We start from the raw sequence: 60,948 nt of genomic DNA, 5'->3' as shown, positions 1-60,948 counted from the left end.
AAGCAATAGATTCCCATCTTATTCTAAGAATGTTTAGAACAAAATAAAATTTACACATGCAATTTGGTTTGGCAATCTTTATATCCACAATACATAATCATGCACAAAATCAAGTGATGCATATATATATTTACAAAGTGAATTGCACTTAACTGAACACATTAACCATGAGTAAAAGTAACCTCTTCTCAGTTGCATAAAGGTCCAGTGTTACAGCCCACAAAGCCTGATAGACTACACTCTACAAAAAAAAAAAAAAAAAAAAAAAAGATAGTGTCAATAACTGTAATGAAACAGCCTTGGAGATCACAATATTTTTCTGAAAATACCCCACTGCTCATCATTCTGAACTACAAAATTCTACATTACAGTCCTGTTAAGGATCTCTTTTAGAAACCATGAGAGTCCAAGCTCAACCCTAACGGGCTGTAGATTAGTTCAGGACAATTTCAGCCTTCACTCCAAATTGCCTCTTTAAAAAGAGCAGGTCCTTAGTGTAGGTTCCTTTATTGTTTGGGGGGGGGGGGGGGGGTAGAAGGCCTCAGTAGGTGCCTATGAAACACTTAATTAGGTCTGTATTTTTCTATTGAGAAATGTCTAAGAGGAAAGTATTCTTCCTTTATGCTTGGAATGGAGACTCTATCACAGAGAACAGATGGACACACTTTCACACCACTGACAGATCAGGGCCATGACAGCATTCTGTGCCCACAGGGCTAGCCCACAAATCAAAATATTACTGGCCAAACAGAGAAGCAGATTCTCAAAGCAAGTTGGCTTATTTCAATGAATGACCTGTTCAAATAGCAAAGGCACAGACCCATCCTCAAAATCAAGACGGCAGCCTAACAATTACAGTTGAAAGAGCAGTTGTCTTGCAGTGTGAAGATCTCTTGATTCATATGCATTTCCCACTTTGATTTTTTTTTTTTTAAATGGACAAATATACTCCATGTTTTCCCACAGCCTGGGGGTTCTGTAGAGGGAGCTGACTATATGTGGTGCCTCTGATATAGCTCTGATGAGCTGTGGGGCGGGGGGGGGGGGGAGGAGGAAAGAGGAAATCATATTCCTTTCCCCTCTGCAAATACTTCTACAGCAGACAGAGTCCTTTTAACAAAGGGATTCAACAATTACAGCAGACAGCCATTGTGAAGTTTTGCAATAACAATTTTAGTGATTTAAACTTTCCACTGGACCACACTTGCTTGCTTTGCACATCAGAGGTGAACTCCAGAAAGACAGGCTGAATATCTTTCACTGAACTCAGACATGTAGGCAGTTACTGAGAATTCCCCATCTGTGACAGAAACGACTGAGATTTAACAATAGAGACCCCTGCTCAGAATAGGATGAGCCAATGTAATGAGGTTCTGCTGTGCATGTGTTCAGTAACGAACACCCAATGTGCGTCAGTTTTGGTCTTTTGCCTCCTCTCCGAAACAGCTTCAATAGAGTGATTTACTAGTTAAATAACTAGCTAAAGATGCTGCTATCATGGCCCCCTCCAAGGCAGAAATAAATTTAAAGTCAGAAGGGAGCTTCAAAATGGAGACAACAACCAGACCATCCACACTAGATGGTGGAAGATGTTTTTAAAGTTAGCTTTAACTAACTTTAGAAAGCTAACACTGTTCGCAGTGTCTGGGTGAAGCAGGGGCTTGGGAACAAGCTTTGTGAAGATTTAAAAGATTTAACTCCCACAGAACTGGTTTGCTTCCTTGAGCAGACAGCTTTCTGTAAAAAAAAAAAAAAAGTTTTAATTTATGAGACAAATTTTGCTTTCAGTGACATGCAAATGCCTCCATTGGAGACAAGTGACTAAGGGCAGAAGTGTACCCCTTCTTGTTTTTCCTTGCACTACAACTTTGGGATATGGAGCTAATGAGGTTATGCCAGGGACTCCTATGAAGTTATGCTGCAGATAAGATGAGCTCAATTTTATCATCATGTCAAGAAAGTGTAGTAATAGTCTGCACTACTGCACAGCTTATTTGAAGGTTTGTTCTAGCTACTCCAGGTCTGACTATCAGAAAGCTTCCTTTGAATTCCTTTGTCCAGCTCCCCTCTGCATGGACTCCAACAGCAGGCACCTGTAATGCTTTCTAATCACTCTACATTTCAGAAGCGTATGGGATTGGCATGTGGGAAGAATCAAGGTCTTTAGATTACAAGGTAACCCCATTAAGGTTTCCTATCTGTGCATGGGAAGACATTTAAGAGCTAATAAGATTTAAGACTACAGTAAGTGCCCTTTCTCTAGTGCTAATGGCCTCTGGCATACCTTAGGCAAAATCATCTCATCCTCACAGGAGGGGGAAGAGTTTTGTGCTCTGCTGACTTTGCAAACAATTGTAGAACAGGCTGTGGGAAACAGTCCAGACCTAGTCTAACGAAGCAACCAACCACTGCAGACAGAAACAACTTCAAGTATGGGCTAGAGTGCAGCCAGAAAATTAAGGGTAGGTTTACACTGCCCATGTGACAGCGTAGCCACGGCAGTGCTGTGACGTGGGCAGTGTAGTCCCACTTTATTGCCGGGGGAGAGCACAACTAAGCAGCTCATTATGCCAGGACCTCTTAGGGCAGGTGGAAGTAGCACAGGATCTCTTCAGTAAGCAAGACAGTCGGTTGTACTTGAGCCCTGGACAAGGATTGTTTATTAGGGCTTTGAGCCAAATCCTAGAGCTCTGCACAAATCCCAGGAGTAAAAGTGTTTCTATTCCAGAGCCTAGGAATTTAACCAATTATGACACTTACTGCTTCTCTCAACTCTTCTCTCAACTCTTCTCAAACTAGCCAGAAAAACCCTCACCAGCTAACAAGAGGAGAGGAAGGTAAAGTTCATCTTTAGAAACACAGGCTTTGCAGAGTAATCACAGTATTAGTAAAATTACCCTGAACTAAGGCCTCTTAACAGCACAATTCTTCCTCATGCCATTGAAAGTACTCAGGGACTGCTCCCTACTCCTTTATATAAAGTGTTCTGTTTATAGAGCTATTGTTTTTTTTAAAAAAAAAATCCAGCTCCAAGAGCGGCTGCCTGGAATATTTTCAAACCTTTGTGAGAATATTTAAATACATTATGTATGATGCGCTTCCCCTACCAGCCTCCAAATACTAACTGCAAGTCACACAATGGCTCCGACACACCAGAAGGGTCCAGGCTTGCTAGGAGTCCTGTTCTCAGAATGTTATTAGTGCTAGTGTCATGTGCTGAGAGTGCTTCCAGCACTGGGAGTTTGCTGGGACAGCACCATCAATGCCCAGGAGGGATAAATACCTTCACCATGAGATGGGGATCGTTCATCTAGAGCATAATCCCACAGCCTGAAATAAACCCTGGCCAATGACTGCGGTGAATGTACTAGAAAACAGGTTAAGTTTAAAAAACTGATGTTAAACTATAAAGTACTGAGACCACGTGACTGCTTAGCTTAAAACTCTGGCCTTCTATTTGTAAAATTCAATGTATTTGGTTGGACATCTTATAAAGAAAAGCCATCAGAGTTAACTGCCCTTAATTTTATTACATAACCAGATACAAAACAGTTGAGACTGGAATGTCAACTCCCCCCCACCCCAAGCACACAATGTACAGTTTTAGATTCACTTCGTAACATAAAAAACCCAACAACTCACTGACATGCAAGGAAGGATTTGTCAAGTGAGGCATGGACTCGAATTTGGAAGCAAGTTGCTTTAGCTAGCCTCCCAAGAACAGCTGGTGCTCCCAACGCCTCATTTTGATCATTTCACCTGGGATTCTCTTTCAACACAACACTGGTTACTGCGAAGATGCAACAGTACCAGAGTGGTGATGCTGAACACTTCCCCACCAAGGATTTTCACAAGCTTGCAAGCCACTAACAAGTTTGTGATAAAATTATTCCCATTCAACAAATTTTAGAGTTGTTAGCCCTGCTGATGACGGATAATCAGTCATATGATGTGAGTTACAGTCATTTGGAAGTTACAACCTGCAATTCAGAAAACAGGCTAAGAGTGAAGTAGCAGGACTGTGTGTATTAATTATGTGGAATTTTATACAGTTTAGTAGAGGTCAAGAAAAAAAATTAAGCACAAGGTCAACAGTGAAAGATAATGGAAAGAAAATCCAAGATGCTACAGTTCTACATAAGTTTTACAAAAATGTATAAAGTATTGTGTTTCTCTACAACAACCAAAAAACCTTACAAGTGCAGGTATATACATGACATGAAAATATTGCTTTACTCTCACTCAAATGGATTTAAGGATGGACCTAGTGAGAAAGCAGCATGCAAAAAAATTCTGGGACTAGAGAGGATTTCTCCTCCAGACACTGATCTACAGTATAAAATGAACCTAGTTCTATAGCTTGCAAAAAGATCTTAAAATTAATATGCTGGCCCTTACTGTACATTAATGTTAATTAACAAAGCCAAGAATAAATATTAAGCCACTCCATACTGCCTGCACAGAGCCGAACAGGCATCCATCATGGCAAATAATGCAATGCAGACATACTTCATTGATCCCAGATAAAACAAATTAAGAGAAGAGAAGATTTCCCAGGCAGGAAATAGTAAACTGCACAGCCAGACTAACTCTGCATTCAGGGGAATTACATAATAAGTAAGGTTATTTTCAACACCACTTGTGTGTGCAGCCCCTAAAAACCTCACTGAGATTCTTCATCTGGACAGAAACAGAATGTTTGGTAGAATAGATATTTTCTTTTAATTTCTCCCCCATGTTTACAGAAACATATGGGGCTATGAAAAAGTCTGACTAGGAGATAAAATGAAAACCTAAATGTAGTTATTTCTTCAGCCATTCTAACCAAGTCCCCATGCCTCCTCTCCCACACAAAAATAAAAATATACATTTGAGAAGAGTGCTTCATGGGATAACATCCAGCAGCAGATGTTCCACAACAAATATGTCTACCAGATCAGTGCCTACATTTCAAGCCCAAAAGTCATCACATTCAAAAGGGAATTTCAGAGGCAGGGGAATGTTAGCCCTACAATTAAAGCTCTAAGATGAAAGACGGGGTTTGGGGAGGGGTGTGGAGAAGAGGAACACAGGGAGTCATTGAATCACAAGAATATTTGAAAGAAGCCCACACAAGTTTCTAACTGAAGCACAGATGTGAGGGGCACAGACAGCATCTACAGGTCACAGGTTCTGACAGCACTGGAGTTTGTTGGATTTCTGTCCATCGGTGGTTGGCGGGACACTGATATCAACTACATTGTTGCCAGGAGACTCATCGTGTGCAGATCGATCTGCAATCTGCTTCTGTGAGACGATGCGGTAGATTTCTGTAGATGAGAACAGACTCCTTATGAGAGCCTAGACTTAACACATTTGCTCCAACAAGGTATTTGCACATTCCACAGAAAAGACACTGTAGAATGTAGTACTGAAGAGTTTCAAGTGTAATCTAGGTTTCAGAGTAGCAGCCGTGTTAGTCTGTATTTGCAAAAAGAAAAAGGAGTACTTGTGGCACCTTAGAGACTAACAAATTTATTTGAGCATAAGCTTTCGTGAGCTACAGCTCACTTCATCGGATGTAATCTAGTTTGACCAGCCCTGGTGCTTACCGACAGCAGACCCTTTTGGCTCAAAAAGGGAGGCGGTTTGCCTTGCCATAACAAGGTTTATACAGCGTTATCTAGCTAATCCCAAATCTCTTCTAGTTTAGTCAAATTCTGGTTTTGCTTAATCCAATGCAGGGCAGAATATTAATATCCACTGACACCTCTGAAAGCCATTATTTTTGAAGAGTACTTTGCATTTGTCCTTATTGAATTTCATGCTATGTACTTCAGACCATTTCTCCAGATCATTTTGAATTATAATCCTATCCTCCAAAGAACTTGCAAGCCCTCCCACCTTGGTATCGTTCACAAACTTTGTAAGTGTACTCTCTATGCCAGAGGTTCTCAAACCTGCAGGCCACCAGTGGTCCGCGAGCTCCATTCAGGTGGTCTGCGGATAGTTCCCTTTAAGGTGCGTGTCTGTTAATTAAGGGGTTTTTTATATAGCGCTTTTATCCAAAGAGCTTTACAATAGTTCGCTAACGGTACAAAGTACATTTGGAAAGATCATTAAGTGGTCCACTGAGACCCTCAGCAATTCAAGTGGTCCGTGAGGAAAAAAAAAAAAAAAGTTTGAGAACCATTGCTCTATGCAGTTATCTAAATCACTGATAAGATATTGAACAGAACCAGACCCAGAACTGATCCCTGCGTCGTAACAAATCATTCAAGTAAAAGGCCTTTTAAAATCAAATTTCATTTCACCCCTTATGCCAGTTGCCTACCATGGTGGGCAGACAAAGAAGGGGTGTCCGCTTGGAAGTCAGTCTTCACTGCCCACCATTCTGTTCAGAGGGCCAGCAATCTCCAAGTAGCAGCCGCAGCACAGAGGAAGTGCCTCCAGGCTGCTGACTGTCTGCTAGATGGCTCTGGCTGCTTCCTCTGTGCTGGCTGCTGTTGTCGCCATCTGGAACCCACTCTCACTCCACCTGGGCAGCAGACAGCATCCTGAGCAGTGGGATTCAGGCAGCAGCAGCAGTTTGGAGCACGCATCCAGAGCCAGCAAGTGGACAGTCAGCAGTGATCATGGCCCAGCCACAGGGACAGAGGTGCTGACTGGAGCTGCAGAAAAGGACAGAACTGGGAGAACAAGAGCAAAGGGTTGGGGGGAAGCCAAGCAGAGGGTCTGGGAGCAGGGCAACAGGAGTGTTCTCACCTTGATGCAGAGGAAGACTGGCATTGTGTGCCTTCCTCCTTGCTGGGAGGGGATCTGCATTTGGTGTCTGTTTCAGATGGTTCCCCCAGACATAAAAGGATCTTGAGAGGCTAATTCTCTCCCAGGATAAGGACAGCCTGCAGGATGTTTTATGTAGCCTGTCCTCCGCTCCCCCATAAAGAAAGCGGCAATTACCTTAAACTACAGGGAGCTCAAGCCCTAATATATAGTTCCCTATCCACAAGAGGGGGCAGGGCTGAAAGAGCAAGAGCAAGGGGGCTGGGAGAAGTTGAGTATGGGCAGGGTTAAGCTGGAGGCTGCCCCACTCCCCCTTTTAAATGGGGCTCCGCAGCCCTGTATGACAGCATGTACAGTGCTAGTGTGGATAGATTTTTTTCTTTCATGTTTGAATTAAAAAAAAATTGAAAGATTCAATTAAATTCAGATTAAATTTAAAGACAGTGGTGTGTGTATGCACTGGCACACTCAGTGTATCTCTATCATCTTATATATAAAATGGTGGGCCCAAGAAAACATCACATGCCTGAGTTCAAGCAAAACCCAAATCCAGCCCTTAGTGTCCAGATTTAAAATACAATAATAAAAAAACAACAAGAACCTCTCTGTTCATCGGTATCCATCAGCAGCAATTGCAAGGGCACAAATCCCTTCCAGGTTATCTTGGCATTACAAACCAGCAAAAAGGCTTCAGAAATTAACTGCTGTCCCTAACTGTCCGTCTCCACTGTACCCATCATACAAGACTCCAGTCTCGTATCCAGCTGGTAGGTGCTTTTCCTATAGAGCAAAAAACAACAAGGAGTACTTGTGGCACCTGATAGACTAACACATTTATTTGCCCAAATAAATGTGTTAGTCTCCAAGGTGTCACAAGTACTCCTCGTTGTTTTTGCTGATACAGACTAACACAGCTACCACTTTGAAACCTTTCCTATAGAGGTTCTCATTAGCTTTTCCCCACGTAAAACCCTTTAGTGTGTCATACTGCAGACATGCAAGCCAAAAAGCAAAGCCATACCTGTGAGGATGTTCTTGAAGGCTTCTTCTACATTTGTGGAATCCAAGGCAGAAGTTTCAATAAAAGACAAGTTATTTTTTTCTGTAAAAAGGAACAGATCATTCAGTTAAAAACTTTAGCAGCACTTCTGAATTACAGCCCTTAGCTTCGACTTCTTGGTTTAGATGGCCCGGACCCCAGTCTTGTTTTCTGTGAGAGAGGGGAGACTCCACTACTTGCTCAAATGGATTCGGCACCTTGTTTTACTTATAGTCCTATTAGCAGTGGCAATCCGCCGAGTCGGAGCACATTTCCCTCCTTCCAATCCCTCTGCGGCCAAGCCACAGGGGCCCCTGCCCTGCACACTATTATTGCTCTGCAGTTGCCAGCAGCAGTTTGAAACCACCAGCGTGATGCAGCCCCCAGCAGCACTAAAGTACCTCTGAGCAATAGCACAGGCAAGGCCATGTAGATGAGTAACTGCAGGATTCATCCTCTCTCCACTCCCGGAGGGGCTGACTTGGAAAAAGCAGGACTTCTGTGATCCCACATCCAATAACTCCCTGGAGACAGCACACCAGGAGGGGCAGGAAACAATGAAACAGGAGTGGCCAGGGATGGCAGATTTGTACAATTTTTGGTGGTACCCAGAATGGGTCCAAGTGCCCCCGCCCCCCCGCCACCTGCCTCAGGCTCTGGGACGGAGTTTGGGTGAGGGAAAGGTGTAGGAGGGAGGTTTGGGTGCTGGGTGTGGGCTCTGGGCTGGGACAGAGGGTTGGGGTACAGAAGGGGTGCAGGGCTGCAGATGAGTTTGGGGTACAGCAGGCAGGCTGCCCCAGGCTGGAGGGGGCCAGAGAGGACTCACCTGCAGGGGGAAAAGGGGGGCTGCCATGTGCCTCCTCCTCCTCCCGCAGGCGCAGCAGCCGCATCAGCCTGCCTCCGGCACCGCTCCCCTGTAGCTGGCAGCAGCAGACGAGGGAGCACAGCACGGAATGGCAGGGCAGCTGCCTGCTGCCCAGGGCGGGCAGGTGTGCTTGGGGAGGCGTGTAGGGGTAGCAGGCGGGGCTGGGGGAGAGACCCAGCCCCTAAACTTGTTGGAGCCCAGGCACCACGGACCCATACAACTCGCCGCCCCTGGGGCTGCCTTCCCTCCACAGAGGTCACGTACCACTGCCACCATCAATGTTTAAATGCTGCACATACGATGTTACTGTACTGCCTGCCAAAATGTGAGACCTTACATTGGAAGTTTGCATTGCAGACCCCGCCCCATTATTAACTATGATCGAACAGCTGAGGTAGAAGCTGCAGCCTCTCATTCCATATGGCTTTCAGTAGCCCACGCAGGGGAAAGACCCATTTTGTCTCTTGAGATTTGTGACTTGGTCAGTTGCGTTAGCCAACACCAAGGCAAGGAGGGTTTTAAACCATTTCCACAGCCAAAGGTAAAGCTCTGTTCAACCCAAACGTTTCACTCTTGAGTGAATGTAATACTCAGAGAAAGTTTAGTTTTTTGGTGTTTTATGTTCTTCTTTATTCATCCCCCAAGATCCTTTGACATTGGTTTTACATCAGCAACATTTTTGATCCTGATCTTTGTTACTCTTCCCAGATGGACAAGAGTCTTCAGATATCAGGCAGCCCAGGGACAGGATCATCACTGGTTTGCAAGACATCTTCCTAGCTCTGGGTCTCAAGAGTTTAATCAAACACTGTTGTTCGACTTTTAGGAGCACTTTTTCCAATGGCTTTTAATAAATAATTAATTAAATAAATAAATAAATCTCATCACCCCTTAAATCAGAACTTCCAAATGGAAGGCTGCCCCTTGTCCGAGATGGAGTACTCGAGTCTGCTACACACCATGTGCTGAAGTTAAAACACCGCGTAACAGATAAAACACAGTCCACAAACCTGCAAAAGCCCGGGCCTCATCGGTGGGCACGGCTCTCAGATGGCGCAGGTCACTTTTATTTCCCACCAGCATGATGACAATGTTGTTGTCTGCATGATCCCGAAGCTCCTTTAACCAACGCTCGACATTCTCGTAGGTGAGATGTTTGGCAATGTCATAGACAAGGAGGGCCCCAACGGCACCACGGTAATACCTGAAACCATAAAGAATACACTGCGTTAGAAGGAATTCAGCTCAGGGATCTACAGAGAAACATTTTACAGTTAGTTTTTCTATTTTAATGTTTATTTTCAAAAAAGGGCATTAAGGGTTTGTTTTCTTTAAAAAGAGAAAAGCGAGTTTCAACTTTAAAAATGGGATTTTCAGAAAACTGAAATGTATTTAACAAAACGCGGAATATCTGGAGGCTATTTTAAGCAGGACATATTAACAGCATAAAGGGAAACTCACTATCGTTTCAAAGAATAAGAAAAACAGGAGACTTCTGTTCAAAAAAGTTTTGCTGAGTTTATGTAATAGATCTTTCCACATATATACAGAGAAGGTGGTAGTTGCCATACAAACGGTAAGAGGCTAATTAAGATGAGCTATTAAGATCAGCAGGAGAAATTAGCCTCTTACCGTTTGTATGGCAACTTCCACCTTGTCTGTACATACATATATTCTTACTTCTTACTATATGTTCCATTCTATGCATCCGATGAAGTGGGCTGTAGCCCACAAAAGCTTATGCTCTATTAAATTTGTTAGTCTCTAAGGTGCCACAAGTACTCTTGTTCTTTTTGCGGATACAGACCAACACAGCTGCTACTCTGAAACCATTCTTTTTATGGTGCGTTTGTACTCTGAAAAGTGACTGTAAAAGTAGCATTGTAGTGATTCTCTACTGCAGTGGTTCTCAGCCAAGGACATGCATACCTTTCATCTAGATATTTGCATGGTTTTACGACAGGCTACATAAAAAGCATTAGCGAAGTCAGTACAAATTAAAATTTCATACACAATCAAAATGAGAAAGTAGCAATTTTTCAATAAGTATGCTGTGATACTTTTGTATTTTTAGGTCTCATTTTGTAAGCAAGTAGTTTTTAAGAGAGGTGAAACTTGGAGTATGCAAGACGAATCAGACTCCTGAAAGGGGTACAGTAGTCTGAAAAGATTTAGAACCACTGCTCTATTGAGCCTCACTGAATGCAGATTAATCCTGGGAGCAGAAAGTAAAACTGGTTTCTTTCCTTCTCATGCATCTGCACCAACAGCAGAAGTGGAGCAGAAGAGAGCTGGTGCTAGGCAATACTCACGCCGAGGTTATGGCACGATATCGTTCCTGCCCTGCAGTGTCCCAGATCTGGGCTTTTATCGTCTTCCCATCCACTTGGATGCTCCTGGTGGCAAATTCCACCCCAATGGTGCTCTTACTCTCAAGATTGAACTCATTGCGAGTGAAGCGTGACAGAAGATTACTCTTCCCTACCCCAGAGTCTCCAATCAACACAACTGGAAGAAATCAAAATTAATCCTTTATCTTGAGATTTGTAGAAGGAATTAATGATAATATTTTATGACTTGGGAAACTTGAACTCATTGCATATGAAATGTGACAGAAGATTACTCTTCCCTACTCCAGAGTCCCCAGTCAACACAATTTTATCAGGCTACTCACTGCCTACCCAGATATGGAGTACAAAACCCCTAAAATGAACAATTATTTGCAGTCCCTTCAGTACAGGTTTCATTATAAGAAGTTTTCGATCCGTAAGCATAAGCGAGAGCTTCACATAAAGTTAGGCAGAAAGAAAACAGATAGTCACTTACCACTATGAGCAAGATCTGAAAGAAACCCACGTTTCATAGCGTAAAACTTGTAATTCATCCAGCAGCCAGTTTCTGGTAGGTTACATCATTGTTGGTAAATGACCATTAGAAAGTCTCTACCTGAACATGGCAAGGTTCCAACTAAATCTTGTAGAGAAATGGTATAAACCAGTTGTTCTCAACCTGTGTCCCAATCAGCACATAGCTGCAGTCCATGTGACAACCTCAGGACCATACGGGTCATATTGGCTATGGCCCACATAAAACAAACACTTACCACAGTGGTAAATAGGTAGCGAACCACTGGTATAAACAGCACTGACAAGATCTCGACTACAAACAGCCTCATCAATACTTGCAATTAGATGAAAATTAAATGAATGCCAGATCCCAATGTCATTTCCTAAATCTGGGACCAGCCACACTTAAAATTCATTACATGTATTTGGATATAAACCCAGTCCTGGCTTGCACCTGTGCTCACACTCTAAGGAGATCAACAGGTTGCTCCTTTACTCTTTGGTCAGTTGCTGAGCTCCCAATACAGTCCCCTCTCCCCCAAAACCTACAACTTATTTTCTCAGCCAGATCTGTCAAACAAGTTTATTTAACAGAACATTACAGGGACTTTGACAGACATTTTAAGCAATTGCCTACAATGTCTTTGTGAGATCTTACCATATTAAGTTTATGTATCATTATGGGACAGGGATTATATAGAATTCCATGGGGGAGGGTAACCATATCCCTTTAGAAACTATGAACAGCAGGGGGTAATTAGGCAAATTCCCTCACGTTTTAACACCATGTGTGAGGTACCATGCCCTGGGGAGGCTCTCTTATTAGTTCAAACTGGATTCTCCAGAGGCCAACAGACAAAGGAAGAACTAACAAGCCTGAGTTTAAACTGACAGTCTTTGTTCTGATCCAGCAAAATGAACCGGATCAGACTTGTCCAAGGGGAAGCCCCAATCCTTAGGGTATAGTTGAAAGGACTGACACCAACTGGAGCTCCTGGGGAGATGATCTGTATTAAGCTTATTGATATCCATGTAAGCTTGTTTATTTTTTTTTATGTTCTGCTTTTACCTTAAGAAAAAATGTATTTGCTTAGAAAGAGCTGTGTGGTAACTTTACTGTGGCAATTACACTATTTATAGCCTGAGGAGGTAGCAAAGTGCAGAAAGAGGCTTGTTTAGGCAGTCTGCCTTCCTGGAGCAACTCAGTGCAGTGAAGAAACTATGGAGCCTGGAAAAACCCTGGTTAGGAGGGACAAAGATAAAGGTCTCCATCCAAGAGAGGTAATGACTGAGGAGCCTAGAGTTGAGCTCTTGTGGGACCATGAGGGGGAATTCTAGGTACAAGGACTACTATTTTTTTTTTTAATCCCTACATTAGGGAGTGCACAAGTTAGCAAGCAAATAAATGAATGGAAACTCATGGTCAAAACAAAAACCACCCTCACCAATCACAGTATCACAGAATATGAGCATCATGCATCCCTTTTCCAAAAGAGGTTACTGAAGTTAAAGAAGGTTCAAAAAGACAGACAGATGGTATGTGGGACATCCCATTATTGCAACAACAAGGTTGAATTATAGTGGGTGGGTCCTAGGTTGCCTCACAGACTTCCTCTTCACTAAATGTGGTACTTCTGCCTGATAGCCAGGAGCATACACCATTTCCATACACATTTAAGCAATTATATTGCTTAACATACATTTAAGATTTCTAATTTTTACATTTTTATATTGTTAGAAAATGGGATTTTTTTTATTTATTAGATGATTAATTTCTCTACTCATGATCTGAGTCAAGCTGCATCTGGATGGTAATTTAAATTCAATTAAAAATGCACAAGACATTTAAAAAACTTTTCATTAGTTAATTAAATATTTCTGGATACATAAGAAGTTTGAAAACATTTTGTATTTATTAAAAGACGTATTATCTGTAGTCAGTGAATTGAACTGATTGTTTCTGGTCCCCGTACCCTTGAAAGTTTTAGAACTAAAAATTTAATTTCATCAGTGGAAAATAAGCTTCTGTAGTTTGAATGAACTAGCTGAATGAGCTGAAATAAAGAAAATATTCTTCTGCATGTGCAAACAGAGGCTACTGCTGTGAAAAACTGGTTTACCACTTCAAACTCTAGTTCCAGGTGCTTAACTGTGACTTCCACCAGTTCGGTGATTTGACTTTCTTTAAAACTTCAGCAGTGAACATGTACTGCTTGAATTATTTTTTTATTTAACATAACTATTCTATAGGAGGTTTAAGAGACTTAGCATAGGCTGTTATTTCAAGTTTAATTTTAAACAGATTTTTAAAAAGAAAAAATTTAAATAAATCCAATTTAAACAAATCTCATTTATTTAAATCACAGATTTTAAGCCACCCTAGATAACAGACCCTCCACAAGGAGTGGTGGTTCAGATATTTCTAAGGCCTGATCTACACAACACAGAGTTAGTCGACATAAGACAGATTACGTTGATCTAGCTCTAATTGTCTACACTACAATGGCGTTCCTGCCAATGCAAGTCACGCACTACATCGACTTAACTCCACATCCATGCACTTGGGTTGATGTAGTTAGGATGATGCAGTGTCAGCGTAGACACTGCGTTACTTACATTGCCCATTGGCTGACAGCCTGGAGCCCCCTGCCATCTCCCAACAGCCCAGAGTCCTGCTGCTGCCTCCTGATGAGGAGCTGGGGAGGAATTGGTGGGGAGGAGAGCCCAAGCCTGGCCATCACCTGGGCTCTCCTTCCCCCAATCCCTTACTGGGAGGTGAGCAGGCTTGGGCTCTTCCTCTCCTGCTTCCCACTCTGGACTGTCAGCCCCAGCGTCAGGGCTCCAGGCTGTCATTGCTCCACACTGTCAGTTTCCTCAGTAGAAGTACTCCCGAGGACGACGTGCACCACCAACAGAAGGAGCTAGTGTGGCTATGAAAAACTGCAGTAATTACTGCAGTGGCTATACATTGACTTAACTTAGGTTGATTTAATTTTCCAGTGTAAACAAAGCCTACAGTGGGAAGGACAGGAGGACGAATGCTTTTCCACTCACCTGGACAAAAAGCTACTGGTCTTTGTTCTTACACCAAGAAAGGATCAAGCTAGCAAGAAGTGCCCTCTCCATCCTCTAGAGAAGGCCTATCCCACCAGTAGTCTGGTAAAAAAGTTGGAAGAGAGAAGGGTTTGTTGATCCTAAGAGCCTCATACAAATATTGTTCACAACCCTGCTATGCACCGAAGAAGCCAAAAAATGAAAAAGGTATTCCAAGATAATATACATGTATTTAAGTTTGTAATACTATACGTATTTGTCATTTGAGAAATAGAATGTGATCTTATAATTATGATAGTCTTTACACATGCAAAAAGGGGCAGAGTTAAGGCTGTGTACGATCTTAGCTTTGGCATTCCTAATCCAAGTGCTCAATTGTGACACTAACATTCTATTAGTGTATGTGTGGAATTACAGTTAAGTTTGTGACTAGTTCTTCACTGCAAGTTATTAGGGGCAATACAGGAGTAACTGGGTGAAATTATATGATCTATGTTATATGACAGATCAGACTATGAAATAATCTATGGTCTCTTGCCTTAAAATTTAAACAAATCAGTGACTGAAAACCCCTATTTTGAAGCTACCCCTTTCCCTGGTTCCTATCCCACAAAAAACACTGCCAAAACTCAGCACTAATCCACCTGACATTTGCCAAGTACTCCTCTGCCAACTGAGATGTTGGAAATTTTAATGGGGAAGGAGGGAAACAAGACTATACATATACATTTTTAGGATGCCACTTAAAAGTGGTTTTTGCCTAAAAATTCCAAGTTTTATTTAGTTGATGTGAACAAGAACTGGTATACTGACTATTTTTTGAAAGCCCGGATAAAAAAAACAAAAAAACGCATATTAAAGAAAGTTGCACTAATCAGTTTCAAAACAATTTAAATGACCGTGTGTATATGATATCCCCAATAGTTGGGATGCAGAGTAAGAACCAAGGGGTGAGGGAAGTCTTGATAAAGTTATAAAAGCTTTTAAAATATGTTTAGTTGTGATTTTTATTTACTAAACCAGAGTAGTCAGACACTGAGTCAGCTTCATGGAGCCCTTGAAGTTTAATAACTACACGATGGCCAACCTCCCACTGATTCCAAGGGAGTTACACTCTGGATTGTGGGGGGGTAAACAGTCTTAAGTTTCCAGACCATAAATGAAATTTGCCTTATCCCTAGAATGAGATTAACACCCTGATCTAGACATACAAACAAACATTTTTGGTTATCAGATTCATAGACAAATGGAGAAAGGGGTGGGGGAGGAAGGGGTCATTGCATCCATCCCCTGTGACAAATGAATTCAGGGACCTCCTAAAATCTTAAGTAGTTCCCTAGTCTTGCCATAAATCCTGCTAAGGGGGAATGGCATTTCACCTGTATCAGGATATTCTGTGTTTTGAATGACATTTTAGTTAGAAATTTGCAGATATCAAGTTTGTTTCTCTAGTCATTACACCAAATTAAATTAAAAATTTCAGTAATTTGTTAGTATTTATACTACTTTTCATCCAAAGGTCTCCAATACTTTACAAACATCAATCCTCATAATAACCTTGCAAGTTAAGCAAGAGGAAGCAGAAGACAAAGGTTGAAGTGACTTGTTCAAAGGTCACACAACATGTCAAAGTCAGATATGAGTTTAGAATTCAGGAGGTTCCTAGCATCAGGAACAATTTAGTAGACAACCAGCAGAGCTTCCTGGTGGAGTTAAATGGAAAAAAAAAAAAAAGGTTTTGGATGTGGTGTGAAGCCTTTTTTTTTTTTTTTTTTAAATAAATGAACATGAAATAAATAGGGCAAAACTCAGATTGTAAAAACTCTTTGGAGTAGGGACAGTCTGTCCTGCGTTTCTGCAGGGCCTAGCACAATGGGAACCTAGTCTATGACTGGAGTTCTAAGTGTTGCAATAAATAAAATTATGCATCACTTTCAAATGCTCCTATGCTGGAACATACCAAACCACAACAACATTTATGGGCTCTAAAGGTACTAAAAAAGTTGCACTGCTCTAACTAGACAGGTTTTTAATTTAGTTAAACCAGTGCAAATACCTAATGCAAGTGCACTTAAGCATGGGTTAAACTGATTTTAAGTCAGCCAAGCTTGTATCTTCAACTACACTGCTGCTTACCTCTTTCCTGTACTTCCTTTTCTCTCCTAACTACACTGTGCCATCAATTTATTTTGTGTGTTTAGAGAGCACCAATTACTACAAGTACCAAACATAGTACACTAAGTGGGCAAAAGAAAGACTGGGGACAAATGGTAAACTAGTTGCTGAAATAGTCTGTTCCCAGGTCACTAAAGGCATTTTAAAAAAAAAAAAGTCTAGGAATAAAACCCTGAATTGGAAAGAGTTAAGGGTGTAGAAATGATTTTTCCTCTCTCTCTCTCACACACACACACCTCTCATTCCATCCAGAAGGCAAGCTGCTGTGTGCTGGACAAGTTGGAACTTCAGATTAGCCTTTAAGTGCACAGTGTAGAGGGAACTGTTGGGCGTTAGTCTATAAGTAATGAATTAATGTATTATGTTGCTAGGTCCTCATCCCAGAGAAATGATTGAAGTCTTCTGCCTATCTGGAGGCACAACAAACATTACTAACACTACCTAGTTCACAAAAAGAGTCAAGTCTCATACTCAATTCCAGATAACAAGCACCAATGGCAAAGTTCAGCCAGTAAGAACCAAAAATAAGCAGACATCCCAACTTTAAAAATGCACATCTCCTAGCAGAGCTAGCGCAGTAAAGATGGAAGACTGGATTAAAAAAAATTGAGCACAAAGACAAAGTAGATTTTCTTACAGTTGTGCAGCTTAAATTGACACTAGTTGACATTAAAAATTGACACTTATGACACAGATAGTAGAGGACTTCAGGAAACTCAGAAGCATGTTGAAGACAAGCATCCAAGCAATCTTCTCTGAGATCCTTCCTGTCCCATGAACAAAGGAAGACAGAAGATTGAGGAAATGAACCACTGGATAGGTAAGTAGTGTATTATGGAGGGTTTTGCTTTTTCCGGAACATTGGTCCACCTTCTATGGGGAGAAGGGACTATACAGTCTGGATGACCTCTGCCTTGATAGAAAGGGGATCGATCTCCTTGGGGTCAGGCTGGCTTGAGTAGTCAGGAGGGGGTTACGCTAATAAAAGGGAAGGATAAAGAGAGGGAAGATATGAGCACTCAGCAAAAAAAATTAGATCAAGGAACCAAAGGACATGGAGACATTCACTAGCCTTGAATTGCCTATGCACCAATGCTAGGTGTCTGGGTAACAAACAAGAACTGGAATTGCTCATTTATACACAAATTCAATCTAGTTGGTATTACTGAAGCCCAGTGGAATGATTTGCACAATGGAACATCAATTATTATAACCTAGTCAGGAAGGATCAAGTGGGCAAAAGGGAAGAGGGAGTGGCACTGTCAAAAATGGCATTGCCCATTTCAGAGTCACTGATAACTCAGAAGAAAATGATCCTTAATGCTTACAGGTCAATGTCTTTATAGATTAAGCACAAGATGGGCTATTAGTTGGTGTCTTATACAGACCATCACATCACACTAGGGAACATGACGACTATCTCCTTATGTACCTATCTATAACGTGCAGAAAAAAGTGCTGCATGATCCTGGGGGGACTTCAATTGCAGTGACATATGCTGGAGGTCTCATGCTGCCAGTATTATATCATCCTTGGGATTTGTAAAAATTATAGATGACAGTCTCCTAACTCAAGAAGTGTTGCAACCAATCAGAAGAATGCGCATGATAATTGGGAATCATTTAAGAGTACCTTACTAGATGCCCAAAAAGCCACAACTGAAGAAGGAGGCTCTGCTGGTTAGAGGGAAGTGAATGCATATATGGAAGAAAGAGGAGGTTGATAGTAATGAACATAAATCAGAAGTTAGGAATTGTAGAAAGTTAATAAGGGATGCAAAGGAGCACAAGGGGAAATCTCTGGCCAGCAGAGTTAAGGACAATAAGGAGGAGTTTTCTAAATATACGAGGAACGAACAAAAAGACACTCATGTGAGGATCTGGTCCATTACCAGAATGAAATGGTAGAATCATCAGAAATAATGCAGAAAAAGGTACAATGCTTCAGTTCTGTATTTGAGGAAAATGCAGATTATACAGACTCATCACATGGTGATTAACACTTTTTATTCCACTGAAGTGTAAAACAAATAGCAGCTACTAAAGTTAAACTTATCAGCAGGTCAAAATAGTCAGCTCTTTTAAAACTCTTGGATGCAAGTTGAGGAGCAGGACAGACCATTAATGCTGATTTTCAGTAAGTCTTAGAACAGCGGGGAAGTTCCAGTAGATAGAAGAAAACTAATGTGTCAATTTTTTTTAAAAAAAAGATAAGAGGATGACCAGAGCAATTATAGGCTGGTCAGATGACCAATCCCAGGCAATATAATGGAGCAGCTGACACGGGAATTAATAAGTATTAAGGAGATAATTAATGCAAATCAACAGGGATTTATGGAAAATAATTCTGTCACACTAACTTGCTATATTAAAATGAGATTACTAGTTTGGTTGATCTAAGTATATTATTTGAAGACAATTACTTTTACTTCTGTAAAGCATTTGACTTGGTACCACAAGACATTTTGATTGAAAAACTAGAATGAATTAAAATTAATATGGCACACATTAAATGGATTAAAAACTGGCTAACTGATAGATCTCATAGTGAAAAGGAGTACTTGTGGCACCTTAGAGACCAACAAATTTATTTGAGCATAAGCTTTCGTGAGCTACAGCTCACTTCATCAGATGCAGCCAATGAAGTGAGCTGTAGCTCACGAAAGCTTATGCTCAAATAAATTTGTTGGTCTCTAAGGTGCCACAAGTACTCCTTTTCTTTTTGTGAATACAGACTAACATGGCTGCTACTCTGAAAAAAAGATCTCAAAGTGTAATTGAGAATCATCATCAAGAGGGTATGTTTCCAATGGGGACCAACAGGGAGCGGTTCTTGACCCTGTGCTACTTAACATTTGTAGTAATAACCTGGAAGAAAACAAAACCACCACACAAATCTGCAGATGATAAAATTGGGGGGGAATAATACATAAAGAGAACTGGTCACTGATTCAGAGTGAACTAGGTTGCTTGGCAACATAGGCACAAGCAAACAAAATGCATTTTAACTAAGACTGTCAAATAATTGCAGTTAACTCATGCGATGAACTCAAATTAATCGCAATTAATCACAGTTTTAATCGCACAGTTAAACAGTAGAATATCAACTGAAATTTAAATATTTTGGATGTTTCTACATTATCATAAATATATTGCATTCTGTGTTGTAATTGAAATCAAAGTGTATATTATTTTTGATTAAACATTTGCACTGTAAAAATGATAAACAAAAGTGTTTTTCAATTCACCTCATACAAGTACCATAGTGCAATCTTTGTCACGAAAGTGCAACTTACAAATGTAGATTTGTGTTACATAACTGCACTCAAAAACAAAAAAAATGTAAAACTTCAGAGCCTACAAGTCCACTCGGTCCTACATCTTGTTCAGCCAATTGCTAAGACAAACAAATTTGTTTACATTTATGGGAGATAATACTACCTGCTGCTTATTTACAATGTCATGTGAAAGTGGGAACGGGTGTTCACATGGCACTTTTTTAACCATCATTGCAAGGTATTTATGTGCCAGGTATTCTAAACCCTCATATGCTCCTTCATGCTTCGATAACCATTCCAGAGGACATGCTTCCATGCTGATGACGCTCATTTAAAAAAAAAAAAAAAAAAGGGTTAATTTGCAACTGAACTCCTTGGGGGAGAATTGTATGTCTCCTGCTCTGTGTTTTACCCACATTCTGACATATATTTCATGTTATAGCAGACTCGGATGATGACCCAGCACACGTTGTTTGCTTTAAGAACACTTTCACTGCAGATGTGACAAAATGCAAAGAAGGTACCAATGTGATATTTCTAAAGATAGCTACAGCACTCAAGGTTTAAGAATCTGAAGTGCCTTCCAAAAAATCAGAGAGACGAAGTGTGGAGCATGTTTTCAGAAGTCTTAAAAGAGCAACACTCCGAAGCGGAAACTACAGAACCCAAACCACCAAAAAAGAAAATCAACCTTCTGCTGGTGGCATCTGACTCAGATAATGAAAATGAGCATGCCTCAGTCCACACTGCTTTGCATCATTATCGAGCACAACTGTCAACAGCATGGACATATGACCTTCTGGAATGGGGGCTGAAGCATGAAGGGACATATAAATCTTTAGTGCATCTAGCATGTAAATATCTTGCAACACTGCCATGCGAATGCCTGTTCTCACTTCCAGGTGACATTGTAAACAAGAAGCAGGCAGCATTATCTCCTGCAAATGTAAACAAACTTGGTCTGTCTGAGCCAGAGGTTGGCAACCTTTCAAAGAAGAAGAGCCATTTTTTTGTTTTTGTCTTTGACCAAAATATTTCAAGAGCCGACAAAGGAGCATTCACTCATGAAAGCTTATGCTCCAATACGTCTGGTAGTCTATAAGGTGCCACAGGACTCTTTGCTGCCATCACACCCAAAGCTACTTGTAGAGTTAGAATTTATCAACTAATAATAATTAAACATATATTAAAGTTATTACTACTCACCAATACTTTTAATACAACTAGAAACTACGTCAGGGATCAGCAACCTTTGGCACGCAGCCTGCCAGGGTAAGCCCCTGGTGGGCCAGGCCAGTTTGTTTACCTGCCACGTCTGCAAGTTCGGCAGATTGCAGCTCCCACTGGCCACGGATCACCGCTCCAAGCCAACAGGGGCTGTAGGAAGCGGTGCAGGATGTGCTGGCTGCCGCTTCCTGCAGCCCCCATTAGCCTGGAACAGCCAGTGGGAGCCGCTGTCAGCAGAATCGGCGGATGCAGCAGGTAAACAAACCGGCCCAACCCGCCAGGGGCTTACCCTGGCAGGCTGCGTGCCAAAGGTTGCCAATCTCCAATCTAGGTGCTTCAGCGAGGACTGTACCAGACTGCCCACAGCCTGGGGTATGGAGCCACGGTGTTAAACCATGCTGGGGGCATGCTGTTGCATCTTCACTGATATCTTTAGCCAGGGTAGGTAGATTAAAGCTAGCAGAGCTGCAATCACACTTCTGATTGCAATGTAGGCATACCCCCTGCACACCCCCAGCACCTAGCACAATGAAGACCTGATCTCGGTTGGGGCCTACTGATGTTCGTGACATACAAATAAGTTTGAACCCATTGCTCCTGCAAATACTTGCATTCCGTTTTGGGTTTGTTCAAATACATTTGCTACAGGGCCTGCAGTGACCTGGCAGTCCCTCACATGAGGCTCTGAATAAGGCCAGTAACCTGGCAGGGGGTCACAGTAATGCGATGTCTGTACAATGTGTTTGCTCCCTGAGGGCTGAGTGGTCTCTGCCCTTCTGAATCATGGGATGCCAGGAGCATTGCGTACCTGAGACAGCACAATAACTACATCCGTGCTGCAGTGCTTATGTGAACCTCACCCTGGCTTTGTATCAGACTCCAAATCCCCTGCATGCAAACCTCCCACCTCTTCTGCTGGGTGCCAGTCTTCCTGGATTACAAAGCAGGGGATTGGTGTGCAGGGGGTGTGGGGGAACCAGCCAATGGCAGTTGCAGGGGCATTGCCTGCAGGCACGGGCAGTGCCTGGAGACCCCCTTCCCACCAAGGGGCGCTCAGAGATGTGCCAGTAGCCAGCTACTTATGGGAGCAGCATGGGGCCAGGGCAGGCAGGCAGCCTGCTAAGCCCTGCTGCACCGCTGGATGGGAGCTGCCTGTGCTAAACACCTCCCAGCTAGAGCCCCCACCTCGCATGCCCTCAAGAAATGGCTGCCCACAAAGAGCCGCATACATCTCTGGAGCCACAAGTTGACGACCCTGGTCTGAGCTACTGGCTGTACAAGAAATAGGAGTGAGGGACTTTTAGTCTCTGAAGTTTTATATTGTTTTATTTTTGAGTGCAGGTTCTTTTTGGTACATACAAATGTAGAGTAAAGTTCAACTTTAATGATAAGATTCCACTACATTACTTTTATTAGCTGAATTAACATACTGTTTCTTCTCTCTTTTTTATGGTGCATATATTTATTACAAATATAAAGTGAGCACTGTACACTTTGTACTCTGTGTTGTAACTGAAATCAATTTGAAATAGTAGAAAACATCCAAAAATACTTAATAAATGGTATTCCATTATTATTTAACACCACGATTAATTGAGATTAATTTTTTAATAGCTTGACAGCCGTAGTTTTAAAATGTCAGTTATATATTCAGGAACAAAGAATGTAGGCCATACTTACATGATGGGGGACTATCTGGGAAGCAGTGATTCTCAGAAAGATTTGGGGTGAGCTTTCAGGATTGCATTAGTTGTTTTGGTCACAGCATCACACTGGGATGCATAAACAGGTGAATCCAGAGATGTTATTTTATCTCTATAGCTGGCACTGGTGCGACCATTATTGGAATACTGAGTTCAGTTTTGGTGCACACAATTCAAGAAGGATGTTGATAAACAGGAGCAGGTTCAGAGAAGAGCCACAAGAATGAGTAAAGGCTTTGAAAACAAGTTTATAGTGACAAACTAAATAGATTGACTTTTAGAGGCTAACCAATCATTGGCCATGAGAAGGTCCATTTTGGTCAATTTCACAGTCACAGGATTTAGTAATTTTAGAATAGTAATTTTCATGATTTCAGCTATTTAAATCTGAAATTTCACAGTATGTAATTGTAGGGGTCCTGACCCAAAAAGGAGTTGGGGGGTACAAGGTTGGGGGGGTGTCACAGTACTGCTACCCTTACTTCTGCGCTGCAGCTGGTGGCAGCACTGCCTTCAGAGCTGGACAGCTGGAGAGCAGTGGCTGCTGGCCGGGAGCCCAGTTCTGAAGGCAGCACCACAGTCCAGCAGGAGCACAGAAATAAGAATGGCACGGTACGGTATTGTCACCCTTACTTCTGTGCTGCTGTCTGAAGAGCTGGGCCCTCAGTCAGTAGCTGCCACTCTCCAGCCGCCCAGCTCTGAAGGCAGAAGCGCAAAAATAAGGATGATAAGCTTTCGTGAGCTACAGCTCACTTCATCGGATGCATCCGATGAAGTGAGCTGTAGCTCACGAAAGCTTATGCTCTAATAAATTTGTTAGTCTCTAAGGTGCCACGGGTACTCCTTTTCTTTTTGCGAATACAGACTAACACGGCTGCTACTCTGAAAAAAATAAGGATGGCATAGTAGGGTATTGCCACCCTTACTTCTTCAGAGCTGGGCAGCTGGAGAGCAATGGCTGTTGGCCATGCCCAACTCTGAAGGCAGTGCCCTACGATCAGCAGTGCAGAAGTAAGGGTGGCAATACCACAACCCCCCCTAAAAATAACCCCAATTAGAGAAACACCCATCTCCCCCATGAAATCTATATAGTATAGTGTAAAAGCACACAAAAGACCAGATTTCATGGTCCGTGACACGTTTTTCCATGGCCACGAATTTGATAGGGCCCTAGTAATCATAGAATAGAATATCAGGGTTGGAAGGGACCTCAGGTAGTCATCTAGTCCAAACCCTTGCTCAAAGCAGGACAAACACCAACTAAATCATCCCAGCCAGGGCTTTGTCAAGCCTGACCTTAAAAACCTACAAGGAAGGAAATTCCACCACCTTCCTAGGTAACCCATTTCAGCGCTTCACCACCCTCCCAGTGAAAAAGGTTTTCCTAATATTCAACCTAAACCTCCCCCATGGCAACTTGAGAACATTACTCCTCGTTCTGTCATCTGCTATCACTGAGAACAGTCTAGATCCATCCTCTTTGGAACCCCCTTTCAGGTAGTTGAAAGCAGCTATCAAATCCCCCCTCATTCTTCTCTTCTGCAGACTAAATAATCCCAGTTCCCTCAGCGTCTTCTCATAAATCATGTGCTCCAGTCCCCTAATCATTTTTGTTGCCCTCCGCTGGACTCTCTCCAATTTGTCCACATCCTTTCTGTAGTGGGGGGGACCAAAACTGGACACAGTACTCCAGATGAGGCCTCACCAATGCCGAATAGAGGGGACTGATCACATTCCTTGATCTGCTGGCAATACTCCCATTTATACAGCCCAAAATGCCGTTAGCCTTCTTGGCAACAAGGACACATTGTTAACTCATATCCAGCTTCTCGTCCACTGTAACCCCTAGGTCCTTTTCTGCAGAACTGCTGCCGAGCCATTCGGTCCCTAGTCCCATGTAGCGGTGCATGGGATTCTTCCCTCCTAAGTGCAGGGCTCTGCACTTTGTCCTTGTTGAACCTAGTCAGATTTCTTTTGGCCCAATCCTCTCACTTGTCTAGGTCCCTCTGTATCCTATCCCTACCCTCCAGCATATCTATCACTCCTCCCAGTTTAGTGTCACCTGCAAGATAATACAGAAATTCAGACTAGACAATCACAGTGATCCTTTCTGGCTTTGGAATCCATCAATAAATTGTTAGCATCTTTTAATTTTTTGCCTGTGGTATTTTGAACACTCTAAACAATATCAGAGCACATTTCCCATTAGGGCTTGCAGAAATAAGGCCGATTACAAATAATTTAACATATAAGGATGCCAAATCTTTGTGCATTATTTAAAGTGGTTTATTATAAATCAACCTACCTTTACTACTACTGCTCCTACTACTAAAGTTTCAGTTATACTGGTCGCAATTCCAAAAAAAAAAAACTAGAGGCAAATATTTCTCTACCTCCAAATACATTTTTCCTTCCTGCAGCCTGCAACATTTTTATTTAAAAAAGTGAACTTTTCTATAACAATTGATTTTCTTGTTAAAAGACAACTGACAGAGTTTGCAGTGTTAAAGGTACAGTGAATCGCCTCAAAAATCATTTAGGGGCTATTATGAAACATTGAAGGACAACTATTAATGTATTTGACTCTAAACAGACCAATGAACCCACCTGCTACATCTTCCATTTATAACTCAAAGCAAAAGGTTTCTGCTTTTTAAAAAGCCCACACTGCAAGCTAATTTGCTAATAGAAAAATCCAAACTGTTTCAGCTTTGTGTATTATTCACCAACAAGAGACTTATTTCAAAGTCCTTCGCTGGCAATTTTAATTCTGTTCTGCCACATGCAGACATCAGCTTGTTCTTCCCCAGCTAGAGCATAACAGACAAAGCTAGAGCAGTGCTGACAGTGGACAAAGTTTCATTTTGATCAATATAAAAAAACAAACAAACAAACAGATTTGACCAAAGATGCACAACATGACACTGAAGTTTATTATACACAGATATACTCTAAGAAACTCTAGTCCTCCAGAGCAGCTTTCTGACCATAACCACACTTTCACCTCCAAGTACAAAAACAAATTCTCTTTCCATATCTACTACAGTCATATTAAAAAACAGCCACACCCACATACACAAGATGGCCAATTCTTTTGTGTGAGGGAACACCAAAACGATGAGCTGGCTGTAGCAACAGTTCATGCTCAAGTTTCTCAGCCATTTTCAAATTCTGAACAGTTGGTTTATGCAGTAATTTCACATAAAACGTTGCTGTTTTTCTCTTGGCCACTAGAGTGATCATCAGGGTGGGTGAAGAGAGAAAAGCCCAATTTAAAATTCACTGGCTAATGATTTTTCTTAAAGCTGGTGAATACCATTTTTGCCAACAGAAAAAGCTACTGAAGTCAAGATTTTACAAAGGGAGTTCTCTGATCACTTGATTACAGACCTAAGAGTGGCTGTTCTTCAAACTTCAAAAACAGACTCCAACAAGAGACTGCTGAATTGGAATTAATTTGCAAACTGGATACAATTAACTTAGGCTTGAATAGAGACTAGGAGTGGATGGGTCATTACACAAAGTAAAACTATTTCCCCATGTTTATTCCCCCCGGCCCACTGATCCTCAGACATTCTTGTCAACTGCTGAAAATGGCCCACTTTGATTATCACTACAAAAGGTGTCTGTCCCCCTGCTCTCCTGCTGGTAATAGCTTGAGCTGTAGCTCACGAAAGCTTATGCTCTAATAAATTTGTTAGTCTCTAAGGTGCCACAAGTACTCCTTTTCTCCTTACAGTGTGTATGGTAACACCCATTGTTTCATGTTCTCTATGTATATAAATCTCCCCACTGTATTTTCCACTGAATGCATCTGATGAAGTGAGCTGTAGCTCATGAAAGCTTATGCTCAAATAAATTTGTTAGTCTCTAAGGTGCCAAAAGTCCTCCTTCTCTTTTTGTGAATACAGACTAACACGGCTGCTACTCTGAAACTAGATCAGTAAATATTTTAGCAGTTGAAGAGTGTGATTCTGAAGTTTAAAAAAAAAATGGAGTCCTTGTGGCATCTTAGAAACTAAAATTTATTTGGGCATAAGCTTTCGTAGGCTAGAACCACTTCATCGGATGCATGGCATGAAAGATACAGTACGCAGATAGAAATATACAGCATATGAAAAGATGGGAGTTGTCTTACCAAGTGGGGGGTCAGGGCTAACGAGACCAATTCAGTTAGGGTGGATGTGGCCCATTCCCAACAGTTGACTAGAAGTGGTGAATATCAACAGAGGGGAAATTATTTTTTGTAGTGACCCAGCCACGCCATCAGGGGCTTGTTCACCTGCACATCTACCAATGTGATATGTGCATCATGTGCCAGCAATGCCCCTCTGCCATGTATATTGGCCAAACTGGACAGTCTCTACGCAAAAGACTAAATGGACACAAATCAGATGTCAAGAATTGTAACATTCAAAAACCAGTTGGAGAACTTCAATCTCCCCGGACACACAACAGACTTAAAAGTAGCCATTATTCAACAAAAAGAAAAACTTCAAAAACAGACTTCAACGAGAAACTGCAGAATGGAATTAGTTTGCAAACTTGACACCATCAAATTAGGCCTGAATAAGGACTAGGAAAATAATTTCCCCTCTGTTGATATTCACCCCTTCTTGTCAACTGTTGGGCATAGGCCACATCCACCCTAACTGAACTGGTCTCATTAGCCCTGACCCCCCAACTTGGTAAGACAACTCCCATCTTTTCATATGCTGTATATTTATACCTGCGTACTGTATTTTTCATGCCATGCATCCAATTAAGTGGTTTATAGCCCATGAAAGCTTATGCCCAAATAAATTTGTTAATTTCTAAAGTGCCACAAGGACTCCTCATTGTTTTTGCTGATACAGACTAATACAGCTACCCCTCTAAAACCTGAAGTTTTTGAGCCTCATTAGGTCTACTAAGAGCTACTCCAATATGCGAGTTGGGAGGATTATTAGTATGCATCTTTCGTTAGCAAACTGTGTCTGTAAAACTAAAATTAGAGTTAAATTATACCCTAAAGATGCACCAGGAGATAAATACCAGGTCCCTTTCAGAGAAAGTTGTTAGCATATTCTTTCTCCTTAACGGAGAGTAAAATTAAAAAATCCTTCCTGAAATGCAATCATCTCCTTCCTGCTCAGACCATATATATGGCTGCTGGAATCGTGGTAGAAACAACTCAAAAAGCCAGTGCACAGATAAAAATAAAGGGGAGGTCAGAAGACCAGTAAAAAATTCACTCAGACACCAATAATTTCTTCAGTGCCTGCACAACACTAGATATATAGTTCTACAAGCAAGTGGAGACTGAAGTTGGTTTTACCCACTGTCTTATTACTTTTGGAGGCACAGCTTGGGCAGCAGCCCCATCTCTTTCCAGATCAGAATCATGAGCCACTATAGGATTCCTTCTCTGGTATCAATGACCCCATAGCTAGAAGGGGAACAGCACAACAAATTTTTTACTGCTGGGCCAAGAGATAAAAAAATAATAATAAAAAAATATCTAAGCAAAATCTGTGCGTTTCCAGCACCATATGGCACATAGAAGACATGGTCCCCCCCTAAGGAATTTAGACTCTCAGCCACATAGAACAGGGTTCCCCCTCACTAAACAATGTTAGAAAGTACTTTACAATACAAATACAAAAGCACAGTCTCTCCCTGAAAATTTAAAGTCTAATTTAAGTTCAGATATTTCTAAACAGTGTAGATTTTTTTTTAAATAAGAGCCATGTAATGTTGTGTACTTTCATCTACTTAATCAAATTATTATTGACGGAAAAAAAAATAAGACAGCTGTCAAGCTTTAAAGTCTTAGGATACTGAGCCATTTGGAAAGCTGATGAGATTTAGTACCAGACCTGACAGCTTAGCATAATTTGGAAGTCAATCAATTGTGCTTTAAAGGAGGCAGGGAAGAAGAAAAAGTTTTTCCAACCATTTGGCAGCTCTAAAAATGAGTGGGTCATATAGTGCAATACATATTATCTTTCATGTTAAGTAAGAGACACAATAAACTGCTGCTAATGGAAAAAAACACTTTTCCCCTGGCAAGCCAAATATATATGCATGGCCATCAATGAAAAGAACAAGTGCTTGTCTATATAGCAAGTTCCAGCATGGCAAACCCATGTGTGAATCTACAGCACACTAGCTTGCTGCACACTAACTCACTGTGAGGACACTTTTCAGAGTAGCAGCCGTATTAGTCTGTATTCGCAAAAAGAAAAAGGAGGATTTATGGTACCTTAGAGACTAACAAATTTATGAGCATAAGCTTTTGTGAGCTACAGCTCACTTCATCTGTAGCTCACGAAAGCTTATGCTCAAATAAATTTGTTAGTCTCTAAGGTGCCACAAGTCCTCCTTTTCTTTTTGTGAGGACACTGTTACAGCATAGAGAGTGTCTTGGATTACCACTAGGAGTACTTGCTATTTGCAACCGTCCTACAATACACATCAACTTCAAATCCTCAGGAAGATTTTCACCAGAGAAAACGCACACATCCTACTCCAGTTCCAAAATCAACTACATATTTAGATGTCATCAACCCCCAGTTTGTTCTCCTAGAATATCACACTGTTCCAACTCAACTGGTGGTAGCAATAGTGAGTGCTATTGTTGCCAGTGTCACAGACCAGGTGGGAGCTGGGGCCAGCAGTCAGTCTGCACTAGTGCAATCATCATTGTTACGGCCAGCGAAGATATGACAATGAGATATTTGTGTTAGCAGACGCACACACCCTTAAAACTCCAGAGCATCCACCACCAATATTTTTGGATGAGAGCACGAAGCCATTTCAGCTCTCTAAAGAGAAATCCCTAATCCTAAAAGCTTCTGCAGATGTTCAGCAACCGGCTTCAAAGAATTTTATGAAGTTAATTTTTTAATTTCATGCTGGGATTAAATATCTACTGAGCAACCCCAGTTTAAAGCTGTCCAGTAGTTAGAAAGTTGCAGTTCTATTGGGATAGCAATAAAGTAATTTCTGCTTATTACAGCAACTCTCAAGTTAAGGTGGATAAGAGTTTTCTATTCTAACCCCCATTTTCACTTAGCAATTTTTGAGCAACATTTGAGCTGAAGTTCCTTGTGCTTGGTCTCCACCCAAAGCTAGTTTTTTTTTTTTTTTTTGGAAAATTTAAACTAATGCTAACCTGTTGTTTCTAAGGCTATGTCTACACTGGGAATTGAAAGACAAACGTTTTGTTGTTCAGAGGTTAACACCTCCCATCCCCAGAAAGACAAAAAGTTTTGCCACAACAAGCGCCAGTGTGAACAGTGCGTTGTTGGCAGGTTGCCTTGGGGGTGGAAGTTTTTCGCTGGCAGGAGAGCCGACCAACAGCGGCTACACTGCCCAACTTTTAGCGGCACGGATGTAGCAAGCAACGTAGCCATGTCGCTAAAAGCCGTGTAGGGTAGACAGAGCCTAGGCAGCCAAGCATTAAACACACATTTTTAAGTGCTTAAAAACAGAGCCTCAGACAGACAGAGCCTAAGAACAGAAAAATGCGTGCTCACACCTTTTTCTCTACTTCCAAACGCTCAGCTAGGAACACGGTTCTTCACGGCATCGAGAAGATTTTAATGGGGGTTTCGAAGGTGCTTGGAAAAGCCTTCGGGAGCGACCGGCGCTCCGCGCATCACACCAGAGCCGCCTCCAGCCCCCCCCCCCCCCCGACCATTGCAAGCCGAAGCGGACAGGCTCGGCCCACCCCCGGCCTTCCCCTGCAGCGGGGGGAGGAAGGGACGGGCCGCCGGGCAGGGGACGCTCGACAGACCCACTCGGCGTGCGCTGAGCGCCCTGCCCGGCGTGCAGCGCCCACAGCCTGCGGCGGACCCCACATACCGGCCCCCCCAGCCCGGCGGGCTCCGGCTCTCGGCCCGGGATACGCCGCCCCTCCAGCGCCGCAGGCCCCCCTCAGAACATGCCCAGCGGCCCCGACCCGCTGCCTGGCGGCCATCGCGGGCCACGAGCCCAGCAGCGGGCGGGAGAGGGGCCGCTCCCGGGCCTGCCGCCAGGGCGAGGGCGAGGGCGAGGGGGAGGCCCAAGGCGGCAGCGTCCCCCGCCCGCGGTACCTTTGAAGAGATAGTCGTACTCGTCGTCCCGGGTGCCCATGGCGATGGCGGCGGCGGCGGGGCCGATCCTCTAGCTGCCAGGCACCGACGCGGTGCGCTGCGGGTGGGGAGAAGCGCTCCCGCTGCCGCCTATCAGCGGCTGCCGAGGCCGCCGGAGCGCGAGCTCCGCGGACACCACCCAATGGGAGACTGTGTGCTGAGGACTGACAGGCCGCCGAACCAATCATTTCAGGCTGGGCGGAGCCTAGCTGCGCAGGGCAGGAGCGCGGTGCTGGGCGGGGAGCCCTGCGTCGGCGCCTCGCCCGCCCCGCCCCGAGCCGGCGGCCGCCCCCGCGCCACCGGGCCGCGAGCTGTGGCCACTGCCCGCTGGGGGCCGGGGCCGGGGCCATTACAGAGGGAGCGTTCGTTGCATTACGTCATGTGCTGGCCCCGCAGGAGCGCTCCAGCGGGGCCCTCACACCCGGCACCGACTGCCCAGCCCACCCCGGGCAGGCCCCGAGGGCACCCGGCTGGTCCCCACCCCCACCCCGGGCAGTCCTGCGAGGACACGCGGCCCCAACCTCCACCCTGGCCAGGCCCCAGAGGGTACCCAGCTGGTATCAATTCTGCCCAACCCCACCCTGGCCAGGGCCTGCTTAGCTCCCAACTCCGGGGAAAAAATAGTGGGTGCTCAGCACCCACCAGCAACCCCCGATCAGCTCCTCCTCCCCCCCGCCCAGTGCCTCCCACACACCGGTGAGCAGCTGTTCAGCAGTGTGCAGGAGGTGCTGGGGGGGTTAAACACCGCCCCCCCCAGCAACTTAGAAAGACTGCACCTCTGGCCTGAGCATGGGTTCACTGACTCATGGGGCTCCCTTTTCAGCTTTCGTGACTAAGCCCCCAATAAAAGAACGTCAGAGTTCCCTTATGGCTCAGGGAGTTCCAGGGCCAGATTCCCTACAAAGAGCTAATCCAAAAGGAGAGCTCCCCCCAACCACTCTTCCAGTGAGATTTTGTGACCCAGTGTGGTTCCCACCAAAGCTCCTTTGGCACCAAAGTGGCACACTGAGGAACCATCACAATTGTCACCGATGAAGCTGCCTTCACTCAGGGGCTCTTCCTTCTTAACGTCACATTTGGCACCACCGAAAGTTTTTATGGTACTGCTGCATTAGGCACTGCAACCCCAGTGGTTTGGGACGACACTGCTCAAAGAGATCATAGCACCATGTAGACTGTCTACTCCACAGCACCAGATGGCATTTACAGAGATTTACAGTACTGTCAAAAAGAAAAGGAGGACTTGTGGCACCTGAGAGACTAACAAATTTATTTGAGCATAAGCTTTCATGAGCTACAGCTCACTTCATCGGATGCTCACGAAAGCTTATGCTCAAATAAATTTGTTAGTCTCTCAGGTGCCACGAGTACTCCTTTTCTTTTTGCAAATACAGACTAACACGGCTGCTACTCTGAAACCTGACAGTACTGTCAGATATGCTTATATTGCAGGAGCCTGAATCACCTCTGTTGTCTACATCAGTTTCTCTGCTGGTGCCAAAACATTCAGCAACCATAGCATTGCCTACCTCAGTGACTCTAACCACACTAAGATTGACAACACCACTTACGGAGCTGACATACTCTTCCTCAGTGGCCTGAGATGACAGTCACAACTCGGAAAGGTTGCAGCACATGTACTTCCCTAGAGCTTCTCCTGCCTCCTCTTCAGTGCCTTACAGATGGTCTAGAGACTTTTCTGGAGACAGGCACTGGGACACCCATTAATCAGGTCATGGAATGTGGATCCCAGTACCTTGGCCACTGGTCCATAACTCTCAATGCCAGTGTGGCTGTACTGGGGACCCTGGTCAGCAAAAAAGAGGAATAATTATCCTCAGACCCCGTGTACCTAAGACACTTCCATACACAGTCTTGGCCACCCTGGCTGCTCTGGAACCTTCACCAAATCAGCCTTCACCTGTTCCTGAGGAGGTTGCACCCACTACTGCTGACATTAACCTCATTCTCCCCTGACAAGGCCATTGTTCTTCCAGCACTCCCCAAATTCAAGGGGATGACTTAAAGGGGTGCAGGACCTACTTAGGAGAATCACAACAGCATTACAGATCCCCATAGAAGAGATCCAGGAGGCCAATCCACAAATTAATGGACATTCTACATGGACCCAGCAAACACCACCCATAGCAGCACTATCTTCCTGCATGGTGGACAAAAAGTACCAAGTCCTCCCTAATGGAGCTGAATTCTTCTGTACAAATCTTATGCCATCTTTACTGGTCATGACGTCTACACACGAGAAGTCACAGCAAAACCAAGACACACCAAAAGACTGAGAACCAATATGAATTGATTTATTTGACCATAAGTTATATTCCTCAGCAAGACTATAATTTTGGGTGCAAACTATCATGCTCTAATGGCCAGATATGACTTCCAAGTCTTCAAAAAGTTGGCAGCCTTTACAGACAGACTTCCACCAGAAGCCAAAGGAGAGCTCTTCTCTTTAATCAACAAAGGCCAATGCATGGCAAAGTCCAGTCTCCAGACTTCTCTGGATGCCGCAGACAGTGCCTTCTGATCAGTGGCCATAGTGGTGGTCATGAGGACACCTCATGGTTGAAAGCCTCTGGCTTCCCTTGGGATTTACAATCCACCATTGAGGACATACCATTCAAAGGTGCAGAGTTCTTTAGTTCAAGAAGAGATGAGGCTCTTCACACCTTGAAGAAGAGGATCTCTGTGATTTCTGTCTACGCTTTGTCCCCTAAAATGAAGCATTTTAGACTGCAATCTCATGCTCTGCCACCCTTCTTCCACTAGAGGTCCACAGAGCCTCCTAAAAGGGACATTTTCATTGACACAGGCAGCCACACTCAGCAACCCACCCGTCACTACCAGCATCGCAGAAACATTAATTTTGGTGGGACTGTTGAAAGATATGAGCCCACCTCTTCAGGTCTAGAACCGATCCTATCTTTTGGGAATCACCTAACTTTCTTCAGGGACTTGTGGTCCTCTGTCAACACAGACCAGGGGTTTATGGACATGATATCAGGCTACACCATCTGATTTCTCACTGCGCCTACCTCCAAAGCCCCTTACCTTTTCTTTTCCAGGGACTCTTCTCACAAGGATTTTTTATAACATGAGGTCCTCTCACTCCTCTCTTTTGGAACAATAGAAAAGGTCCCACCTCAATACTGGGGGAAAGGGTTCTACAGCAAATACTTATCCCAAGTAAGAAAGTAACTCATCTTGGACTTAAGAAAGCTGAACTCAATCATACACAACTTGAAGTTCAGAACAGTCACTCACTGTGACACTGCCCACATATTCTTCATAGTGATATTATTATGATATAATTATGATGCATTTTGTACAAGATGGGGCATGTAAGATGTGTGACAAAGTTCCTGCTCTACCTTGGTGGGTCTTGCACTTATTGGTGGATTTGCTCACCTTGGAGCTTCACAGCAGCCCTCATCTTGACCGTTTTTCTGAACCCACAATCCAGGTCGACTCCTCCTGTGTCTGACCAGGACTTGGGAGGATTTGGGGGGGAACCTGGGCCCGTCCTCTACTCCGGGTTCCAGACCAGGACCCTTGTGGAATGCAGCTGTCTAGTGTGCCTCCTGGAACAGCTGTGCGACAGCTACAACTCCCTGGGCTACTTCCCCATGGTCTCCTCCCAACACCTTCTTTATCCTCACCATAGGACCTTCCTCCTAGTGTCTGATAATGCTTGTACACCTCAGTCCTCCAACAGTCTGCATTCTCACTCTCAGCTCCTAGTGCCTCTTGCTCCCAGCTCCTCACATGCACACCACAAACTGAAGTAAGCTCCTTTTTAAAACCCAGGTGCCCGGATTAGCCTTCCTTAATTGAGTCTAGCAGCTTCTTGATTGGCTGCAGATGTTCTAATCAGCCTGTCTTAATTGTCTCCAGAAGGTTCCTGATTGTTCTGGAACCTTCCCTGTTACCTTACCCAGGGAAAAAGGACCTACTTAGCCTGAGGCTAATATATCTGCCTTCTATTACTCTCCTATAGCCATCTGGCCCGACCCTGTCACAGATGTCATCAGAAAAATTATGATTTGCTGAATATTATTATCCTATTTGTATGCATGTATCATTATTGTATCTAAAGTTATAAATATTAACTATGTATCTGTAGTTAAAATGTGGTTACTCTGGGTGAAACCCACAACTAGCCTTTCAGGTACAACAGTGAAGAGGCCAAATAGTGCTGTTGGCCCATCAGCAAAGATAATGGATCCTGGAAGATCCTTGAAGGGCTATTAGGATGATCCAAGGAATGGAAAACTTGTCTTATGAAAGGAGACTTAAGGAGCTTGGCTTATTTAGCCTAACTAAAAGAAGGTTGAGGGGAGATATGATTGCTCTCTATAAATATATCAGAGGGATAAATACAGGAGAGGGAGAGGAATTATTTCAGCTCAGCACCAATGTGGACACAAGAACAAATGGGTATAAACTGGCCACCAGGAAGTTTAGACTTGAAATTAGACGAAGGTTTCTAACCATCAGAGGAGTGAAGTTTTGGAATAGCCTTCCAAGGGAAGCAGTGGGGGCAAAATATCTGTCTGGCTTTAAGATTCTACTCAATAAGTTTATGGAGGAGATGGTATGATGGGATAATGTGATTTTGGTAATTAATTGATCTTTAAATATTCAGGGTAAATAGGCCTAATCCCCTGAGATGGAATATTAGATGGATGGGATCTGAGTTATCCAGGAAAGAATTTTCTGTAGTATCCGGCTGGTGAATCTTGCCCATATGCTCAGGGTTTAGCTGATCGCCATATTTGGGGTCGGGAAGGAATTTTCCTCCAGGGCAGATTGGAAGAGGCCCTGGAGGTTTTTCGCCTTCCTCTGTAGCATGGGGCACGGGTCACTTGAGGAAGGATTCTCTGCTCCTTGAAGTCTTTAAACCACGATTTGAGGACTTCAATAGCTCAGACATAGGTGAGGTTTTTCGTAGGAGTGGGTGGGTGAGATTCTGTGGCCTGCGTTGTGCAGGAGGTCGGACTAGATGATCAGAATGGTCTCTTCTGACCTTAATATCTATGAATCTATGAATCTAAGAACTTAACCTTCCTGTAAACATTCCAGACAGCCTGTAAATAATGGCTGCTATGATTCAGCAAGGTATGCAAAGGCATGTGACCAGGCCACATGACTCTGGACCCTATTTTGGGGTGTCTGATTTTTCCACACACTGGTCTGGGAACTGGTTTTGGAACAAAGGGCTCCTATCATATGCTAAAGCTATATAAGGCAGGGAGTGACATCATCTGTTGTTCTTCTCTCCCCACACAAGAAACTCCTGGAAACACCTGAGGAACACAGATTGAACTGGGGGAAGTGCTGGATCCAGGCTAAAGAGATTTCTAGCCTGTGTATGAAAACCTGGGGATCCCAAGCTGCAAAGCAAATGCAGCTTGTCTCTTAAGAATCTACAAGTCTGCTTGTACCATTTCTCGGGGTGAGAAACTGCTAATTCGTATCCAATCTATCTGGTACACTAAGCTTAGTTTGCATTTTTGTTTATTTGCTGGGTAATCTGCTTTGATCTGTTTGCTATCCTTTATAATCACCTAAAATCTATCTTTTGTAGTTAATAAAGTTGTTTTATGTTTTAATTTAAACCCAGGGTGCCTTTAAGTGAAGTGTCTGGGGGGAAATCTCAACTTGGTTTAACACAGGCTTGATGCATTTCCACTCCACATTGAGAGGGAGGTGAACTGGATAATAAATTCATACTGGTTGGAGTTTGGACCAGGGCAGGATGCTACCAGGGTTCTGGGGTCCTTGGCTGGGAATCTGGTGGTTATTTTGGCTGTAGCCTCTCTATTGTTGGTTTATGCCATGGGTGATCAGAGAGCCTGCATGTAACTGTAGCTGGGTATGTCCCTACCCATATGAATGCTGGAGGAAGTGTAGGACCTGGAGCAAGTCTACAGCTTGTCACAGCTGCACAGTGTAAGAGGGAATCCAGACTAGTGTGTCAGAGGGCTCAGTGGTACTCCAGTTCCAGGTGGCACCCTCGGGGGAACGCATTACACTCACCTCCATAATTCCTACTCTGCATCAAGGGGATTGGTTCATATCTCTCGATATTCAGGAGGTGTGCTTCCACATAGCAATAATACTATCACTCAGGAAGTACATGAGATTCACAATAGGACACAAATACTACCAATATTGATTAAAAAAAGCAAAGAGAGGCAAAAAGGCATCCTTTAAAAAGTGGAATTTAAATCCTAAGGAGGAAAATAGAAAGGAGCATAAAGACTGACAAACGAAGTGTAAAATACAATTAGGAAGGCTAAAAAAGAATTTGAGGAAAGACTCAAAAAGTAATAGCAATTTTTTTTAAAGTACATGAGAAGCAGGAAGCCTGCTAAACAACCAGTGGGGCCACTGGGTGATAGAGATGCTAAAGGAGCACTCAAGGACGATAAGGCCATTGCGGAGAAACTAAATGAATTATTTGCATTGGTCTTCATGGCTGAGGATGTGAGGGAGATTCCCAAACCTGAGCCATCTTTTTAGGTGACAGATCTGAGGAACTGTCCCAGATTGAGGTATCATTAGAGGAGGTTTTGGAACAAATTGATAAATTAAACAGCAATAAGGCACCAGGACCAGATGGTATTCACCCAAGAGTTCTGAAGGAACTCAAATGTGAAATTGCAGAACTACTAACTGTAGTAGCATTTATATCAGCTTCTGTATCTGATGACTGGAGGATAGCTAATGTGACACCAATTTTTAAAAAGGGCTCCAGAGGTGATCCCGGCAATTACAGGCCTGTAAGCCTGACTTCAGTACCGTGCAAACTGGTTGAAACTATAATAAAGAACAATATTGTCAGACATATAGTTGAACATAATTTGTTGAGGAAGAGTCAACATGGTTTTAGTAAAGGGAAATCATACCTCACCAATCTACTAGAATTCTTTGAGGGGGTCAACAAGCATGTGGACCAAGGGGATCCACTGGATATAGTGTACTTAGATTTTCAGAAAGCCTTTGACAAGGTCCCTCTCCAAAGGCTTTTATGCAAAATAAGCTGCCACGGGATAAGAAGGAAGGTGCACTCATGGATAGGTAACTGGTTAAAAGATAGGAAACAAAGGGTAGTTATAAACGGTCAGTTTTCAGAATGGAGAGAAGTAAATAGTGCTGTCCCCCAGAGTCTGTTCTGGGACCATTCCTATTCAACGTATTCATAAATGATCTGGAAAAAGGGGTAAACAGTGAGGTGGCAAAATTTGCAGATGATACAAAATTACTAAAGATCGTTAAGACCCAGGCAGACTGCAAAGAGCTACAAAAGGATCTCTCAAACCTGGGTGACTGGGCAACAAAATGGCAGATGAAATTTAATGTTGATAAATGCAAAGTAATGCACATTGGAAAGCATAATCCCAACTATACATATAAAAATATGGGGCCTAAATTAGCTGTTACCACTCAAGAAAGAGATCTTGGAGTCATTGTGGATAGTTCTCTGAAAACATCCACTCAATGTGCAGCGGCAGTCAACAAGGTGAACAGAATGCTGGGAATAATTAAAAAAGGGATAGATAATAGGACAGAAAATATAATGTTTCAGAGTAGCTGTCATGTTAGTCTGTATTCGCAAAAAGAAAAGGAGTACTTGTGGCACCTTAGAGACTAACAAATTTATTTGAGCATGAGCTTTTGTGAGCTACAGCTCACTTCATTGGATGCATCCGATGAAGTGAGCTGTAGCTCACAAAAGCTTATGCTCAAATAAATTTGTTAGTCTCTAAGGTGCCACAAGTACTCCTTTTCTTTTTTTAGAAAATATCATGTTAAATATACATTTATGAATATATAAATCCATGGTACACCCACATCTTTAATACTGTGTGCAGATGTCATTGCCCCATCTCAAAAAAGATAAGATTGTAATTGGGAAAGGTTCAGAAAAGGGCAACAAAAATTATTAGGGGTATGGAACAGCTTCTGTATGAGGAGAGATTAATAAAACTGGGATTTTTCAGTTTGGAAAAGAGACGGCTAAGGGGAGATATGATTGAGGTCTATAAAATCATGAGTGGTATAGAGAAAGTAGATAATGAAGTGTTGTTTACTACTTCTCATAACACAAGAACTAGGGGTCACCAAATGAAATTAATAGGCTGCAGGTTTAAAACAAAAGGAAATATTTCTTCACACAACTCACAGTCAACCTGTGGAACTCCTTGCCAGAGAATGTTGTGAAGGTCAAGACCACAACAGGATTAAAAAAATAACTAGATAAATTCATGGAGGAAAGGTCCATCAGTGGCTATTAGCCAGGATGGGCAGGAATGGTGTCCATAACCTCTGTTTTGCAGAAGCTGGGAATGAGCGACAGGGGATGGATCACTTGGTGATTACCTGTTCTGTTCATTCTCTCTGGGGCACCTGGCATTGGCCACTGTCGGAAGACAGGATACTGGGCTAGATGGACCTTTGGTCCGACCCAGTAGGTCCATTCTTACGTTCTTATGAGTGTTACCCTTTGGTCTATTGAACACACCAAGAGAATTTACCACAGTGCTAGCAGTCATGGCAGCACATTTAAGAAGGAGGAATATTTTGGTGTATCCTTACCTGGATAGTTGGCTGGTACAGAGACAATCTCCTCAACACGTCTCAGAAGCCATTAGTTACACACTCAACTTGTTCCAGAACCTGCATCTGAAAGTCAGTGTTCAAAAGCCCATCTGACTCCCATCCAGAGAATCAAATTCATCGGAGCAATTTTAGATTCAAACAAGTCCATGGTTTGACTTCCTCATTTTTGTGTAGTTCCCCTTTTCTAAGTTAAATGTCACTGTGGTGGGTTTCTTTGGTATTTTTCTCCATACTGGGATGTTAAATTTAATTACATTATGGTTGCTATTACTGAGTGGTTTAGCTATATTCACCTCTTGGACCAGATCCTGTGCGCCACTTAGGACTAAATCAAGAATTGCCTAGTTCCAGGACCAACTGCTCCAAGAAATAGTGATTAATTGTGTCTAGAAATTTAATCTCTGCATCCCATCCTGAGATGACATGTATCAAGTCAACATGGGGATAGTTGAAATCCTGTAATTATTTGGTTTTCTGTTTTTGTAGCCTCTTTAATCTCCCTAAGCATTTCACAACTGCTGGTCATCATCCTGGTCAGGTGGTTAGTAGTATATTCCTACTGCTATATTTCTATTATTCAAGCATCCAGACACCACAGTGAGAACTTGCTTCACTCTTTTCAGACACATAGTTTTCTGTAGCTTCAAGACGTCTCATGGCAGACTATGACCCAATGCATGCAAGTCTGGCTGAAATTGGTATCGAATATCATCTGGATATGGCCCTCTGTATGCCTTCACTAGTTCTGTCAACCTGAAATGGTGGAAGGACCCTACAAAGCCTGCAGAGGAGTTCCCTTTACACCTTTCCTCCCATTCAAAATTAAGAAGACAGATGCCTCATTTTGGGGATGGAGAGCACACATAGATGGTATGCAGGTGCAGGCCTGTGGATGCCTTGAGAAGCACAAATGCACTTATAGATTCATAGATTCATAGATACTAAGGTCAGAAGTGACCATTATGATCATCAGCCTCTTAGACTTCAGAACAATCCACAAAGCTTGTGGGTCAGTCTCGTCAGTCTGTCCAGATAATGACAGACAATACAATGACCATATTTTACAACAAGTGTGTCATAACCATACAGCTAAGGGTAGCCTAGAATTCCTCCTTACCTGTAAGGGGTTAAGAAGTTCAGATAACCTGGGTGGCACCTGACCAAAAGGACCAATGGGGAAAGAAGATACTTTCAAATCTTGGGGGGTGGGAGGGGAGGGGAAGGCTTTCTTGTGTGTGTTCTCTTGCGAAGCAGAGAAGCATCAGGTCAGAAAACTCCTTCTCCTATAAAAGCCAGGCAAGGCGTGTTAGATTATCTTTTGTTCTGCTTGTGAATTTTTCCTTTGCTGGAGGGAGGGACTTTGCAACTAAGCCTAGAGGAAGTTCTGCTGTGTTTTTGAATCTTTGTTACCCTGTAAAGTTATTTTCCATCCTGATTTTACAGAGGTGATTTTTACTTTTTTTAAAAATAAAATCCTTCTTTTAAGAACCTGAATGATTTCTCTAAGACCCAGGAGTTTGGGTCTGTGATTACTTTGTAATCAATTGGTTAGGATATTATTCTCAAGCCTCCCCAGGAAAGGGGGTGTAAGGGCTTGGGGGGATATTTTGGGGGAATAGGAACTCCAAGTGGTCCTTTCCCTGATTCTTTCTTAATTCACTTGTTGGTGGCAGCGTACCCTCCAAGGGCAAAGAATTTGTGCCTTGGGGAAGTTTTAACCTAAGCTGGTAGAAATAAGCTTAGGGGGTCTTTAATGCGGGTCCCCACATCTGTATCCTAGATTTCAGAGTGGGGAGGGAACCCTGACAAAGTGGATGAGCAAAATCCTCCCCTTTCTGTCAAGAAGCAGTCAGGCTCTGGATCTGGTGCATCAAGCACCAGATCTCACTCTCTGTGGTACTCTTACTTGGTCTGCAAAACAGCATAGCAGACCATTTGAGCAGACACTTTTCTTCAGACCACAAGTGGGAAATCAAAGACTCCATCCTCCAGAACATCTTTTTGGACTGAGGTTATTCTTGAGTGGACCTGTTTGCAACACAAAACAACAAGATCTTCTGTTCCGGGGGGCGTGAGCCCAGGTGCCCAGTCTGATGCCTTCCTAATCTTGTAGACATGGGGTCTACTGTACATCTATCCACAAGTCCCATTGCTTCCCAGTGAGCTCTGCAAAATCAGACAGGACGCATTTTGATAGCTTCAGTGAGGCTGAAACAATGGGGAGTCCTTGTGGCACCTTAGAGACTAACACATTTATTTGGGCATAAGCTTTCGTGGGCTATAACCCACTTCATCAGATGCATGGAGTGAAAAATACAGTAGGGAGGTATAAATACACAGCACATGAAAAGTTGGGAGTTTCCTTATCAAGTGCGGGGGTCAGGGCTAAAGAGGGCAATTCAATTAGGGTGGATGTGGCCTATTTCCAACAGTTGACCAGAAGGGGTGAATATAGAGGGAAAATTACTTTTTGTAGTGCTAATGAGGCCAATTCAATCATCGTAGATGTGACCCATTCTCAACAGTTGACAAGAAAGTGTGAGTATCAACAGAGGGAAAATTATTTTTTGTAGCGACCCAGCCATTCCCAGTCTTTATTCAGGCCTAATTTGATGGTGTCAAATTTGAAAATTAATTCCAGTTCTGCAGTTTCTTGTTGAAGTCTGTTTTTGAAGTTTTTTTGTTGAAGAATGGTCACTTTTAAGTCTGTTATTGAGTGTCCAGGGAGACTGAAGTGCTCTCCAATTGTTTTGTGAATGTTACAATTCCTGATGTCAGATTTGTGTCCATTTATTGTTTTGCGTAGAGACTGTCCAGTTTGGCCAATGTATATGGCAGAGGGGCATTGCTGGTGCATGATGGCAGAGATCACATTGGTAGATGTGCAGGTGAATGAGCCCCTGATGGTGTGGCTGAACATGTTTTCTCTTATCTTCTACAGTTTCCTACCCCTCACATTTTCCCACTATGCTAACCCCTATTCCCTGGACACTTGTGCCAGTGGCAGCCTACAGCAGTCTACTGCATGGTAGTGTGCTGGGGTGTTCACCCCACACTAGCCTAGGAAATGTTAATGAGGCTGAGAAGGGGCCAATTAAATGGATAGGCCACACCTGAAGGGAATTAGGTGGCCTAAGTAACCCCAGCTGAGAAGGAACAGGCATGGCTGGTATAAAGCCAGGAAGTTAGCAGCAGAAAAGGCTGCAGTGAGGGAGCCTGCATCCACTGTTAGGATGTTAAAGAGAGGAGGAAGGAAACCCAGGGCGAGAATAGAAACCCCCCAGGCCCTAGGGAAGGGTTTATCCAGAGGAGTGGGAAAAGGCTCAGTGAAATGGCATCAAGGTGGGACACTGCAGACCTTGGCTGCTGATTAGAGGGTCCCTGAGCTGGAACCTGGAGAAGAGACAGGTCCAGATTTTCCTACCAGCCACTGGGGAAGTGACACAGTCAGGAAGAAGACTGCCATTTTAGATGGCGAGACTTTGATAACCCCCAGCAGGGGAAAGCACACAGTCTCCTGGCCAGAGGGCCAAGTCACGAAGAGAGAGCACCCTGAGTCACAGAGAGAGAGATGGGTGGTAATGCACATGAATGAGTGACAGAAGGGGGCATAGGACCTGGAAGGAGCTAATCCCCAGAGCCGCCAGGAGGTGCCCTAGCAGTGAGTGAACTCTGTGACAGGTAGTACCAGGCTATTGTCCATGCTTTGACTGGGAAAACTAAGCAGCCATGGATTGGGGTCCCTAATGAGTGTAGAGGATGTGGCTCAGTCACAGGATGGTGCAGAAGAGGTCGGGTATCGTAGAGGAAGAGCCATCTGAGGATGATTCATGGCAGGGAGTTCTTCTTTTCTGGGAGAGATGCTGCTGCTAACATGATGCAGTCACTCCTGTGCAGAAGATGGGCATGAAGGTCATGGGAGGGAAGCCCAGGACATGGAAGAGAAAGATAATAGGAGGGACTCAGCATTAAAAATACAGATGTACTCCAGGGATTGCTTCTTTTCAGAGAACACATGCTGCCTTTTTCCTGATGACGCTTTGACTTTAGCAATTGATAAGATGGGGGGCCTTAGGCAGAGAACGTGGGAATATAAGCCTCAGTATTTGGTGATTGGCCGACAGCATAGAACACAGCCCCCCAATGGTGCCACTGAGCATGTCACCATCTGATCAAGGAGGAGTGATGTACAAAGAGGCCTGGTGCTTAGGGAGGTGGACGTATGGCTTTTGCCTCCCTCTTACACCTCAACAAGGCTCTCTCTGTTCCAGTGAGTTAACTTCCTTCAGGTTTCAGAGTAGCAGCTGTGTTAGTCTGTATTCGCAAAAAGAAAAGGAGTACTTGTGGCACCTTAGAGACTAACAAATTTATTTGAGCATAAGCTTTCGTGAGCTACAGCTCACTTCATCCAATGTAGCTCACGAAAACTTCCTTCAGGAATCCCTTCTCCTTCCTGCAGAGATCTCCTCAGATGTGGTCAGAGGAGCAGTCTCACAGGAGTGCCAGGAAGGAGAGCAGCCATTGCCGCTTCGCACAGATGGGTGGGGATGGCTCTTTGAATGAATGCTTTTCTGTCAAGATGGACACTACTCTGCTCTTGGAAAACCAATAAGTGATGCACTCTTTGTCCAGCTCTGTACATGACCTGATTAGCACCAATGTGTGCATAAAGGTAATGGACCAGATACTCAGCTGCAGCTGAAGAGAAGGCAATGCAACTCTGGAGCAGGGGATACAAAGGGGTATCTAGACTGTGATCTAGACTGGTTCCTTGGTGTAAGTTAGAGCTGTCTGAAGGTTACTTTGATTTGTGCTAGCTGCCAATGTCTCCAAAGAGATCACATGGCAACCAGGGATCAGCGGAGTGTAGAGGCATCCTGGCCACACAACTTTTGCTCTGGCTACATGTTCTCAGGGCAAGAGACCGATTAAGGTTTCATGGGGCCCTGGGCCAGAGCAAATGGGGCCCCCTTCCCACCTGTTCTGACTGTGGCCCTGTCCCAGTTCCGCCCCTTCTGCCTGCGGCCCTGCCCACAGCCCCACTCCTTTCTGCCCTTTCCTCAGGGATGTTGCCCCTGTTCCACCCAGGGTCCCCTCCATTTGGGTCCCCCCCTGCAGCCCCCAGGACCAGAGACGCTCTGTCCCCATGCCACGGCCCCAGGTCCATAGTGGGGCATGAGAGCTCCTCCAGTCCCATGGCTGCAGCAGGGGTCCAGCTGCTGGGCTTCCCCCACCATTCCCTGTGTTTCTATGGGGGACCAGGGTTGGGGCACTGGGGCGTCTCTCACCCTCCCTCCACCCCCGCACTTCTGCTGGGGAGGGGTGGGGGACGCTGGAGGGGGGGTTTCCCCCATCCTGCGACTTCTGCCGGAGACAGGGTTGGGGCATGGGGTCTTCCCACGACATGCCCACCCGGTGTTGCTGCCGCGGAGGGCTTCCCCTGTCCCACCAACCCCGTGGCCAGGGCTCCAGGCTTCTGCTGCCTGGTGGCAGATTTTTTCCAGAACCCCGCGATTGGCCAGGGCCCCTGAGCACAGGCCCCATCAGCCCAGTGGCTTATCTGCCACAGCTCAGGGTGACACTTGAGTGGTTTTCCTGTGGCTGACTGTGCTGGCTTTGGGGACATACTGCATCACTGGTGTAGTGTAAAACAGCCACAGCACAGCACAGAATCTGGGCTGCTCTACAGCTCAGGGAGTTTTGGATTCACAGAAAGAACAGGAGGACTTGTGGCACCTTAGAGACTAACAAATTTATTTGAGCATAAGCTTTTGTGGGCTACAGCCCACTTCATCGGAGGCATAGAATGGAACATATAGTAAGATATATATCTATCTATATCTATATCTATATATATATATACATACAGAGAACATGAAAAGGTGGAGTAAGAGGCTAATTAATTAAGATGAGCTTTTATCAGCAGGAGAAAAAAGCTTTTGTAGTGATAATCAAGATGGCCCATTTAGACAGTTAACAAGAAAGTGTGAGGGTACTTAACATGGGGAAATAGATTCAATATGTGTAATGTTTCAGAGTAGCAGCCGTGTTAGTCTGTATTCGCAAAAAGAAAAGGAGTACTTGTGGCACCTTAGAGACTAACAAATTTATTAGAGCATAAGCTTTCGTGAGCTACAGCTCACTTCATCGGATGCAATATGTGCAATGACTCAGCCATTGAATCAAGTACTCCTGTTCTTTTTGCAAATACAGACTAACACCTAGATTCACAGGTAGCTCACAATTTTATTGTGGGGATGTAGGGTCTGTGTGTGTTCTTTGCCCAGTGTCCTGCAAGCTTTTTCTTAACCATTGCCAGTGCAGGGTGGAAGGAAACAAGAGAGAAGAGACTGGGAGGATTTGCTGTGGGTGAAGAACAGGTCTTGAGGGAATGCCAACTTCCAAGAACAACTCTGATGGGGACTCAAAAATCCTAAAGTCAGGCTTGCTAACCAGGAATATCACCATCTGCCTGTTAATCTTCTCACTGTGGACCTCTGTACAACCTCTGTGTCAGCACTAGCCCCGGGAAAGGGCTGCCGTGTGAAGGAAGCGACAGTTCCGTAAATAACAAATGACTGTTTGGCGTGAAGGTGAAGCCAATGGGAGGAAGTGTCTGGCACCTCCATCCCAGGGACTCAGAAGCTGCAACGTGAGAAGGTGTTTTGTTAATGGGAGATGTAAAAGTAGTCAGCTGGATTGAGACACAAGTGGGGTACCATTTAAGAGGGAAATAAGGAACCACAATGATGAATTCACCCATTTGCTGTACATCTGCCTCCCCTCCCCAAGGACGAAGCAAACATAGCCCCAACAGCACTTCTTCCCTCTCAGATCCTGTCTAAACTGGGAGAAGAAACCTCCTGCCTTCAAACGTGATTTTTGAGGATGGATCTAGCAGTTTAGTTCCTGTCATAGTTTCAGGGTAACTGCACCTGTATTTCGCTCTCCGTGGAGCCTCGAGGGCACCCACCTAAGGTTTCTGGCCCCCAACTGTTATTTCTCTTGGGTGGAGACCTGTGTGTCTCTCTCTCTCCCTTCTGATCAGTGTTTTAAGGCTGCACAGCTTCCTGCCTTACACTGTGATACCCCCACCAAGCCAGTCTGCCTAAAGGTAGCACCTGCACTTTGCTTTCTCTCTGAAGGCTGTGAACAGTGTATTGCCAGCAGGTACAAGGTACTACCCGGCTCTGTTTAAGCAAGCACCTTGATTCTTAAGGTAAAAGCATTGCAAAGGAAACATAAAAATAATAGAATCATAGAAGATCAGGGTTGGAAGAGACCTCAGGAGATCATCTAGTCCAATCCCCTGCTCAAAGCAGGACCAAAACCAACTAAATCATCCCAGCCTGGGCTTTGTCAAGCCGGGCCTTAAAAATCTCTAAGGCTGGAGATTCCACCACCTCCCTAGATAACCCATTCCAGTGCTTCACCACCCTCCTCGTGAAAAAGTTTTTCCTAATATCCAACTTAGATGTCTTGCACTGCAACTTGAGACCATTACTCCTTGTTCTGTCATCTGTTACCACTGAGAACAGTCTAGAATCATCCTCTTTGGAACCCCCTTTCAGGCAGTTGAAAGTTCCTATATGCATGCTTAGAGCTTATCAGAAGTCACCCATCAGTCTTATGGGGCCCCCTTGGGCAGAAGATCCTGTCTTTTAGCTGTACTAGAAAGACCACCCTGAATCAGTTTAAATGACATTTATTTAAGCCTAAAGCCCTTTCTTTGTTTTCCTAGTGTCTGGAAGCCTAGTTTGAACTAGTATATGGAAACCTCTGTAGTGGGTGATACTACTCTGGAGGGGCTTAAAACATGAGTGATTCACCACACCAGTGTCATACTTGATCTGTCTGTGACCACTGCCTCTAGGCCAGCCTATTGACTCTAGACAGCCTTGACTCTGAGGGCCACAGAGTTCTTGGCCTGCACAGTTTGTATTATTAGCCCCACATCACTCCCATCTACCCACCTCTCACTGCACCCCTCAGGACTCATTGAGGCTTCTGTCCCTGAGGACTCTCTATGGTCACCTCCCCTTGCCACATGCTCCTCCTCTCTAGCATAGAACAGCCCATTCATTGCTCTACAACCAGGGGACATGCAGGGACCTGAAACAAACTCATGGCAGGTGAGTGAAGGAGAATTGATTTTCAGCTACACTCTATTACTCATTTTAAAGCCTGGACCTAGATTCTATTACCATTTTAAATTCTTGTGGGGTTTTTAAACATAGCTGTCATTCAGATAAACACTTCTCTGTCCAAGGCAGAGAACCTATTCTGAGGGAACAGTAGTTTGTTCACAGGTAGGTAGGGAGGTGAGAAAACAGGCAACTCTTTCCAGCAAGGCTGTGGAGCTTTGTGCCCCACTGGGGAGCTGTTCGCTAGAATTCAGGACACTCTTGCGCTGCATGAATAACAAACGCACTGCAGTCCTTGATGGAAGCTGTTACATAAATGCTTTTTTAAATGAATTGTTATAAAGCCACAGCATCAGATACCACCTTACAACCAACTTGGTGCTGGCCTGTTTCCTGGGAAGGGGTCATTTCATATCTACGGTTGTGAATATTTGAATATCAGGAATATTTGAAAAGGAGTACTTGTGGCACCTTAGAGACTAACAAATTTATTAGAGCATAAGCTTTCGTGAGCTACAGCTCACTTCATCGGATGCATTTGGTGGAAAAAGCCTCTGCTTTTTCCACCAAATGCATCCGATGAAGTGAGCTGTAGCTCACGAAAGCTTATGCTCTAATAAATTTGTTAGTCTCTAAGGTGCCACAAGTACTCCTTTTCTTTTTGCGAATACAGACTAACACGGCTGCTACTCTGAAACCAGGAATATTTGAAACTGCCCTTTCCTCAGTAGCCCTGTATGTAGTGTCATTTCTCTCATCACCAGAGGGCGCCCTCATCTTTCATTTGGACTTAAGATCAAAATTCAAAGCATGCACTGGAAAATAGAGGAGGAGGGATTCGGAGGGAATTCTAAGTTAACAGTCCAGGTACTTCCCCTTCCTTGTTAATGTATGTCACAATAGTGGAATTTCCCAGAGAAAGATCCACAGCTGGCTGGGAAGCCCCAGTAACACAGTTAATCTGTGACTGGTCTCTGCCTTGGGGGTAGGGTCTCATCCCTCACAGCAAGAAGTGGAATTGCACCATGGGGTAGATCAGGACCAAGGAATAAGTGAGAACAGCAGGGATAGTTCTCCAGCTGGTCAGGGTCAGCTCTTTTGGCTAGCTTGCAAGCTTCCCAGTGCTAGTCTTTTTTGAAAGGTTGGACTGTCTGCTAGCTTTGCTCTTTTGGCTGGAGACTTCCAGAAAGCCAGTTTCTGCACATTAGGTCCCCTGTGCCAGGCAGTAGCTCACAGCAGGAACTATTTCTGGCTAGTGCTGGAAATAAAGGTTGAGTATCATTGGAGAGTAAAGCTGGAAAACTTATTCCAACTGCCACAGAATGAAAATCCAGAAATGAACAGATAAGGGTGTGACCCTTTCACTACTCTTTATTTGTAGGAGCATCTTACTTCAGTGAACATAGCACATAAGGTCTCCAGCATCTTCACACACCCTGGGGCTAATTTAGTTTTGAATTCCCCCCCACCCCCCCGTATCTATCCACCAAAACAAGGGGGCATGGATACGTTGCATGGTTTGTATGAGCACTTCCAGGCTAGTAGAGAACCTCACACAGCAATTCTGGTGCAGAGTCCAAGCATTTGTTGACTTAGGAGTTTATTCTTTTAACTAGAGATTGGATGCCTGAGACACCAACTGATGGAGAATCCAACACAGCTCTTGAAAAGGTGCTCCACTGGAAGCAACGTTCAAGTTTGACCATTTCAAATTTGTCTAGCTTCAGCTTCTGGCCATTTGATCTTATTTTTCAATTGGCTGCTAGAAGAAACAGCCCTCTGATATGAGAGATCTCCTCCCTGCATAGGTGATTATGGGGGGGATTGCACTGGCACTTCATGTTCTCTCCAATAAGCTAAACAGATTGAGCTTCCTTAGTTTTACTGTAAGGCCTGTTTTCCAGACCTTGTCATTCTTGTAGCTCTTCTGAGCCCTCCTCAGTTTTGCCAGACATCCTTTAACATGTGAACACCAGAACTGACCTAGCATAGTTGGGACCAAGAGGTGAGTCCCTTACATAACAGTGCACCAGGTGGCCTCCCCCACCTCATTAGTAGCCCTAGGACAGAACTCTGAACACGGGTGTGAGACTGATCGGTTTGGTGGGGTTTTTATTAAAAGACAACATCTGCAGAAAGTCAGATTTTAGTATAAAAAGGTTAGAGATGAAAATACACAAACTACTCATGATTTTTTTCAAACCCAAACATTTATAAATTATACCATTGTTATTAACACTGCATTTAAATACAGAAACAAATTAAACAGTAAATTCCATGAAAGATCCAGCATTCTACAAGTGACTATTTACAGTATTCAGCAGCTAAGAGCTCTAGCAAGTCAGTCAATATGACTCAAATAGGGCAGGATACTTGGGAACACCCAAGAGGGAAACTTGGCCTGTAACAGTTTTTCAGTGACCACCACTTTACCCAGGGTCTCCCCAAAGATCAGATGCACCCCACCACACCTGCTCCCCTCCTCTAAGACACTCTGGGAAATCCTCAAATCCAGTTGCTGAAGATACAAGAATAATCTGTGCAGTATTTAGGGGCAGACACCATGTGCGACTGATGCTGCTCCCAGCATGTTGGGGGAACCCTACTGTACCTCACCTTTCAGAGAGAATGTTTCAATTTCAGGTCACAGCCAGGGAACAGGGTCTAGTCCACACTGGGATTTTGGAATCTTTCAAGAAGAAACTAAACCTCCAGGATAAGGTGAAGGAAGAGATGCACAGCCCTCGCTAGGAATTCAGGGTGGAGAGGCAGGGTTGGGCCCATGCCCAAGGGCAGACTGTCCCTCATGCCACTCTAGAGGCTGTTCTAGCTGACTCAGCCGCAGCGGTAGGCTCTCTCTGAAGCTCAGGATTCAGAGCCAAAACGGACATCTATGATCTAGTCTGGTCTCCTGGTAACAGGCAATTGGAGGAATTACTGGATGAAATCCTGAAACTGTTCTTCCCAGGTGGGGAGGCCAGGAAGGAGGAGTTGCATGTAATCTTTGAGGATGAAGAAAGCTAGATGGACCTCAGTCCCCACTCCTCAAGAGGAGGAAACAGTCAAGTGGCGTTTAAGTAACTGAGGAGAGGGGGGGGAAGCTGGGCAGGGGTCATGAGAAACAAGGTGTCAGACATGAGTTATATTTCCTGCTGCCTCTATTGCAGCTGCTGCGTAACTGACCTGCCATGGCTGGAGGTGGGGCAGAAGAAGAGGGTCTCTAGTCAGGTGTTCTGGGGGGGAATGGGATGGGTTTTTGGCAGCAGCACTTTACCACGGCTCCAAACCTCAGAGCCCAACAGGGAACTATCCTAGAAGAAAAGCCTGACAGTATCAGCAGCCTCTTGGCTCATGGGAGCTTTGTGAGCCTCCTCCAGTTGGGAATCCCAGTGAGAGGAGAGGAGTAAGGTGGCACATGGGCCCAGGGTGCAGCTGTTCTAAGAGGACCCTATTCACCTCACCTCTCCCCAGCTTCAGTGCTGGGACCAAGCGAGCTCCTTGAAAGCACAGTGGCTTTAACAGCAAAGGTAACTGATCAACTAAGACTTAGGACAAAGCTTTGTACATCATTGACTTAGACAGCAGCAACACTGGTCTGTGACTGCTCCCCCAGCTTGTGCGTTCCACAGTTACCCTTCTCCCTGTTCAGGGCTACTCGCCCTTTCTGGGAGCTTCCATCCTTTGAGTTCATTGGACCTCGGTAACACTAAGTGGTTATACCTACAGGAAGAGCCTGTTGCTGCATTGCTCCATGCTAGACTCTGCCAGCTAAAGAGCTGCTAATGTGAGGAAAGGTTCCTCTCTGAACCGTCACTGAGGGTTGCATTTCTGGTTTCTGTAAACACCAAGTTACAGACCTGCAAATCTGCACTCCTTTGAGTCTTTCAAGTGGCAGCTAGGTTAGGATTGTTTCCAGCTCTGTGGGTTGGATTTTCAGAGTGGTAGATTTCAGTGGATAATACCTCCCTTTCCATGTCTTCCAGAAGATTCCCTGTTTCCGCTCATGCCTCTGACGGGGGATGGAGCGGAAGTACTTTCCATTGAGGTTAGCATGGCCACAGGTGCTGAACCACCAGCCTCCTAGAAGGAAGGAAGAAAGGAAGGAAGAGGCAGATTTCAGCCAATGGGAATTTTCACAGCTAAAAAGTCCCATAACAGTATAAGAAAATCACCCCAATTTCAGAACTATTGCTTCACCCTCCCTTCCAAGCACAATCTGCCCCCGCCAAGCTTTGGAAAGTTAAATGACCTGAAGCGTGTACATGAAAGGTGTTTCAGAGGGTCCCATGCTCCAGGGAACTCTAACACTACTTCCAGGTCTGAAGGAGATCAAGCCATGCAGGCAGCTAGTCCTGCATGGCCATCAAAGAGGCCAGATTAATGCAAATACTTCTATAGCCCCATACCTGTCATACGGAGCCCTAGATGGTAGGGCAGATCCATTGATGAAATATAACACATTATTAGTTCCATTTTACAGTTAGGGAATAGAGGCTGAATTGCAGCAACTTGCCCAGTGTCACCCAGCATGGAGGGAGGAGGGGGCCGTGTGTGCATGCAGGGCTGGTTCTAGGATTTTTGCAGCAAAAAAATTTTTGGCCGCCCCAGCTTTTTTTTCCCATGCCCACCCACCCCCGGCTCCGCCCCTTCCCAAACCCTTCCCCAAATCCCTGGACCTGCCTCCTTCCCCGGGCATGCCGCATTCCCCCTCCCATTGCTTCCTGCAGCTCCCCCCTCCACAACACCCTGCCCTAGCTCACCTCTGCTCCGCCCACTCCCCTGAACACGCTGCAGCTCCGCTTCTACCCCCTCCCTCTCAGGTGAGGGAGAGGCAGCGCATTCAGGGGAGCAGGCGGAACAGAGGTGAGCGAGGGTCAGGGGGAGTGCAGGAAGTAATGGGGGGGTAGAGGAACCACTCCCCGCCCCAGCTCACCTCTGCTCCACCACTGCCGCCTCCTCTGAGCGTACCGCTGCTTGGCTTCTTCTTCCTCCCTCCCCAGCTTGCCGTGCGAAACAGCTATTTTGCACACGACAAGCCTGGGAGGGAGGGAGGGGGAGAAGCGGAGCAGCGGCGGTGCACTCAGGGGAGCAGGCGGAGGCAAGCTGGGGCGGCGGGGGCACATTTCTAGGTGCGGCATGGCCGGTGCTGGAATGCTGCTCCTAGAAATGTGCTGCCCCAAGCACCTGCTTGTTTTGCTGGTGCCTAGAGCCGGCCCTGTGTGCATGTGCACTCAGAATTGACACCAGATGTCCCCAGTCAGTGCTGTGGCTCAAGACCATTCCACTCCCACCTGAGAGCACATGCCCCATGTGTGCAATCTCTGGCCACTAGGGGGTGAAAAAGCTGAGAGCAGCCGAGAGCCGCGGGTGGCCCCAGGAGTCAGGAGCAGACTCCTGGGTGGACAGGGTAGGTGCGTTACACCGCTAGCAGAGTGTGAGAAATGTGGGAAATACCACGGTTTTGGTTCACATGGGTCGTCTGTTTCATCTGTACTCAGGTTACAGTTCAAACAAGCCAAACATTCAGACATGGGGTGAATTCCTCTGTTGAGCCCCTGAACTGGCCTCCTCCTTTGGTTGGACAGTTTGAGTCATGGGGAACAAGCTGGGCCAAGTTATGACTTTGTAACAGAACCTGGAACCATGAGAATGTCACCTGGTTTCAGGTTTGATTAGAGTCGCTCTCACAGCTCCCCTTGTGGATCTCACGGTCCCATCCCCGTGGAGAAGGAGGAGGGCGAAGCAGGGGACAAGGTCAGAGTCAAAATACCCAAATGGCCATTTTTCACCAGTGCCATCTGCCCCAAAATATTGGAAGCATAGTTCAGTTCGCACAGAAATAAGGGGGGGTGCGCGCGTGGGTCTTACAGTGGGAAAGGAGAGCTAGGCTTCGAGCAGCTTGGGGCAGATGGAGGAAGACTTACCCACCAAGAGAAGGAATTGCAGAGTATCAGGGTTGAAAGGGACCTCAGGAGGTCATCTAGTCCAACCTCCTGCTCAAAGCAGGACCAGACCAAGTACTGTTGTCCCCCCACCTTTTTTTTTGGCCCCAGATCCCTAAATGGCCCCCTCAAGGATTGAACTCACAACCCTGACTTTAACAGGCCACCGCTTAAACCACTGACCTATCCCCCCCCCCACAAAAGACTCTTGCTTAGGAATATAGCACCTTGCCTTTGCCAGTACTAACCTGACAGGTGCTTGGCACAGTTAGCGTCAGCTTTGAAATCATTGTCCTGATCTCGAGTGGAGAAGGGCAGCTGTCTGAAGTCCCCAAGAGCATTTTCCAGCTCTCCTGACACAGGTCCTAGGAGACTAAGTGTGTAGGCGGTGTTCTCTCCACCCAGGCTAAAGAGGAACTGAATAAGCTGAGAGTTTCCTTCCCAGTCTTGCAGCTCAATTGAAAGATTGTACCTTCTGTCTTGGACAATGTGGTATATTTTCTCCAGGCCCAACCAGAAATCACCTGAAACAAGGAACTTTGCATTAATTGGCATCACAAGCACTATGCAGATCAAAGGAAGATGTTAGCATGCAGTGCTAACATCACTCCAGATTCTCTGGTGTGCACAATGTGCCTAGGGAGGTCAGTGGATGCATGCACCCTTGTGTGGTGAACTTCCTCAATCCCTTCTCAGCCAGCAGTGCCCACTCGTCCATCTGGGTGTTCTGCTGGGTGAAGATCTTTGGTCCATCTCTGGGAGGGGAAGTAGCGTGGGCATGGAATTTGCTTGCCGATCTGGAAAAGCTAGAATAAAAGTCTTCCACCATCTGCTTACCGCTAAGATCTCCAAAGCCATTCCTATAGGCTTCCCAAAGCTGGTCGAAGTCCATGGAGCCATCCAGACGCCTCTGGATCACCGTCCAGCCACCTTCTGCGGGTGGAAGGGATTGTTCATTTATTTCAGTTCTGTTATTTCCAAGAACAGTTTGCAGAACTCAGAATGGCCCAGGGTGCTCCCCTCACTTACCAGCAGTCATGTCACAGTAGACTTTGAAAGGCTGAGATCCAAAGGGCTGGATCTGAAACACACCACTGCTTCTCTCTCCTGCCAGGAAGAGCTGCTGGCAGTCCAGCAGGAGCTCTGCAAAAAGACAGAGGGGGAATTTAGAAGAAGCAGTCTCAGCATGTTGCTCTCAAACAGTTTTGTTCACACCACAATCCTAGCAGCTATACACTTCTACAAATGAGCCTAGCTTAACCACAACTTTGAATGCTAAAGCTAGAGGTTGTTTGTACAGCACCTAGCACAATGGGGCTGGTCCATGATTAGGGCTTTTAGGTACTATGGCAATATAAAGAAGTAATAAAAAATAAAGCCCTAAAGTTTTCCAAGGCATTTATCTCCAGGCCCTTGGGCTTGTTTCATTTTGTACAGAAGTTAATACAGGACTCAAAGGGCCCAGGTAAATAGACAGCTACAGCCTACCAGAGAACGGGGCCAAGTGTGTAACCTAGGAGGAGGAGCTGGTGAGACAGGTCACATGAGCTATGCAGAATCAGCAGACCAGGGGCAAACAGGCAGCAGCACGGTGTGGCTTCCGGACATTATCTCTGATGAGGGCAGATGGTAGGAAGGGGTAATGCCCCTTTCCCCCCCACCCCACCCTTGCAGAGGGCAATAGCTGCAGAATATTGTTCTAACTCACCCAGACTAACACTAATTCACAAACTGCTTGCAAGTTCCATCTAGCTCTCAGATGGGATTGTAGTCGTGTCAGCTACGCCCAGCATTAGGAAGACGTGCTGCTGGATGGCCTGGTGCATGGCTTACTGACTGACTTGACAGCAGGTGCGGAGCAGAGACCATCAGCATACAGTGACCCTTTTGCTCAGAGCCCCTCATAAGACCAATGCCCCCATAAGCAATGAATAGGGGGAAGTGAGGGACCAGGCACAACCCTGGTGGGACTCCCAGTTGCAGGCCAGGACTGGCTCAGACACTGAGAGGGCTGCCCTGCCAGGGCCTGTGGGAGGTCACCAATGCACAGCTGCCACTAAGGCCACTGGCTCTGACTGCAAAGCATCAGCAAGACTATTTGTAAAGCAAAGAGAAATTCTGCTCCTCCTCTCCCCAGATGCCTGGACTTTGGCCTCGGCTTTACTGTAACTGCCAACAAAGCACCATTTCAACAGAACTGGTAAGAGTCCATTGGGAGCAATCAACAGGCCTAAGAAGAATCCAGTTATAAAACCGGAGTCTAAAGGACAAGAAGGTGTCAAGACATGCAGGGACTTTACCCAGCTTTGCAGAGCATCAAGGAACAGCCACAAAATCAAACAGCTCTTTGTCTGCCTGCAACAGGTGGCAAGAGCCCCTTTCCCGGCACCTCCCCAAACAAAGCGAGGTCTGTTCCTGACGTAGCTGCCTAGAGGAAGCTGGGACAGTGCCCTTTGCATTCAGCTTTGAAACATATTGTCTTTGTTCCCTTGAGCTGCAGGGACCAAAAAAAAAAAAAAGTCTAAATGAAGACAGCCCCCTCCTTTGGGTTTGGGGGACTGGAGCTTGGATTCTTGTGCAGCTGCCATAAGCACGAGTTCAAGAGGAACTGCAGGATTGTGAGTGTAAACATGAACTTTCCCCCACTTCCTTTGCCTTGTTCCTCCACTGGGGAGCGCAGGGACTTCGTTCTCAGCACTGAGCTCCCAGGCCTGGAGGAGTTTTACTGTAAAGCAATGTACAGTATGTCTTGCATCATACAAAGTAACCGAGCTCTGGGGGGGATGTGCAGCACTTCACAGGATATTGGGGTTCCAGCGAGAAGCTAGCCTTGCACTGAGGGCTCAGAGAACTCTGGGCTCCAGCTCAGAAGGCACCGGGGGTGGCACTGGACTGGGCTCTGAACTGGCTCCACCGTTCTCCAGCCCACGCTGGAGCCATCTGTCGGGTTTGGTGCAGACGACTCTAGAAACGGAGGGACTGCAAGGGAGCACGCTCTCAGCAAACCTTTACTTCAGCCTCACACCCCCATTTAGACAGGTTTCAGAGTAGCAGCCGTGTTAGTCTGTATCTGTAAAAAAAACCAGGAGGACTTGTGGCACCTTAGAGACTAACAAATTTATTAGAGCATAAGCTTTCGTGAGCTACAGGCCACTTCATCGGATGCACGCAGTGGAAAATACAGTGGGGAGATTTTATATACACAGAGAACATGAAACAATGGGTGTTACCATACAGACTGTAACAAGAATGAGGAGGAAAGGTGAGCTATTACCAGCAGGAGAGCAGGGGGGACGGGGGACTTTTTGTAGTGATAATCAAGGTGGGCCATTTCCAGCAGTTGACAAGAACAGGAGGAGGAGGGGAAATAAACATGGGGAAATAGTTTTACTTTGTGTAATGACCCATCCACTCCCAGTCTTTATTCAAGTCTAAGTTAGTTGTATCCAGTTTGCAAATTAATTCCAATTCAGCAGTGTCTCATTGGAGTCTGGTTGTGAAGTTTTTTTGTTGAAGAACTGCTACTTTTAGGTCTGTCATTTAGCACAGCCCCAGCCACTCACCCCCTCCCAGCTGCTGTGGAAGGGAGGTAAGCAGGATGGGGCTGTCCCCCAGCTGGGAGGGAAGGATGGTGCTCTCCCCCCCCCCCCCCCCCCATCACCAACGCTGGGGGCTGGATGGGACATGGGGGTCCTCCCTCCATTCCCATCTCTTGGGGTGCTGACGAGAAGGTTCTGTTGCTGCCCTCATAGGAGTGAGATCTTCAGGAATCTTTTTTCCCCCCCTCTACCCCCGAGTGTCCATTTGCTCCCCGTGCTGGCCCCGAGCCCATGGCTCTTGTTGTCAGAGCTCAAGCTGAGTGCCACACAGAGTATTGCTAAGGTCTCTCCCACCTTAGTGTCTGGGCAGCAGGCCCAATGGGAAGCGCAAGGAGTGGCACTCAGTGCCAGCCACTCTCCATGTGCCCAGGCCATTAGACAAAAGAGCCCTTATCAAAGTCCACTGAACACCCCACCCAGTGGGGTCACACTGGGGGTTGTTGTTTTTAATATAAAGTAAGTGACACTAAGATGCTACAGGGATGGAAACCCCTGTCCAGGCTTTAAATACCGCTCTCTGCAAAAGGCTGATGCCAGGACAAGGGCTCCTCGCAGCCTCCTTGCACCCGCCCCCGCCCCCCCCCCCCCCGCTCTGACATCAGCGTCTGAGTCTGAAGTAGGGGAAAGGTTAGCCCTGCCTGCGAACGTGCTGGGGGAGGGGTTTCTTCCCAAAACAATGAAGCAAGCCTGCTCCCGGGGAAGGGGGAGGGATGGTTAAAAGGACTGTTAACTTTCACCCAATTTCCTTCCAGCCAATCACCGTGCTGCCTTTCTGATCAGCCATGCTCCCCCCTCCCCCAACCCTGACTTTGTCATAATAGCCATTTTCTTGCTAAGGTCTGAACTTTCACCTAGTTGACTCTTTGGGCATGTTCCTCCTCCTTCCTCCCTCCCCCATAATACCATGAAACCAGATGCCCTGAGCACAGGCAAGGTGGTGGGTTGACAGCTGAAATCACCATTCACCAAGGAGGTGCAGCAGGGTAACCTCTCCCCACGCAAGCCTGCACAGACGCCAACATTAGAACAGGCGGCCGTTCATGCACTGGCCTCTCGGATTCGTGTCAGCACTTGGGCTAGGCCATCAGTGCTGAGTCCCACCCAGTCATTCGTAGACAAGAGCAGACAGAACCAGGCCAGTCCAGCATAGGGTGACCAGATGGCCTGATTTTATAGGGACAGTCCTGATTTTTGGGTCTTTTTCCTCTATAGGGTCCTATTCCCCCCCCCCACCCCCATCCCAGTTTTTTCATACTTCCTGTCTGGTCACCCTATTACCAGAGGGGCCGTTTAGTCATGTCAGGGTTGTGACAAATAGCACCAAACCACAAAACTCACTCACCTAACCTTCATCCCAGATCCTGCCCCAACTCACTCTGCAGGGCCAACCAAACAGGGTCTGGAGAGAGGGTTGAGGAAGGGGCTCGGATTCTTAGTCTTATCCATTACTTTAGTTTGTCATGGGGCTGGATGCAGGCACTGACTGACTCACATTGCTCTGCAATGTGACAGTCATCCTAAAACTTCTGACCAGCAGAGTGGCGGATGTGCATCTCACACAGGGCCAAACACAGGTGAGTCAGCAGAAATTACAGCAGGGTGGGCTTGCCTCCCAGTCTAGGACATAGACCCAGGGGCCAGAAGAAATCATATGCTGCATTTTCTCAGGACTACTCACTGCTTCCTTCTCTAATCTGATCTAGCTATCTGCAGGAATGATGCCTGGATCTCTTGCCAATCCATAAGTCAGGCAGATCACACCACGCTGCCCCAGAGAGATTGTTTGCTGGGGCCAAGAATCTTTGAGCAGCTCCTGTTGAACAGTTACCTTCTTGCTGGGCTTTGCCAGATATACCACTCTGCTCAGCTGCTGCTTTGTTCCCCTACTGCAGCAGCTCCATTCCTAATTAAGTGAGGTGCAGCGGGCTCCATAACCTCAGCTCATTTTGCTTTAGTAGTAGTTCTGACTTTAGTTTTTAGTTGTGAAGCTTTAAATCCCCAGTGGAAGAGCCTGAGCCCATAGGCTCGTAAAAATGAAGAGCGAAGTGTTTATTTAAAAAAATAAATCCATAAAGGAACGTTAAAACAACAAAGCCCAGCAGAATTACTCCTTGGATGGCCATGTATTTATGGAACGCATCAAGCGGAGAGTAAACACTGTTCCTTGAACACAGGATTGCATTCCAGGCTCAGTTGTTCAAGTGTTTTTTTACTCCCAGTAGGAACTGTTTGCTTTGCTTTCCCCACCCCGCCTTCCCCAACCAAATTATTTTGGAATCCCAGCACTGTTGGGAGACTAGGGTTTAACTTTTGCCTACTTGGCAAGCTGCCAGGGAGGAGAGCGTATGCAGCGCCTGAAGACATGATCCGCCTTCTGCAAGTGATTAAACCTCTTGCTCTCGAGGTTGTTTCAAACCTTCAACTTTTGCACAGTTGACTGAGTGCCATGCTTAGTCTGTTAACTTGTGTTTGCTGGATGTAAATAAAAAAGGCCATTCTGAAGAAGTTGCTTAGGGGGCTCATTGCCCACACAACCCCCAGTGCAGCACTGGGGGAACGGGCTCTCTGTAGGCAGGGAGCAGTTCTGGGAACCAACCTTCGGAGTGATGGCTGGTAGGAATGCAGGGAACCAACAGCCCAGGGAAGACACTGGGGCCAGCACTTGCCAGAAGGCTCCTTCTCCTTGCTGATCAGGGTGAAAATTGAATTGCAGTTTCCAGTCAACAAAAGTGATCAGGCAAATGAAGAGGAGCTCAAGGTTTGAGCTAAAAGGGGAACCTTCTCCCGAGTGGCAGTGGTGGTTCCATCGACAGAAGCATGACCTGCTCCACAGTGAAAGAGACCCAAGGTTCTGTCACTCTTGGTCCTGCTGACCAGTCTTTCCCACAGCCTGTAATAGTCAGTATGCCCCAGCATAGAGACAGGGTGAGGGGAGATGCTGCCCTCATAAGAGTACAAGAACGGCCATACCGAGTTAGACCAAAGGTCCATCCAGCCCAGTATCCTGTCTTCCGACAGTGGCCAATGCCAGGTACCCCAGAGGGAATGAACAGAAAAATCAATCAATCAAGTGATCAATCCTGTCACCCATTCCAAGCTTCTGGCAAACAGAGGACAGGGACACCATCCCCAGTCTCATGCCAGCCACGTAAGGCAAGGGCAGAAGGAAACTTGGGAAAGGTTTTTAGGAATATGGTGCTCTAGTTTGCTCCTCATTGTCCTAATATAGAGGACTTTGGTTCCAAGAACCCAGTGTGACCAATGGCTAACCCAACTCAACTGAAAGCTGGCTGGAAGTTCCCCACATACAGCATGCTATATTTTGGGGTCTCCCTGTCTGCATTCGTCTCTTATGCTCTTTGTTCTCTGCCTAGCCCCTGGCCCTGTCTTTTGCTCTTTCAGGGGCAGCAGCAACCAGGTAACAGCATGTGGGAAGACTGAAAGCAGAAAGTGCTAAATAACTAGCCCCCCTCTGCAGCCTTTCTGCCTGGAGACTCTCCTGTGCTTGACACAGAGGAAACCCACTTGCCTTCTAGATCGTTCCTATTTGGATCAGAC

At 45.1% G+C, this 60,948-nt stretch overlaps 2 protein-coding genes across 2 annotated transcripts in view; both read right to left on the bottom strand.

Annotated features, from left to right (window-relative positions):
* Window positions 1-1,947: 1,947 nt before the first annotated feature.
* On the bottom strand, window positions 1,948-31,221 carry RAB11B (RAB11B, member RAS oncogene family). Its single transcript, XM_038383839.2, has 5 exons — window positions 31,027-31,221; window positions 10,979-11,174; window positions 9,677-9,870; window positions 7,784-7,864; window positions 1,948-5,309 (listed from the first exon to the last, which is right to left on the bottom strand). Exons 1-5 carry the CDS (start codon window positions 31,064-31,066, stop codon window positions 5,164-5,166), a joined length of 657 nt encoding a protein of 218 aa, XP_038239767.1. The 5' UTR covers window positions 31,067-31,221; the 3' UTR covers window positions 1,948-5,163.
* Window positions 31,222-49,944: 18,723 nt separating this feature from the next.
* The window catches only part of ANGPTL4 (angiopoietin like 4), a 14,907-nt gene continuing 3,903 nt past the window's right edge, over window positions 49,945-60,948 (bottom strand). The window contains exons 4-7 of the mRNA XM_038384409.2: window positions 54,821-54,934; window positions 54,629-54,724; window positions 54,040-54,315; window positions 49,945-51,929 (exon numbers count right to left, since the gene is read on the bottom strand). Coding sequence (XP_038240337.1) covers window positions 51,745-51,929; window positions 54,040-54,315; window positions 54,629-54,724; window positions 54,821-54,934 — 671 coding nt within the window. The 3' untranslated portion in view covers window positions 49,945-51,744. The remainder of the gene's footprint in view (window positions 51,930-54,039; window positions 54,316-54,628; window positions 54,725-54,820; window positions 54,935-60,948) is intronic.

The sequence above is a fragment of the Dermochelys coriacea genome, chromosome 25, assembly GCF_009764565.3.
Source record: "Dermochelys coriacea isolate rDerCor1 chromosome 25, rDerCor1.pri.v4, whole genome shotgun sequence".
NCBI lineage: Eukaryota > Metazoa > Chordata > Testudines > Dermochelyidae > Dermochelys > Dermochelys coriacea.
This window is presented reverse-complemented; position numbering and strand designations above follow the sequence as displayed.

Coding starts and splice junctions, on each gene's coding strand:
- RAB11B (XM_038383839.2), bottom strand. CDS start 31,066: ATGGGCACCCGGGACGACGAGTACGACTATCTCTTCAAAG. Junction 11,175..31,026: donor GTACGACTATCTCTTCAAAG/GTACCGCGGGCG, acceptor GATTTCTTCCAG/TTGTGTTGATTGGAGACTCT. Junction 9,871..10,978: donor TATCGTGCCATAACCTCGGC/GTGAGTATTGCC, acceptor TTATGGTTTCAG/GTATTACCGTGGTGCCGTTG.